The sequence below is a fragment of the Lutra lutra genome, chromosome 10 (genome assembly GCF_902655055.1).
Source record: "Lutra lutra chromosome 10, mLutLut1.2, whole genome shotgun sequence".
Classification (NCBI taxonomy): Eukaryota; Metazoa; Chordata; class Mammalia; order Carnivora; family Mustelidae; genus Lutra; species Lutra lutra.
The window spans coordinates 103,226,783-103,282,331 of NC_062287.1; the positions used below are offsets into that span (position 1 = coordinate 103,226,783).

The 55,549-nt window shown below is 45.9% G+C and overlaps 1 protein-coding gene across 1 annotated transcript; it reads right to left on the reverse strand.

Annotated features, from left to right (window-relative positions):
• Window positions 1-1,090: 1,090 nt before the first annotated feature.
• Window positions 1,091-36,208, reverse strand: OSBP (oxysterol binding protein). Its single transcript, XM_047691242.1, has 14 exons — window positions 35,702-36,208; window positions 30,490-30,698; window positions 27,947-28,197; window positions 22,933-23,131; window positions 22,597-22,699; window positions 22,216-22,270; window positions 21,903-22,034; window positions 16,641-16,886; window positions 16,245-16,365; window positions 7,033-7,136; window positions 5,459-5,554; window positions 4,516-4,697; window positions 3,546-3,766; window positions 1,091-3,449 (listed from the first exon to the last, which is right to left on the reverse strand). The coding sequence occupies exons 1-14, from the start codon at window positions 36,061-36,063 to the stop codon at window positions 3,307-3,309; spliced, it is 2,424 nt and encodes an 807-aa protein (XP_047547198.1). The 5' UTR covers window positions 36,064-36,208; the 3' UTR covers window positions 1,091-3,306.
• Window positions 36,209-55,549: the final 19,341 nt, after the last annotated feature.

Here is a 55,549-nt window from a genome sequence, read left to right on the forward strand (position 1 = left end):
ATGTGAATCAGGCAAATGACTTGAACGGATGCGTGGCCTTCCCAAGATCCAAGCTAGGAAAATCACCTCTGGCAATATAGCTAATTTTGTGGACATGATAGCCCTGAGAAATCAAGGCATCTGGAGGCTGGACTTCAAGGATGCTCCTTCCTTCAGGCGCACCTCCAAAGTGGCGCTACCCACATCACTAAGCCTCTGGAAACAGAAGTGTGCATTACTGCATGATGTGAAGAGGAAATGACTTCACTGTCAGGTGCCTTCCAACCCAGCTTCTCCTAGAACACGAGGTTGTAGGGGTCACAGACTTGGGGGTCAAACAAACCCAGCTTTGAATTCCAACACCGTGACTAAACCAATCAGCTGTGTAACCTTAGTGAATTTATTTAAATTAGGGGTTTTTTTCCCCCGTGCCTTCTCTGTACCTCACATGACGATTCTAACACTTAGCTCTTAAAATTGTTCAAGTGTAAGCTGGACAATGTTCAGAATTCCTAACAGCATGCTGGATACAGAAGCAGATGCTCAGCCACAGGGCAGGACCTGTGTGCAGCCTCTCTGGGCCCCTTTGATTCCTTTGCCCACCCTGACCCTCTCCCTGAACTTTATAGAGAAAAACTGACCAACCATCTTCCCAGTCCTTAATTCTCTCCCAAGGCCTTCAAATCAGTACTCAATTGCTTATGTTTCAAAGTACAGAATTTGAATCCCTACATGGAACAGCTAAGAATCTGAAAATCTAAATGGGCAAGAAAAATGAAATTCAAGAAAACTTTTGTTTTTTGAAGTGAAATAGGTCCAACATCAAAAACACTAGAAACCATTCCCCTATACCAAGGGTGGGGGGCACTGATGGTTACATCCCATTAAAGCGGAAAGGGCTGTTAAAACTACTCTTCTGTCCACAGGCCCTTGAGAATGTTGTCGAACAGTTGAGACATCTGGAAACCCGCGCCCCATTTTTCTTTCAACTGCTCACAAAGATCCGCTGCCTGATTCCCAAGAACAAACCGGCACTTGGCCGGTTCTCCAGCCGCCGCCCCCCCCACCAACTTGTTATCTAGTAGGAGTCAAGTGAATCAGACAAACGATATGACTTTTTAAAAATTATTTAATTTAGTAGTTTTCTTGGAAAAAAAACAATAAGGCAAAAAAAATGAAAATATATATAGTTTTGTCTTGATGTGACTTCATTTCACCTGAAGGACTCAGAGCTTCTCTATTAGCAGGAATCGGACTGTGGATCAGGCTGGGAAATGTAGTGCAGATGGTGGAAGAAGAAAGGTGGGGGATAATGCAGAGACGTTCAGTTTGGTTGAGGAATTCCTGCTCTGGCTAAAACCCCCCAAAAGGTCATGGCCTTAGCGGGCCTCCTTGAAAGCAGCCCCAGCACAATCCCGAGCTTAGCTTGGGAGTCGGGGTCTTAGGAGGAAACTCCGCAGTGGTTGCCCGTCTCTCAAGTGCCTCACAGCTAGGAAGGGAGGAATGGCGAGGAAGGAATAGAAGTACTAATTTACCCAGTATAAATCCAATTTCCATGTAGGGATGGCTTCCTCTGGAATGGTATTTCCCCCAGGACCCACACTGGCTGAGGCTCAGCAGTTAAGGAACAGAAACGAAAAACACGAACAGAAAGCATACAAGGAAGGCACCTCAATTTGTGATCCTCAACCAAGGGTGGGCTGCACAGGGGTGGATTCCTGAACAAGACAACTGAAACAAATACAGAACACAAAATGAAGGAAGCCAGGGCCCGACAGGAGTAGTTCTCTTACCCACCCCACATGACAGCACTTTCAGCCCCACGTCCTAGGAAGAAGTGTCTTTTGGGAATCAGCTGTGTGTGGTGGGATTTGGGCAGAGGCAGAATTAAACTGTCCTGACTCTCTACCCATGCTCTTCCTAACAAAAGAAGGGAAAAAGGCAGGAAAGAGTTGGGATTTCATTTTCAAGACTCAGGTCATTAGGAGAGCAGAACTTAGACAGCAGTGGGCACTCCGTGATACAGACCCAGGATCGAGTCCCTTGTTCAGTAACTGCCGGAGGTGATCCTGCTCAGGGTCTGAGTCTGTCTGCCCCTAAAAGAGGGAAAACAGAGGAGGCTCCATTTCACATCAGTGTGTCCAAGAGAGAGTCCCAGGGAGATAAAGGATATCAAAAAACAAGATTCTTAATGGGAAGAAGGAAAATCAAACAAAAAAATTAGATTTTTCTCTACATATATATAATATACAGATATTTAACACATTATTCAAGAGGTGGCTCCAGTCCATGGGGCTTGAGAGATGGTGAAAACTTTTGTTTCAAATTAACTCCTTCTCTCAAATTCTGAAACATACCAGAGTGGGACAGGTAATGCTCTGCTCCACACTGGGGCACAGACCCAAACTGGTATTGCGCTGAGAGAGAGAGAGAGAGGAGGGAAGAGAGAGGGAGGGAGGGTGGGAGGGAGGGATGAGCAAAAAAGGCAATGAAGAATGGGGGTGAGGAGGAACTGGGAAAGCAAAGTGGCTAGCAGTCTTTTCCACCCTGCGTTGTGTTCTCACAAGTTCCCCGTGTGAAGAAGTCCATAAACTCCCTTGTGAGGATAACACAACCCTCCTACCAACCCCCAAAGTGGCCTCCGGTTGCTGTCAAAGATAGAGGACAGCAGAAGGGTAGGTTACACAAATGAAGATAGAAACTTCCAAGAAATGTCAGTCTGAGTGTTCCAATCTTACAGGACAAGTCCCCCTGCAATTGTTCTGATACTGTAGTTATCTCAGGGTGGACGCCCCATGAGACTGACCCCGTGAGGGACCCCATCTCGTGACGCCATGCCTAAGCTCCACCGCGGTCATTCACGATGCCTCCATTGGTTAAATCTTACGTGCTCCTTTCAAGGAGCTTCTAAATTCAGCTCTCGCTCTGAACAGCACCAAAATGCCCCCGAATCATCACCTCACGCAGACCTTGGCTGAGCAGGATGCTACAGGGGAGGGTGAACGACGTCATCCTAAAGTGGGGGCAGAGGGAGGAGGACGAGCCAGAACACCTGACTGCAGAAGTGGAGCAGCGCCCCACTCCGGCCACTAAGCCTCCCCCTCACACACACAGGTACCTAGTAAGTCGATTTCAGTTTCAATCAGCTAAGGCAACCAGCCAATCACCACCACTGGTGTCTGCTTCTGGTGATTGATTTGGACAAAATGATTGGTTAAGACAGACAAACTGGAGGAAGGCGATCGGTCAGAGTCCCAAACGCCAGCTTTCCCGCACATCCTCTGTCCTCTTCTCCTTTGGATCCTCCTCCTTCTCGTTGCTGCCACTTCAGAATATGTCCGGGCATGAGGTCCAGTCCTGTTTTTCTTTACACTCCCAGTATCCTCCCCTATAAATATGGGTTAGCTCCTTGGTAACAGGGTCCTTCTTCCGCTCAAACCACAGCGCCTTATAGGGATCATAGGGTGTGCCTAAAAGAGACAGCAGGTAAAGAAAAACAGATTGAGAGCCAGAAACACACCAAATGATTCTCCACCCATCGAGAGAGTGGAAGACGGGTTCGTTACCATCCTCTGTGGCTTTCATAGCTTCTGCTTCTCTCTTCTTTCTGGAAAGTCTTTGCTTTTCCTCCAGGCGCTGCTTCTCAGCATTGGCTTCATCCCAGCGCCCGTTTTCCATCAGTCTCTGGTCAGGCCGCAATCGGCTGTCTGTGGGGGCGGTGCCACTTTCCCAGGCGTTGAGCGTCAGAGCAAGCTCTGAGAAGTAGTACATGTTTTCCGCATTCTTCCTACAAATCAAGAATGAGAGATGAAGGGTGACGCCAGAGCCCAGGCCCTTGTTAAGGAGCAACGACCGAGCACCCTGCCAAAAGACGGCCTCCTCAAAGCTGTTCTACAGATGGACAGACTTTAGGACGGTGGCAGGTTCCCCTCGTGCAGCAGAGAACCAGACTGGACCATCCCCATCCCCTGCCTGGGCATCACTCGCTACAGGAGTTTGCTGGGCTAGTGCTGTGCTCAGCAGAGATTAGGAAGAAATGCCTTAGGAAAAATTAAACCTTCTACTGAATGAAAATGCCTTATTCTTATTTCCTTTGCTTTCTTTGTAACCTCCTTCTGGGATAATCTTGGCACTTACGATAGACTGAACATAGGAGATGACAGGAGACAAATGGCCTCCATCTTCTTTCCGAATTCCAGTGTATGAGCTCAGGAACCTTTATATTGCCACTGGGGCTCGGGCTAAGTTGCTAACAGGTGGTAGGCATCTTTCTCCTCTAGCTGCTTCTGAGTCATTTTGCTCTAAATTATGAATATTTTTTGGCAGATGTGACTTGGTTAGTTTCAATTTTCTTGACAAGGCCCATTACAACCCAAATCATATGGTGACGGCCTTCTGGTAATCTCTCCAAAGGTTCTTATTTCCCTGGCTTGATCCCTCACATAATTAAGTGGGAAGGCAGGCAGAAATGCCATCAGTACTGCTCCAAGCTGGAGGTCGAAGTATTACCTGGACAGCATGCATACTGATACTCACGGTAAAGGGTTCCTTTTCCATAGCATAACCCTGCTTTCTTCTGCCTCATGGCCTCTCTGCCGAGCATCACCCCCATTTTCCCCAACGACTGGTTGCACTTTGAAACAATCCATTTTCTCGTCCCATGTCCCCAGAAGGGCAAAGTGAACTTTTCCTGATGGATCTGTCACTTCCCCTGTTACCTACAATGATGGAGAGTAGGGCTTTGGAGTACAGCATTCACTGTGGGTTAGCTTACCTGACTATTCTGGAAACAAAGGTCCTATGGTCAATACTGGTTAAATTCTGCTACGACAAACACCATGGAACACCAAAATTGTTTTGGTAAACTTTTTTGAGCTGCTTAAAATAAATGAGCCATGAGTTGGGGTTTCATCATTTTGTTGTATAGGGATTTTCGTTGCAATGATATATGCAGGAAAAGGATCTGAATGGTACTCAGAATTATGGTATTTTCTTCTTTCTATGGTTTTCTCTTCTCTCTGGTATTTTCTTCTTTCTTCAGAGACAGCCACAAAGAGATTTAACTCCCCAGCTCTTCTTTACTCTCCATCAAACTCATGGTGCAATTCCACTATGGTGTTGACACAGGACTCACGCTTAGACCACACAGCGGTCAAACTGCCCATCCTTCTTCCTGAAATCCTTCTATTGGTCCTTCCTCTGTGTTTCCCATTTTCAATCTCTCCTCGCTTTTGACTTTTACTTTCTTATTTAATGTCTTTACCAGAAAAGACAATTTGGTTTCGTAATGCAATCTAGTCCCCCTTCCTGCTGACTTTCTCCTTTACGTCGCCTTTTTTTTTTAAATCACCACATACATATTTAGGAGATACATATGTTTAGACTATCTCCTGATCCATCATCTATACCAGCCCCCAAAGAGTAGGCTTTCTAAGAGACACACACTAAAGAAAAACATTTAAACTCCAACTTCTCTTACCTTTCTTGCTACATCACGAGAGAAGTAGCTATAAGGAACAAATTTAAGATTGCACTTGTCTCCCGTCTTGTGATTCACAATATCAATTTCACCAGACTATAAAATAAAAAGCATCATGGATTGATTTTATTAAGACCGGAGGACTTGAATATCTGCCAGACCCCACGCCTCATAATTCTTCACTTTTCCATCGTATACTTTCAGACTCCCTTGCTTAAGGATTCCAGTCTCAGCCGACCCCAACAAGCTGTGAAATCCCTTCAGAACCTTGGTATTCCAGATTGGGATCAAGATCAAATGGCCTTCTGGTTTTCTGTCAATCATGTGTCCCATGTTAGGTGGCAAGATTTGACTTTCAGCACATATACTGATATTCACATAATAATTTACCTTTCCCAACCAAGCCCCCACTCATACCCTTCATGAACTCTGTGGTTAAGTCAAAGTACTCTACTCACAATTACAAGGTTACACATAACAGGCCTTTCTACACTTTATTTTCTCCTCTATCTTCTAAATCCCAAACCACTTTAAGACTCAGCTTGGGGCGCCTGGGTGGCTCAGTCAGTTAACTAACTCTTGGTTTCAGCTTAGGTCATGATCTCAGGGCCGTGAGATCAAAGCCCTGCATTGGGCTCTGTGTGCTTAGTGTGGAATCTGCTTGAGATTCTCTCTACCCACCTTCTCTCTCTCTGCCCCTCCCCCTTGCTTGCCCCCACCTCTCTAAAATAAATAAAATCTAAAACGAAACAAAACAACAGCAACAACAAAACCTCAGCTTAATTCCCACATCTACCGTGTAGGCTTTCCTGACTGCTAGAGAGTATTCCCTTTCTTTTCTGAATTTATTGCAACCATCATCTTAAGAGCAGATTGACAATTATTTAGATGTTATCTTAGTACAGCTCTTTTTTTTTTTAAAGATTTTATTTATTTATTTGACAGAGAAAGAGAGATCACAAGTAGGCAGAGAGGCAGGCAGAGAGAGAGAAGGAAGCAGCTCCCCGCGGAGCAGAGAGCCCGATGCGGGGCTCAATCCCAGGACCCTGGGATCACGACCCAAGCCTAAGGCAAAGGCTTTAATCCACTGAGCCACCCAGGTGACCCCTTAGTACAGCTCTTAGCGCTAGCATATTTTGTTAACACTTTTCAATTTATACCTATTTATCATGTTGTCGCCAATGATACAATAACTCTTTGAAGGACAATGTCTTATCTGGCTTTGTATCCCTAAGACCTAGCCCTCTGCCTAGCAGTCATGTCTGATAAATAATGAAAGGATGAAGAGTAAGAGTTGTGTTTATTATTTTGTTGTACTTTCATAGTAGCTAACACAGTCCTGGTAGAGTAGTTACAGAATGAATGTTATAAATTCGTCATTCATAAGAAATAATCTGGGGTATAGAAACTTGGGAGGTCGGGGTGGGGGCTTCTGGCTGAGAGCAATTCCTTAGGAGAAACGGATAAATCAGTAACAACAGTGTGGGGTCAGTTCATATGTCCTTGATACTGCACAGATGTACCTATGAAGGTATTCTCCTGAACTTCAGAACACTTTGGGCACCTCTGCTTACCTGATCTATCCACAACTTGCCCACAATAATGTTGTGCACCGTTGTGGTAACCTTCTTCCAAGTGTAGTGGTGCCCAGTTGCATGGAAAATACAGTGGATGCTACCTGGAAACAGAGAGAGGTACACAAATTAAGACAAGTATCAGAATAATACCACCATGTTAGCTACAAGTAACAATGGATTGATTTTCTTCTATTAACATTTCTTACTTTTTTTTTTTTAAGATTTTTATTTATTTATTTGACAGACAGAGATCACAAGTAGGCAGAGAGGCAGGCAGAGAGAGAGGAAGGGAAGCAGGCTCCCTGCTGAGCAGAGAGCCCGATGCGGGACTCGATTCCAGGACCTTGAGATCATGACCTGAGCCGAAGGCAGCGGCTTAACCCACTGAGCCACCCAGGTGCCCAACATTTCTTACTTTTAAAAGGAAAACAATAAACCAAAAGGGCTTTATAATCTTCTTAAATGTTGGAAGCACTGATTGAATTTTTTCACTTCATTTTTAAATTTATGAATGAACTATAACTAAATGATGACCAACACTGACAACTGATAGCGTGTAGCTAGGAAGCAATATTCTGCAATTGTAGAAATAGAAATGAAAGCAAAAGCTCCAATCTTTTCACCAACTGTGCCTGCTACACAAGTCGCAAGATGTACAAGAACAGGTCAAATCTGCCCCAACATGAAAAAATAAAAGTGAATTGCGGAAAGGAGCACACATGGGTAGTCAGGCCTGGGGGCCAGGCCCTCTTGTCAGTAACTAGCTGGGTGACCTGAAGTAAACCACTTTTCTAAGGGCCTTAACAGTAATGGAGTAGTGGATAGAGCAGGGGCTTTGGAATCAGGCAGAAATGGACTGAATCCCAGATCCAGCACTCATTAGAGATGTGACCCCAGGGTGTATAATAAAGAATTTGCCTGACTTTGAAAATGGTTCCTGGAAGGGAACCTCTAAACCCCTGGACCTTCCCAAGTGATAGTAGTATCCTTGTTATTCATGGCACTGTAAGAGTTATGTCAGTGAAGTAACATGGTGGGCCTCTGGATAGCTTATGCTCAGGATGAGCCAGGCCAGAAAAATCAACTATGTGTTAGAGACTTGTGGCCTTGAATCACTTGCTATCAGATGGACTTCCTGACCTCTTGGGAATGGTATTCCCTTCCCTCCAGGAAGGGAAGGAGGCCTGGGTATTGAGTGTAGTCATGGGGCCAATAGTTCAATCGTGCCCACCTAATGAAACCCTAGTAAAATCTCTGGACAGTGGAGCTTGCTGTGGCTTCCTGGTTTGTGAACATATCAATGTGCCAGGAGGATTATGGGCCCTAATTCCATGGGTGAAGGCACGAAAGCTCTAAGCTCAGGATACTTGCAGACCTTGCCCTATGTGTCTCTCCATTTGGCCAGTCCTGATTTGTACCCTTTATAATGAAACTATGATAGTGAGGATAGTTCTCTCCTGGATTCTATGAGTCATCCTAGCAAACTGCCAAAAGGAAAGCCAGTTGGTCAGAAGTACAGAGGGCCTGGGGACCCCCGAACTTGTGGCTGGCCCCTGCGGTGAGGACAGTCTTGCTGGAGCCTGTGCCCTTGACTTATGGGGTCTGCATGAATCTGAGTGGTTAGCAAAGAACTGCATTAGAGTAATATATCCTGCATTATTTGTAATTTTCCTTGGCCTCAGCTTTGTCATCCGTAGACTTGGAATAAGCACAACTTGTTGTACAGTAAATACTGTTTATTTGCCCAGTAAAATGCTGGAAACGTAACGGGCACTCAGGAGATACAATCTTCTCTTGTCCCTCTGAGTTCATTTCGCATACCAAACCAAAAAATGAGGTGAACAGAAGTGACTAGAGATCCAAAATAATTAAGAACTTATACGTATATACAAGAACTATACATATATGTATACCTTTTTAAAAAGATTTTATTTCTTTATTTGAGAGAGAGAGAGAGAGAGCAAGAGTGTGTGCATGCATGTGTACAAGTGGAGGTGTGGGGACAGAGGGAGAGTTAATCTCAAGCAGACTCCTCACTGAGCGTGGAGCCCAACACGGGGCTCGATCTCAGGACCATGAGATCATGACCTGAGTCAAAATCAAGAGTCAGATGCGTAACCAAGAGAGCCACCCGGGTGCCCCTATGTGTATATCTTTATATACATATTGACTAATACAGTTACAGGACCAGTGTAAGTCTAAGCTCCCTCTGTAACCACTGATGCACAGAAGACTAATTATGTGTCTTTCTGTCTTTCTCGTATAAGAGATTAAAAGAGCCCTGATGTAACAAGATGGGATTGGGAGGGAGACAAACCATAAGTGACTCTTAATCTCACAAAACAAACTGAGGGTTGATGGGGGGAGGGGGGTTGAGAGGTGGGGGTGGGGTTATGGACATTGGGGAGGGTATGTGCTATGGTGAGTGCTGTGAAGTGTGTAAACCTGGCGATTCACAGACCTATACCCCTGGGGATAAAAATATATGTTTATAAAAAACAAACAAACAAACAAAAAAAACCAAAAAAACCCAGCTCTGATGGCTGCAGCAGCAGTGATGACAATGACACCATGGGCAACGGCAGCTGCCCTGCTGCCAGCATCTCCTGTGTCCCAGGCACTGGGCTATGCTCTCCTCAAATATTAGCTTATTTAATCTTCACAACCACCTTTCAAATATCTGTGCCACCTAAACATATGCTCAGTTTCCTGCTCAGTACCTCTTCCGCCACCACTCCTGTCTAAAACCACCATCAGGGACCCTGGCTGGCTCAGTTGTTAAGCGTTTGCCTTCGGCTCAGGTCAAGATCCCAGAGTCCTGGGATCTAGTCCCTGCTCGGTGGGGAGCCTGCTTCTCTCTCTGCCTGCTGCTCCCCCGCTTGTGCTTGCTCACTCGCTCTCTCTCTCTCTCTGACAAATAGATAAATTTAAAAAACTTAAAATAATAAAGCCACCATCATCTCTTGCCTGAAGCTAACAACTCTGTTTTGGTCCCAGCTTCTACCATAGTCACCTTTGAGTCTCTGGTCAAAGCGATCCATTTAAAACATGTCAAGTCAACGTACCACACTGTATAAAATCTCTCCATTTCTTACCACTGCAATGAAAACAAAACTCAACTCCTTTCCCTGGTGTACAAAATCCCTACAAGATCTGGCCCCTGCCAACTGCTTGGATTGCTCTGGGAAGCTGCTGTGGTCTTTGTGCTTCTTGGGTGTGCTGTGCTTGCCCCCCTCTCAAGGGCCTTTATCTTAAAGGGGTTCTCTCTGCTGGGACACTCTTCTCCAGATCTTCTTCTGGTTGGCTTCTTTTTATTAGATAGGTCTCTGCTCAAATGTAACCTCTTCAGAGAGAACTTCCTTGGTGATCTTGGCCAAGGAACCACAAACACAGTCCAATCCCTTCTCTTGCCACTCACCCCCATCTCTCCTTGCTCTATTTTGTCATAGAATCACTACCATATAAAATTTAATAATTACTGACAATAATTATAATTTCGGTGTTTGTTTACTTTTTTGTCTGCTTAAGAAAAGAATGCAAGCTGGGGTATCTAGGTGGCTCAGTTGGTTAAGCAACAGGCTCTTGATTTTGGCTCAGGTCTTGGGATTGAGCCCCACGTCAGGCTCTGTGCTAGGTATGGAGTCTGCTTGAAATTCTCTCTCCCCTGCTTCTGTCCTTCCCCACCTCCCACTCACCACACTCTCTTTCTCTCTTAAGAAAAAAAAAAAAAAACAGAGAAAAGAAAAGGAAAGAAAAGAATGAAAGCTAAGTGAGGGCAAAATGGCTTTTGCCCACCATTACATACCCACAGCACCGAGAACAGTTTCCAGCATACAGTGGCCATGCAAATACCTGCTGACACCTCAGTTATGGGCATTGTTATCCCCTATATTTGTTTCTATTGCTGCTGGGACCAACTGCCACAAACGTTACGGCTTATAACAACACGGTTGTTAAGACTGTTACATGGCTGGAAGTCAGAAATCTAAAATCAAGGCATCAGAAGGCTGTGTTCCCTCCAAAGGCCCTACAGGAGATCCATTCCTTGCCTTTTCCAGCTACCAGAGGCCACCTGCATTCTCTGGCCTGTGGTCTCTTCCCAACGTCAGTCTTGCCTCTGTCATCACTGCCTCTGATTCTCCAGCCTCCCTCTCAAAAAAAACCTTTGTGACTGTACTAAGCCTATAGAAATACTCCAGAATTACCTCCCCATCTCAAGATCTTTAATTTAACCACACCTACAAAGTTCCTTTCACGATGAGAAGTGAGATATTCACAAGTTCCAGGGATTATGATGTGGACATTATTTTTTGGGGGGGGGGGCATTATTTAGCCTACCACATCCCCCTTTTATCAACAAAGGCTCTGAGCTCAGAGAGGTAATTTTCCTCAAGGTCACACAGCTAGTAAGGGCCAGAGCTGAAGTTCAAAATAAGTTCAGAATATATCTGTACTCCCCAATACCGTAACCTTATGTCCCATCCTGCTGATGCACCTGTTTTTCTGTAAAGTGTCCTTTCCAGCTCCCAGGGATAGTGGAAAAACAAAGAAAGCCCTATGACTGCCTTCCTTTATATAACATTTGTGTCTCGGAGACTTGACAGTGAGATAAAGATCTAAAAATTGAAGTGCTTAAAATATATGAAAAGGAAGATAGGCACTTCAGAATGCTCACATAAGGACTTTATATATCTGTTCCTCCATAAAATGAGTTAAGAACACTAGGCAAAAACTAACCAAATCAACTTTTTCAGAATTCTAGTAAGAAAAATGAGCTTTGTGGCATTTTAACTTGCACTACTTCCATCCTCCTCTCCCCAGCTTGGCAGTAGCCTTGAAAAACAGCAGCCTCACAGTCACGGTAGAGATGAAAACCCGCAAGCAGCCTAGCAACCACTGGAGGAAGCAGACTGTTTGAAGCGCCCCAGAAGTTCAATCTCCAAGGAACGGTCACTACCTGACCTGTCTGGTGGTTCCTGCATGAGGGCTTCTCCTTATCTCACCTGACTCAGCACCAGCTCACCTCACGCAGCCTTTTCCCAGGCGTGACAAAACAGCCAGTAAGAATTATTTAACACAGTAGCCGCCTGCGGTGGTGTTCACAATTGGAGCAGTTAAGGGGGCCCCAGGGTGGTTCAGTTGGTTGAGCATCTGACTTATGGTTTTGGCTCAGGTCATGATCTCTGGTCGTGAGATCGAGCCCTGCACTGGGCTCCGCACTGAGCATGGAGCCTACTCAGGATCCTCTCTGCCCCTTTCCCTCTGTCCCTTCCCTGGTCACTTTCTCTAAAACAAAACAAAACAAACATACAACAAACAAAAAATACCCCACAATTGGAGCAGTTAATAAATAAATAATGGCCCCAAATTCCAAATTGATGAAAAACATCAATCTACATAATCACTGAACTCCAACAGGATAAACTCAAAGAGCGCCACGCCAGAACCCATCATAATCAAACTACTGAAAGACAAAGCAAGAATCTGGAAAACACTAAGACAGAAGTGATGCATCACATTTACACGATCCCCAATAAGATTATTAGAAACTTCAGAGGCCAGAAGGCAGCAGGATGACATATCCAATAATGCTGAAAGAAAAAAATTTATCAAACCAAGAATTCTACAGCCAGCAAAACTATCCTTCATAAACAAAGAATTTAAGACATTCAGACAAACAAAAACTTAAAGAATTCATAGCTAGCAGATCTTCCCTTCAAGACATATACTAAAGGAAGTCTTTCAGGCTGAATTGAAAAGATACTGGACAGCAACTTAAATCTCCATTAAGAAGAGACCGGTAAGGGGCACCTGAGTGGCTTAGTTAAGTATCTGCCTTCAGCTTAGGTCATGATCCACAGGTCCTAGGATTGAGCCCTGCATTGGGCTCCCTACTCAGCATGGAGTCTGCTTCTCCCTCTGCCCCTCCCCCTCCCCATGCCCACTCTCTCTTTCTCGCTCTCTCAAATAAATAAATAAAATCTTTAAAAAAATGAAGAAGAGACCAAGAAAGGTAACGATAATTACAGTATTAAAAAAAAAAAATAACAGTATAGGGGCGCCTGGGTGGCTCAGTGGGTTAAAGCCTCTGCCTTCGGCTTGGGTCATGATCCCAGGTCCTGGAATCAAGCCCTGCATCTGGCTCTCTGCTCAGCAGGGAGCCCGCTTCCTCCTCTCTCTCTGCCTGCTTCTCTGCCTACCTGTGATCTCTGTCTGTCAAATAAATAAATAAAATCTTAAAAAAAAAATAACAGTATAAATGTATTTTTTGCTTGCAACTTTTTTTCTGCTGTATGATTTAAAAGACACACCTATAAATCCAGTCATAAAACTATGCTGATGGGATTATAATGTATAAAACATAATTTACATAAAAATAAAAACACAAAGGAGGGAAAAAGTACTGGATCTATATAGTTGCAAAGTTTTTGTGTCTATTGAAATTAAATTAGTATTAATCTGAAAAGATACTTAGATGTTAACTATACTATCCAGGATAACCACTACAAAAACACCTTTAAAAATATAGTAAAAGACATAACAGGATTAAAATGGTAAATTAGAAAAATATCTAATTTAACACAAAAGGAACTAGTAGAGGAAGACAGGAACAAAAAAAGAAGATATAAAAAAAAAAAACCCAAAAACTCAAAAAAAAAATGGCAGATATAAGTCCTACCTAATCAGTAATTGATTATAAGTAATCACTCTAGTCAAAAAGTAGAAACTGCAAGAATGAATAAAATATATAAGGAGACATTTTTTTTACTAAAATGCCACTTGGGAGCAAAATTCAAGATTCACAGAGCCCCGTAGTGTCAATGACACAGAGATCAACAGGATGACTGGTTGTTTCATTCATATTCCCTAATCGTGATTCTCCTTGGGTTAGAGAGCGCCAACGCTATAAAATAACACCCATTTAAATGTGTCTTTTTAGGGCCCCAGCTGGCTCAGTTGGTGGAGCATGTAGCTCTTGATCTCCGGGTGTGAGGTTGATCCCCACACTGGGTGTAGAGAAAATTATTTATTAAATTATTACTTAAAAATAAAAATCTTAGGGGCACCTGGGTGGCTCAGTGGATTGGGCCGCTGCCTTCGGCTCGGGTCATGATCTCGGGGTTCTGGGATCGAGTCCCGCATCGGGCTCTCTGCTCAGCGGGGTGCCTGCTTCCCTCTCTCTCTCTCTCTGCCTGCCTCGGTCTACTTGTGATCTCTCTCTGTCAAATAAATAAATAAAATATTTAAAAAAATAAAAAAAAATAAAAATCTTAAAACAAGTAAAAAAATACTATGTACATAAATTTGACTTTTTTCTTTTTAAAGATTTTTAAAGATTTACTTATTTGTCAGAGAGAGAACAAGCAGGGGGAGCTACAGAGGGAGAGAGAAAAGGAGGCTCCCCACTGAGCAGGGAGCTCTACACGGGCTTGAACCCAGGACCTGAGTGAAGGCAGATGCTTAACGACTGAGCTACCCAGGCACCCCTATTGCTACTTTTAAAATGTATACAACCCTCCTTAGAGTTAAAAATAACCCATCCCTTTGGAGATCCTCAGGCGGCCTCCAACTTCTCCATGGGTAAAAGTCATATTGCAATATGACCACTGACATCCTAGTTCTGCACATCAGGTTAGAACACCCCCAGCTTAACTACTCTTAACCAGATACTTCTGAAATTGTTAGCATCAAAGACAGTTAGCAATCTGAACCTTTTCTAAGGTCCTCAGTAAACATCAAGACCAAAACCACTCACTGACCTTTTCATCTAAGAGTCTTTTGCCTATCAGCCATGAGGCGGTAGAGCTAACACTCCCATTTCTTTTCTCCTTTTAATATATTACAAACATTCCTGCACTTGTTTTCTGGCTAATTTTTTTTTCTAGACACTTTCTCATTTCTATACCTACTACATTTTGTATTTCTTTTCTTTTTTTTTGAAGATTTTAATTATTCATTTGACAGACAGAACACAAGTAGGCAGAGAGGCAGGCAGAGAGAGAGAGGAGGAAGCAGGCTCCCCGCTGAGCAGAGAGCCCGATGTGGGGCTGGATCCCAGGACTCTGGGATCATGACCTGAGCTGAAGGCAGAGACTTTAACCCACTGAGCCACCCAGGCGCCCCTACATTTTGTATTTCTGAGAGGAAAGGGGAATTTACTAAAGAAGATGACTCTAGCCCAGCGCTAAGGCCACACCTCAGGAAAGACTAGAACCAGGAAATGGAAGGCCACCAGGAGCTCAGGCAGTTACTGACCACTCTGTCTCTAAGCAGCTACTTGGCTTTCTCTCTGTCTGCTCTGTATCTTTTTCAGCATCCACTCTTCTGGACACGCACAACCAAATGTGGCTGCTCTGGTTCAAGAGAACCTGGAGAATCACTATGACACTTTGTAACCTCATTTCCCCTCAAGTACAGACTTGCTAATACTGCATATTCGGATTCCTATTCCCAGGCCTGATCTTCTTGATGTTGGTACACAATTAACTTGTAATCCAGTAAGATCTTTTAAATGAAGTTTCCTCTTACCTGGAGTTTAGCCATTACCTAAATGATACCTCACCTTTCCAGTGGTGGAAGAGAGAGGGGAGAAAGGAGACAAAAAGGGAAGGGACCGCCCAAGAAACCTAACCTTGCAGTCACAGGAGTTGTGATTTATGGAGTGAAGCTGATTGCTAGAGTAGTGGGGGCAACAACACTGGTTAAGAGAAAGAGTTTTAAGCATGCCAGATTTTATATTCTAAAATGATACTTAAAGGGGTGCCTGGGTGGCTCAGTGGGTTAAAGCCTCTGCCTTCAGCTCAGGTCATGATCTCAGGGTCCTGGGATTGAGCCCCGCATTGGGCTCTCTGCTCGGTGGAGAGCCTGCTTCCCCCTCTCTCTCTGTCTGCCTCTCTGCCTACTTGTGATCTCTGTCTGTCAAATAAATAAATAAAATCTTTAAAAATAAATAAATAAATAAATAAATAAATAAATAAAATGATACTTAAAGATTAGATATAACTAAGAAGCATTGATGACTGGACGGACCCTTAAAGAATCTCATGCCTCCTCACTCATTTGACAGCTGAAAAGTGAAATGACCTGCCCAGAGCTGGCGAATTAAGGTTCACTACCCAAATCAGACTTCCAGTCTCCTGACTGTCAAAGCAGTGACCACTTCTTTACAGCCAGAAAATCTATCCTTCTTACAAAGATGGCAGCCTTACCGAGGGGCATGATGGAGAGGTATTTGCCTCGGAACTTGCTGGTGATTTTGATTTCCTGACGCAGCGTCCAGCCATTTTTGGACTCGGCATGGTGTGCAGCAGCAGGGGGATGATGACTCACCTTGGAGAAATCAGTGGTTCAAATTAAGACAGGGGAGAGGAGAAGGAAAAGATTCTGCCTGTGAATTGGTGATAAACACTCAAAATGCACACTTGAAATTTGTATACCCACAACAGTAGGTGAATACCAGGGCCTCCGGTGTTGAAGCCCTAAAGAAAAAGAAGGCAGTCTGGGATGACAGGGACTGAATTTCTGCAAAAGTAGCACCTAGAGGTATCAACCAAAACAATCCCTTTCTTCAAAGCAAATGTGTCCCAGTCCTGAGGCCCCTTTACCTGCTCACAGAGGGATCGGTACCCATTCTCCTCTAATCGGTCCAGCTCGAAAGTCTCCCCAAGGAGCGGGTTGAATGGCTTGCTGGTACGGAAGACAGTAGTGGAGTAGGAGGACACGGTGAAAGCTGCAACATAACAGAGCTGTTCTAGAGAGTTCTCACATTTTGCAGCTCTGTCTAACAGCTCATGGTATTCCAGATCTTCAGTAAGGCGCTGAAGCATGGATAAGGGCTCATTAAAGTTCACCTGTCAGGAAAAGAACAGATTTAAAAACTTTGCCCACACATCTATAAGAGACAGTTGAATGTTTTTGCAGGTAGAGAGACATATCAGGTTGTTAAGATGATAAAGCAAATCACTGGGAAGAAAAGAGGCCTTTGCTCAGGAGACCAGCTCTAAGATCTAACCTACAAGCGATGCACCCTCCCTGGTCAACTGTCCATGTCAATGAGCGGTATAAACCAATGTTTTCATTTACTTCACTGACTGTAAGCTCTTTGAGATGGGAACCGTGCCTCTTTGTTCATCCCTGCATATCCGAGAGCCATTGATGCCTCACCCACAGGAAACCATCATCAAATAGGTATAGAAAGAACGAATAAAAGAAGAAATGTATTTAAGCACAAGTATACCCAGAGATGAAGTGAGGTATTTAAAATTCTTGAGGAAGAAAAGAAAGGGTAGTGAATTTTAAGTACAGGCTTGTCCTGACTGGTGAAAAGAAAACATTACGAAAGTTAGCTTCTTACTCCTGGATGAGACAATTGCTAATTTTTTTTTTAAGATTTTTTTTGGGGGGGTGAGACAGAGTGAGCAGGAGCAGGGGGAGGGGCAGAGGAAGAGGGAGAAGCCCACTACCACTGAGCAAGGAGCCCAATGCAGGTCTTGATCCCAGGACCCTGGGATCATGACCTGAGCTAAATGCAGACACTTAACTAAGCCACCCAAGTACCCCTTAATTGCTAATTACAGACTCAGTTCTACATTAGGCCAGGATCTGCTTTCTTCTCTGAGGCTGGGCAGTTGTGTTCTGGACAGGAGTGCTCATGATCGGGGCTGACTGGGGGCTTCAAGTGTTTCTGCCTTTCAAGTTTCAGAGCCAACTTAGGGCTCTCAACCACAGGATGAAGCAAGTTTATGTGTGCTTCTGTAGGGGAGATGTTCATTTGTTCGTTTGTTCCCTTATGCAGCCCACAAATATTTATTGAGCCCTCATGTGTGCCAGATCCTATACTACCCACTGGGTAGAGAGAGAAGTGAACAAGAGACGTTATCTCTCCATCTCCCGAAAAAGAGTTAGCTTCTAAGTTGACAGTTTGGGATTTAAGATGACTTTACTATTCAAAAAATTACTATAAAAACAGGTTAGCTTTCCAGACTAGCCCACAAAGCTTACTTTAGCTTTACAATACAGCAATCTCACTGAACAAGCCTGCATATCATTAGCCTGAGTTCTGAATCCAAAGAACAGAGGGAGGAGGAAAACAATTCCCTTTCAATTGATTGAGCTGGCCTAGAGCAATATTTCAGTTAAAACAAACAAAAACACTTCTCTTTCCTGTGGTCCCACCTCTTTTTCTGCATTTTTGTCCAACCTCCTACCCACCAACCTCTGAGCCACATAGTACCCCAATATTTACTGCCCTCCCAATTGGGAAGTGTCTTGTAATTTTTTACTACAACAAACTTTAAAAAGGAAAAAATTTACCTGAGATGCCATTACCCAAAGATACCCATTATATTGCCATGTTTATGTCTATGCATGTATACATTTAAAAAATGAAATACAGGCTACAGCCTGCTTTTTCTCTGAGAAATATACCCAGCATCTCTGTGAAAATTTCCCAGTGAACAAAGAGTCACTGGACCAACAACAGAACACTTCCCTTTTGGGGGTGGCTGGGTGCCTCAGTCGGTTAAATGTCTGCCTTTGGCTCCAGTCATAATCTCAGGGTCCTGGGATCGAGCCCCGCATTGGGCTCTCCACCCAGTGGGGCGTCTGTTTCTCCCTCTTCTTCTCCCTCTCTCTCAAATAAATAATAAAAATCTTAAAAAAAAAACAAAACAAAAAAAACCACTCCTCTTTTGGGCAGTAGGATCTAACCTGCCTCAACTAAAATAGGGCGCCACACTCCAAAACCATCTTCTTGATGCTGAGAGACACTTAGAGAAAACAGCAAAAGAAAAAATGCACACTGAGGGGTAATGGAGTAACACAGCTCTAATCCTTGGAGTCTTTTTTACAGAAGGTACTTAGAAACTATGCTGACAAAATCTCTCATGGGCAGAATTTCAGGCAACACAAAGTAACGCTTCCATGTGTGTTGAGGAACATGGGACGAAGAGTGCGCTCCACTGATAGCTACAAGACATATGGGCACATCCTGGGCCTGGAATCAGTGCATCCTTAAGCCCTCGCTGTTCTCTACACACATGCAGCCCTGGCCCCCAATCACTGTTCCAGGAACCACAGTTTCTCTAAAGGTGCCCAGCTTTTCGTATTGGTCATTTTATCAGCCAGAGGCCCAACAGGAAAACAAATGAACCTGCAAATTTAAAGCAGAAGAAAGGAGGGAATTCATTACACAGCTGATAGACACTTAGACAACTTGGAGATCACAACAGCAGGAGGCCGTGGGCACGGGGCTGGAGGAACAAAGAGAAGCAAGTGGTAGAATCATGGCCCAGAGGCCAGAGGCACCCAGCAGCAGCTGAAGTCTCAGGGGGCCCGTCCAGTGGAAACCAGAGCCACACAGCCACTGTCAAAGCGCTGCCCAGGAGAATGCATGGCCAGGGTCCCTCCCTTCCTCTCCCCCACAAACCCCTCCCCCCCAACTCCTACTGGTGCCTTGCACTGGTGGAGCGCAGCCAGCTGCCAAGGCATAGAACCTGAGAAATAGCCTGGAGGAACCAGCTCTCCTGTGACACCCCACAGGGCAGGCAAAGGGCGAGGACTCGAGCTTTGGCAAACAGGTACAGGACTGCACACCCCTAGTGGCAATGTCAACAAGGAAGTAATGGTAAAGGACAGAGAGGTCACCTAGACGCAGAAGTTATTTCTAAGCAAGAACTGCACTTCTGAGGCTGCGGTCACCCGCCTTTCCGGCCCACCTCCCACTACTTTCTGCGAGGCACCAGAGAAGTGAGGCTTCTTTTCAGGCCCCCAGTAAACCAGTAATTGTGTGTGTCTCCAGGGTGCTAACCCATGGCCTTTTCTTGTCCGGAAGTCAACGCTTTCCTAACAGAAATCCTACACACTTAACCTATGAATCCATTTGTTTTCTAAGACCCAGTTAATTAATGACTTCGACATTTGCTAACTGGTATACCTGTGCCAGGCGCTGGCTAAGCAACAAAGATATGAAGGGCAATAAGACACAGTCTCTGCCCATGAGGAACACAGTCTGTGGAGAAGCAGAAGCCACACACTGGTCCCTAAGACCCAAGAGGGGAGGAGAATACTTTCCGTATTTCTGTATGCTACCCCCACTCTCCACTCTTCCCTTCTGCTGCAAAAATAGAAACCCCCCCACCCCGTGTTTAAGTAAGCCACGCCACTGAAGGTAGAAGTCCTCCCTGCCACCTGTGGCCATCTAAGTTCTGGACAAAGAGACCAAAGTGAAAGTAGTTCATGCAATTTTCAGGAAGTACTCTTCGCAGGCAGGGCACACCCTTCTCTTCCCTTCTTCCTGCTAACTGGGATGAGACGCTGATGGGCCCCACTAGAGCAGCCACTTCAGACCCAAGAACTGAGGCCAGAGATAGTAGAGCAACAGGATAGAAAGAAGCCTGGTCCCAACGGTGTGGAGTATGGTACCAGCCCGGGATCCCCTACTTCTGGACTTTAACAGGAGGATGACTTAGGCTAGTATTTGCTTAAGGTAGGGGTTGGCCAGCTTTTTCTATAAAAGGTTAAATAGTAAATATTTATATGGCCCTCAAAGCCGAAATATTTACTATCCCATATGACACTACCATATGGCCCCATCACAGCTGCTCAACACTGCTGCTGTAGGATGAAGGCAGCCACGGACAATACATGCATGAACGAGCATCACTGTGTTCCAGTAAAACTTACGGGACACTAACATCTACATTTATATAAATTTCACATCAGGAAATATTATCCTCTTTTTTATTCTTTTGAGATATTTAAAAACATAAAAACTATTCTTAGCTTGCAGGCTACATAGATGGCCACCAGATGTGGCCTTGAGGCTCACAGTTTGCTGACCCTGGGTTTAGACAAACAGATTTTAGATTTGTTTCTTTAAATTGATCCTAAATCAAACATAACTGATACACGGGTATAACACCAGGCAGACAGGAGGCAGCTCAGTAAATGCTTGTGTAATGACTGAGCAATGGAACCTGTTGGAACACAAGGGAGAGCCTTCTCACCCTGTCCAGATACATGGGTGAAAGCTTGCTAACAGACATAATGTTGTAGCTGAATCCTCAAGGCGATTAGCCACAGCACGCCTGCACGGGGAGCTGATGAAAGTTTGGGCAGAGAGAGCAGTCTGCGCAAATTTCCTGAGGGGAGGAAACCAAGATGCCTCTAGCACACCTAAACGTAACTCTGAAAGACTAATCAGCAGTGTGGGTGGAGCCTGGTCGGAGGGAGAAGTGTCAGGCCCACTAAGGAATCTGGACCACCCTCAAAGCAAAGAAGGAATTCAGTTAAGGATTTTAGGCTAAGGAGTGACATGACTACATTTGTGATTTTAAAAAGGTCATTTTGGCAATAGTGTGGACAGACTGGAGGGCGGGAAGGGAGGCAGGGAGGTCAGCCCAAACACTGACGTCACCATGGAGATGGTCGTCATCTTCCCAGACAGAACGGACTGTCTTTGTTCTGTGCTCCCCAAGCCTGTGTATGGCTAGTACTTCCCATAACACTACTGTAGAGATTAAAATTTTCTACCTGTTTTCATGTCTGCCTCCTTTAAACTACATGCTTTTTGAACACAGAAACTATGTCGCATTTATCTGTACATGCCCCCAGCATGTCGAGCTTAGGAATCTGCTCATAAACGTCATTAAACAAATGCATCTGCTTCGACGTGATCTGGAAACACACCAGATCCATAGACTACATTAAAGCAGCTAATTTTAAGGGACACTTTATGACGATAAGGGTAACAAAGACCACGCCACACACGAACTGCCTCTCAAGTGTGTGGAGCTGTCACAGGAGCACTCTTCCCACTGTGGCCGGAGAGGCCCTCCTGGCAGAGCGCAGGTGTGCAAGAGCCTCACCGGCATGGGGATCTTCGAGAGTTCTTTTCCAATGCAGTTCTTCATGATGCTCCATAAATTGAGGCTGTAGTTTGGCTTGTATGGTATTCTAGTTCTCTTCTCCTTCTTGGTCTCTTCCAGCTGATGCTTGTACTAAGGGCAAAACAAAGCCATTCAATCACCCACAAAGAACAGAAAACCCGGTATTTATATGCTTCCCTTCCCCCATCTTAAAAAAGAATGAGCATTTTCTCTTTCTCACAAGGGCTTTACAAGCAAATCCCGGAGAATCACGCCCAGGTCTCCCATCCGATGGCTCCCAACTGAATGTTACCTGTTCATCCAGGCTGATGTCACTGCTGGCTCCACTGATGTTGCTGCCAGTACGTCTACACAGGTGGGAAACATATGGGAATCAGAACAAGGATCAACAGCTAGAGTTTGGTCCTCGCCAGGTCTCTCCAAAGTGGAGTGCAAACCACACTGCACAAAGTTAGTAACAGGTAACTGAACGACAACACTTAGATTAGAATATGCATGAATTCAAATATCTCTGGAGAACTCACTCATGGAAAAAAGGTGAGAGTTTTCCACTCATTTAAGGAAAAGAGTCCAGATCTTAGTTAACACCGACAAGTACGAGAGTCCCACTGAAACATTTCTCAACTCTAATGGCCGGATGTGTTCTTTTTGGCAGGAGTCAAGGACAACTTACTTGTGGCCCAAATTTTCGGGCATGGTGATGATCTCAGGAGCATCAAAAAACTCATTCTCATCATCCTCATCACTCATGTCTCCTTTGCCAGAGCAGCACTGATCTGCAAGGAGAAGGAAGGCCATTCGTTTACTTTGGCTCAATTTACCAAAACCCAGCCCAGCAGGATCTTGACCACTGCGACTACCGCACAGGAACACACAGCAAGAGAAGTAAACAGCTCCGATTCCCCGGCACAGAAGCCCCTGATCCTGGAGAGTCTGCAGGTCTGCTATCAGTGGCAGAAAACCACCTGGCTCCTATATGAACGGGCCACCCCAGAGCCAGGCGACTTACCTTTTCCAGAACCAGCGCTGCCAGGGGTGTTCGCCGGCAGCACCGTGGCCCCCCGGAAGGCCCTCTCCAGGTGATTGTGTTGCTTCGCCAGCTGTTCCAGGGTCTCTTCCAGCCGGATACGCTGGTCTCTTTCATACTGAAGGGACTTCTGCCACTTTTTACTATGGGTCTGGGCTAACATGAGGAAATCTCTGCAGGCCTGTATGGAGAAAGAGTTATGCTCAACCCAACTAGTCAGAGAGTTCCCTCAGGCCTCTGTGAGCCCGTTAAGTAACCATATTCTAGGAACTTTCGCAAATTACGGTGGAAGACTCATTTTTATTCCACAGTATCAGGGACAGCCAGCTCCGTGATGCAATCAAGGTCAGTCCCAGGGAAAAAAACTGGACATGGCTGTCACGGTTCCTTTACATATTACTGGTCATAAGGATGAAACAAATGCCGAGTGAGCAGTAAACCCAAAGGTATTTGTGGCAACGTCACAAAGGCCAACTGTGTGAACTGAACCAAAAGCCGCAATCTACTGACTGAAAGAAAGATGAGGACAAGCAGAGGATAACTGCTTTCAATACATTCCTGACCACACTCAGGTCACCTAGAGTTGAGGAATTCAGACGCTGAGAAAAGGGAATCTGCCCTGAATTAGATCAAAATGGGGGAAAGCAGCTGGTTTTTATTTTGGTCACAAAGAGAAACAACTGACCTTAAAAACCAGAAGCCTACATGAGGCATCAAAGAAGGGATCTACAGTCAAAACACAGACCTGCTCAAATTACCCCCTTCACGGGCTCCCCACTGGGAACCTAACTATTGGGTTGAATGTCAAGGGCCCTTCAGATATGGCCACCACCTGCTTTGTATCCTCCTCCCCAGGCAGCTGGACTTGCTCCTGCGCCCGACAGTGGGGCCACACTGACCTGCTCTCCCAGGCATGCCTGCCACAAGCATATGCTAGTTGCTTTGCCAGGAATGCCTTTTCCTACCTACTTCCTCGACTTGGCCAAGTCCTCTTTCTTCTTTAAGATCTATGGCAAATGTTCCTTCTTATGTGATGATTTCATAAGCAGCCAATCTCTCCTCTGCATTTCCATAGCACTTTGCACACACTTCTGTTTTATACCATCCACAGTGGCATTGTAACTGATTTCCTGTCTCTCCAGGTGGGTTCCAAGCAACTTGAACACACCATTTATATCTTATTTATATACAGCTCCTAACTTAGTTGCTTTGTACATTGTAGGAGCCTGATAAAGTCTGCTTAATAAATAATGAAGGAAGGAAGCAATGCAAGCTTAAAAGTCTATGCCCTGTTACGGCGAAACTAAAAAGTAAACAGAAAACATCTACTCCCATGGTTTCAACCTTTGCTTATAGGCTAATGTCTACAAAATCAGTAATTCCAGCTCTGCATTCATGGAGACAGGGTATCCAATTGTCTATCCAACAGTTCAAAGTAATCTCAAAATCCTAGGGTCCCAGAGTGAACACACCGTGTTCCCTTTCTGACTCTACCTCGCCCTTTGGTGTTTGTTCTCCACACCAAGAAGAGCACCAGGGCCCTCCCCCCTGCCCAAGCCAGGAAACAAGGAGGCACCCTTGATTCTTACATTTTTCTTCTCTCTCCACTTCCAATTATCAAGTCCTACTGATTCTTCTTTAATATTTCTGGGATCTGTGTACACATACATCTTTCCATCCTCCAGACTCAGAGGAGTTCCATCATTGGGGCTCTACTCACAGCTCCATCCCACGATCTAGCTATGCAATTTGGGGCAAGTTATTTATTTAATCTATCTGTGCCTCATATGTAAACAAAGAACCACCACAGCAACTGTCTCAAAGAGTTGTCGTTTTACCTGTAAAGCACTTAGAAATCTGAGGCTCACAGTAAGCGTTCAATAAGGCGTTAGCTATTATAGTTAAGCCTGCATCAAAATCGGTCTTATCCCCTTCTAATCCACTCTACCAAGCCCATTTAGTAGGATCTGTACCCCACCCCCTCCCCCACACTTAATCCCTGGCCAGCCTTATCTCTAGCTATTTCCTTATTCTAACAGTCAATTAGTTTTCAGACTGGGAGGGAGGGAAGGGATCTGCGTAAGCCACATCCATACCCAGATCAGTTCTTCTCCCACACTTCTTTTAAGAATACTGATCATAACTCAAGTTTAAGGAAAGGCAATTATGTCAGGCACTTTGCTGAACCCTTTACATTAATTATCTATAGAAGCCTTTCAACAATTCTTTGAGCAGCTACTGGTATCATCACCATTTACCAAAAAGGAATTGCGTTCACAGAGGAAGCAGGTTATGTAGATAGACAAAGCAGTTGGACTTCAGGCCTCCAAGCTCTTTATTGCCTTCTTTCATAGGAAGAGTCTCTCTGGTCTTTCAGAAGTTAGTTGAGGAGTTACCTTCTCTATCTTGTAATCTTCCTGGTCTGAGCTGAACACCTCCAATATCCTATATACACCACAGCAGCCTGTGCTCCTTTCTATCATGACACCTATAGCACACTATAATGATCCGTCACTTCTCTGTCCTTTCACTAAAGAATAATCTCCCTGAGGGCAGGGACCGTATCCACATTTGTTTTATATCCCATAGCACAGTGCCTAGAAAACAGATGGTGTTCCACGGATGTTTCCTGGATAAGCAAATGGATACACTAATAGTATCAAATGTATTTCTCAGGTTAGATTCACTTTGGTGGTTAGAATAGCTATGCCCTAAGCAATCAAGAAATTGAGCGAAACGTACTCTTCCTCTGAGAAAACTTTGCCTGTTTGGGGATGTGACGTTAGCAGGTTAATTTTAAGGCCTTGCCATTATCACCAAAAAGATACAAAGGAAAAAACACAAGGATAAAAAACCCATTTCAAGCAACACACAGCTATGAAGGAGGCATAGGCAATACACTGGGGAGAACAGAATGAAAACACACAACTTACCTCTGATTGCCAAAGGATCATTCCCTTTGACACAAACTCTGAAAATTTACAACTTGGGGAGGAAGAACTGCCCCAAGGAACAAAGATGAGCATTTTTTTCAAAAGAAAAATCCAAACTGAGTTTCAGTTTTATGAGAATATTTTTTATCAAGAGGTTTTTTGTTTGGTTTTTTTTAAGATTTACTTAATTGACAGAGATCACAAGTAGGCAGAAAGGCAGGCAGAGAAGGTGGGGGTGGGGGGAGCAGGCTCCCTGCTGAGCAGAGAGCCCGATGCAGGGCTCGATCCCAGGACCCTGAGATCATGACCTGAGCCAAAGGCAGAAGCTTTAACCCACTGAGCCACCCAGACGCCCCAAGAGGTGTTTGATTTAGCTAATTTTTCACATCAGAAGGGAAGAAAACCTGCCATGGAACAGGGATAAGAGGCAACACGCACTGTCAGGGGACTACTGTAGCCTGAGTTGTTCCATTTAAAAAGTGTATTTATTGGGCGCCTGGGTGGCTCAGTGGGTTAAGCCGCTGCCTTCGGCTTGGGTCATGATCTCGGGGTCCTGGGATCGAGTCCCGCATCGGGCTCTCTGCTCGGCGGGGAGCCTGCTTCCCTCTCTCTCTTTCTACCTGCCTCTCTGTCTACTTGGGATCTCTCTCTGTCAAATCAATAAATAAAATCTTAAAAAAAAAAAAAAGTGTATTTATTTACTATTGGTGAATTGACCTGTATGATTTATGAGATTTTCCTGATCATAAGAGGACCTGATAAACAGGCATGCTGTCACTAAGAAGTGGACAGTTTGGAACAAGAGCACACGATTAGCCATTAGAAACAAACACAAGCACTCGTGCTGATGGGCAGGATGGTCCTGGGAGACAGCTGATCTTCCTGCAGTCCTGAAGTGGACAAAAATAATTAGCCTGTTCTACCTGGTATGTGAATCAGAGCACTGAAGAAAATGTTCAACATTTCAGAAAATGATATGAAAATCAAGGTTATCACAACTTCCTATTGAGTAACAAAGGGGTTTTAAGTGAAAAAAACAAAATGTTCCCCTGGTCACGAGAAAAGACCTTTGATCTCTAAAAGCCATGTGAACTAAACTAGTTCGAAGAAGATATCTTACTATCGCTCCCTGAACAAGGGAAAATCTGGCCCTCGTAGGATAATTTCATGCCATTTAGTTGGACAGGGGCAAAACCAGCGTAACCCCTTTCTCAGAATACCCATTCCACTTGCCTTACGACATAACCCCTGGTGTTCCTCTGGGTAAGTTAACTGAAACAACCCGCCAGGTGAGAATCAGTCACCAGGAGAGGAGAAACCTCGCTATTTAAACCATGTATTAATTTCACACCTATCACCCAGTTTCTGAAATACATCCCAACGCCCGCCATGCTCTGAGTTTACCTGGAGCCCTGTACCCAGGCAGCTGACGTAGTCCACACAGCCACCCGAGGCTAGAGTCACAATAAAATAGAAGCACTGGTCCCTTCTTTTTGAAAGCAAAGTACCCAAATTTGAATATTCTGTCTTGTCACCCAGAATTAACCCTGGGATCAAGGACTACAGATGGGACTAACTAGTATTATCAAGTTCTCACTAGTACCTGGCCGGCCCCCACTTACCACACTGTAGGCCAGAACGCACTAGCAAAGGACGGTAAGACTCCCAACTTGAAGTTCACACACGACAGCAGAAGGGACCCACGGAGACCTCTCAGATCCAGCGGATCAGGTTAGATAAAAACAAATGAAAACCGCGGCCCAGAGAGATTAAGGGACTCAACTAACATCACCATCAGATGTCCTGCTGGCTGCAGAAGGAAGACTGGGCCCCTGGCCTCCTAACGAATTCCCAGGTTGGCATGGACTATGTGAACAGAGCAGGAAAGTCATTCCAACTGTGCGGCCTGGTCTCGTTCATGGAACAAACAATGTAATTTAAGTCCCCTGAGCAGTTTCCTGCTTCTCATTTCCAATGTTCCCCAGCACAGCACATGGGGAGAACTACACTCTGGCGAAAAGAATGAAAAGGTGACCCAGGCGCCAGCCGCACTCAGCACTCACATTGATCATGGCATTGGATGTTATCCTAAAGAGCGTGGCCCGCTCATTGACCTGCTTGATCTTCTCGTTGCTCTCGGCGGGCAGCCGCAGGGACTCGAGCTCGCTGAGGGAGCGCTGCAGCGCTGTGCCATGCTTGGCTATGAGGTCGTTGCACGTGCTCAGGTCCTCCACTTTGCTGGACAGCGTCCGCAGGGTATTCTGCAGCTCCGTCTTGTCAGTCTGTGACACAGCCTCTTCATCTCCAGACTCATCTGTACAGCCAAAAGGGGAATCACAGGACGCCAGTTACGTGACTCCAGAGCTGTGAGTCGTAAGCCCAGCAACTCTGTCCCCAGCTAAACCAGCACGCCTCACGCTGGGCGTTGTGACCGACTGAGAGCTTGCCATTACCAGACAACTAGGCGCTGATGCAGTCCACAGCCCACCTGCACCACAAACACCCAGGCTGGTTCTTCCTTTTTTTTCCACTGGGACACACAACGAGAAACATTTATTCTGCGCGTGCTTTTCTTTTTCCTTCTAGTTTTATTGAGTCATCACTGACATACAGCTCTGTCAAAGCATAATGATTTGATTTATATATACTGACAAATGATCACCATAATAAATTTAGTTAGCCTCCATCACCTCAAAAATGTTTTTTTCCTTGTATGGGAACTTTTAGGATGTAATCTCTCAGCAATTATCAAATATACCATACAGCATTAACTATAGTCATCGTGTGGGGGCACCTGGGTGGCTCAGTCGGTTAAGCATCTGTCTTCTACTCAGGTCATGATCCCAGGGTTCTGGGTTTGAGCCCGACATCGGGCTCCCTGTTGAGCAGGGGCTTTCCTCTCTCTCCTGCCACTCCCCCTGCTTGTGCTCATGCTGTCAAATAAATAAATAAATTCTTAAAAAAAAAAACAACTATAGTCATCTGTTATATGTTACATCCTCAGTATTTATTTATCTTATAACTATAAGTCTGTACCTTTTGTCCATCTACATTCAATTTCCCCACCCTCCCAACCCTGGGCTTATTAAAGGTGCCAACATTCTGGCCCCACCCCAGAAATTGATTTGGCTGATGTGAGGCCAGGCCCAGGAACCTTCATTTTGAAAAAGCTGCCCAGGCCATTCTGATGCACACTGAAGTCTCAGAACCAATGATCCCTGGAAGACAGGACGGAGAAGCTAAATGGCTCCTGGGATTGGGAATGAATTGTAGAGTCTTGTAACTCAAGCTTGAGGGTTCCAATCCGGTCCAAGCTGATCATTACTACAAATCCACCGTCATCCTGTGGGTGACAGGTGAGCCCTGTATGCAACGGGTTGTGAATTGCAGTCTGGCTCTTTGTAAGCAATGTCCACATCACCAAAAGACTCATTAATTTACCTTTTCCAAAGGAGAGCTCAGGAACTTTGTGATGAACTCATCTGACACTAAAGCCACCCCTGGCTGAAAGCAATGTAAGGTGTTCTGTTAAGCGACCCTCCAGCAGCAGGTCAAACAGAGGGCCATGCTGCACCTCTCGCTATCAGTCCTGCAACTGTAAAATGCTTTCCTAGCAGTGTCACCTCCTTTGGAACATCAGCACTAAAATCAAAACAAAAGAAATAAGGAAAGACCTCCCCTATCTGCTGGCTCTAGAGGCAGGAGTAAACCCAAAATATAACCTGTTACCAAAAAAACTAACAATGTAGTAAATATTCCTTTCACTGTCTACCAGGTTTTAAATACAGTGTGGGAAATGACCACGGATAAGAAAAACAAGAGGTGAACAAAAGCCAGCAGGTGACCATCCCGGTCAGCTCTGAGTGGACAAGCTCAGGGTGCTTAAACTATCAACAAGTGGGGCAGGGGAAATCCCACAATTTTCCTTGAAGAAATATCAAAACATGTGTATACCACTCTTTCTGGTGAAACTAAGGCAAACTAAAGATTTTTCATGGGCAGTATCCCCTATAAGATTTCTGGCAACCTATAAAGATTGTTTCAACTCAGAAGATACTTAGGTAAGAAAATTTCAGGAGAAAAAGAAAAAAAGTAACAACAGAATCAAACTGTGAGCTGTAATGATCTTAAGATGGACCTAGCAATAAAATATTTCTTTCCCCAAATTTTAAGGTAGCCAAATGGCATTAAAAGCCAAAAGGACACCCACCCACTGCACCTCTACGACAGAGCTTCTCAGCCTCGATACTACTGACATTTGGGCCTGGTTCACTCTGGGCTGTGAGGGCTGTCCCGTGAAGCCTCCCCGGCCTCTAGTCACCGGATGCCCGCAGGAGCAGCAAACCTCAGCTACGACCACAGAAACATCTCCAGACACCATGCAGAGGAGAACTGCGGACAGGTGAAAGCCACCACTCCGGGAGAAATGCCACACGATGATGACAAGCCTGAGTCAGTCAGATGGGTCATAACTGACTGAGAGTGAGGGATAAAATAAGGTATGTGCTGTGCTCGCTTCAGCAGCACATATACTAAAAAAAATAAGGTATGTGCCGAGGAGGCGCAAACAGGAAGCTCCCCACACGTGGTGTTCTCTGCTCCCTACCTGATTCTGCCAGCATCTTCACAGCCTTCGCCTTGGCCAGTTCCAGGGCTGTCACCCAGCGCTGCCGCTCCACCTCTGAGCTCGCCTTCAGATGGTAGGTCTGAGCGCCACCGTTGGAGATGATGAAGTTGCAGGAGTCCTCCACGGTGATGTTGGCCGTGGCGAGGTTGATGGTCCCACGGCAGGTGTGTCTCATTTCAGCCTTTGACCTGCAATAATGAGACAAAGACCAGCTTAAGTAAAAATCGGATGGGTGGGGGCGCCTGGGTGGCTCAGTGGGTTAAGCCGCTGCCTTCAGCTCAGGTCGTGATCTCGGGGTCCTGGGATCGAGTCCCGCATCGGGCTCTCTGCTCAGCAGGGAGCCTGCTTCCCTCTCTCTCTCTCTCTCTCTCTCTCTCTCTCTCTCTCTCTCTGCCTGCCTCTCGGTCTACTTGTGATCTCTCTCTGTCAAACAAATAAAATCTTTAAAAAAGAAAAAAAAAATCGGATGGGTGGTTTATCCTTCACCACCTTCCTATGTCTTCTCGTAGCTCTAAGCCTTTTGAAAATGCAGCAGCCTTAGGAAACAGCAAGTTCTACTATTTCCCTCACATGGCACCCTAAAATTCCAGAAACAATCAGCAGGGATTTCCTTTCACAGCCATTAAGTGGTGTTTCAGAGTCAGATTGTATTGCTCTGCTGTTCCTCTCACCCTTGGCTTTTCAGAAAGAGCCTTCATGGAAAGCTATGTCAATTCAGCAATTTTAAGTGTATAATGCAGTGAGTTTTGACAAATGTACACAACTGTGTAACCACCTTCACAATCAAGATGTAGAACATGCCCATTACACCAAAAAAAGTTCCCTCATTACCTTTTTGTAGTCAGGAATTACTTCTTACTTAGCAAGTTCTAAGTTTAAAATAGTGATTTATGGGGCGCCTGGGGGGCTCAGATGGTTAAGCATCTGCCTTCGGCTCAGGTGATGATCTCCAGTTCCTGGGATCCAGCCCCATATCAGGCTCCCAGGTCAGCAGGGAGTCTCCTTCTGCCCCTCCCCCTGCTTGTGCTCTGTCTCTCTCTCAAATAAATAAATAAAATTAAAAAAAAAAAAAGTGATTCATAAACTCACACAACAAAATTTCTTACAACAATCTCACTCCCTCCAAGAAAGAATATAGCTCCATTTCACATATACTGAACAACCCCCCTCCCTAACCTCAACTCAGCCCAAATGAGAGTTGTCACACTACGCTTAGAATTCTACTGCATCAGTGTAAGGTACACTGAGATGCTTAAGTATCGACTACAGCTCAAATGATAGGAAAGGAATAACTAGCTCTCTGTAGGAGTAGAGAAAGAATAGTAATAATCATAAAAGAATCACCAGGTCGTATAATCCTTTGGGAATACGCTCTTTCCAAAGATCCACTGACCTCTATTGGTAGGAACTCCTAAGCCATCCTATTAATAGCTAGGAAAGATTCAGCAAATCTGTTCTCAGAGGATTGGGTGTAAAAATTTTCCCCATCTCTACTGACAGTTCTATTAATAGCCTAACTTTTGAACTTTACATCACTACTGGTGACAAGCTACTTCCCAGAAAATACCAAGCTGCTAGCACAACTGCATAGACCTCGCAGACTGAGCTAATGTCCCCGCCACCCGCTGGGTTATGCCCAGAGACCTGCATGTTGAGACCACAGTTTTCCCTGACCAACTTGGAACATACAGAGGTCAAAGTCCTTTGCCAACTGCCACAGTGCAGAGCGGAGCCATTTCCCTTTCACTGGCGCCACGCAGCCCCACACACCTGGCACATCCAGAATCCCTGCATGCCAGAAATGACACACACCCCATCTCCAGAAACTAAGACTTGCTATGTTTGAGAAAGTCTGTTTTCGGTGCTTAGGAAGACAGATTTGCTATTGTTCAGTGTGTCACATGAAACTGGTTTTTCTTCCTCAAATGCACAAATGAGCAGTATGGGATGGCCAGGGGGGTCTCAATGGACTGGGCCATTCTCCACCCCCTGCACCTGCTACACTGTAACGTGAATCCCTGTTTTTTTCTATTCTTACCTCCCCTCCCCCCGCCTCCCCCGCCCCCAAGCTTCAGTTACATTATGAATAATGCAGGCTGAATTTCAGACCACAGCTGACAGGGCAGCTCACCCTTGCTTTCTACTCCGAGGGTGCTACTTGGACTTTGTACCACTTTCCTCACTATCTGTTGGTACTTTTCACCAGACACTTATACGAATGTCTTCTGCCTGGGTCATCTTCACGAACTTAAGGAGTTTCTCAAATCCCATAAAGTCTACAGCAGTTTTAGAACTACGAAGGAACCCTAGGAGTAAGGCAGGCTTGACTCAGGAGCTCTTAGGTTCGGGCAGATACACATACGTTTACAGATGATTAGTACAGAGGCTGGAAAGATATGATTTTCGGAGTGCAAGATATGTTCTTCAGTCACTACGTATCAATTAGGTGGACTTTCTGTCTAGAAAGTTCCCTAAAAAGGCCAGCCAAAACAGTAAGTCAATCTCCGGAAGCTAGTCAGGAAAACTAATGCTATATGGCCCTGTCACCATGTGTCTGGGAAAGCTGGGATTCTACATATGGTTTTAAGTAATGGGACATCCATGTAACTGTGTATGTAAGGAAGAACAGGATGGCTAAAGCCCATTGGGATGGTTCATCACAGGATGGGTCTAAGAAATACATGACCTCAGTTAAAAAGAAAACAGCATTTTATAAAAGGCATATAGAGGAGATAACAGGTTACAGAGGCACGAAAAGTGGGAAGAATGACAATTTAGCTAAATAACTCTAAGGAGATGGGAACCCAAAGAAACCTGTTAAGAATAAACTACCAGTGTAGTTGGTAGGAAGGACTTCAGTGTGATTTTTTTTTTGTTTTAAAGATTTTATTTATTTATTTGACAGACAGATCACAAGTCGGCAGAGAGGCAGGCAGAGAGAGAGAGGAGGAAGCAGGCTCCCCGCTCAGCAGAGAGCCCGATGCGGGGCTCGATCCCAGGACCCTGGGACCATGACCCGAGCTGACAGCAGAGGCTTCAACCCACTGAGCCACCCAGGCACCCCACTTCAGTGTGATTTTGAAGGCAGTGCACAGATTTGATAACCCTGGTTCCTGTTGCTTGGTTGGTTTGTGGGTGGGACCATCTTAACTGGCAAAGACAGGCGTATGCACATTTCCCAATATGTGATTTGGTATGCTTTGGAAGGAGTTTGATCTGTAGTCAGACAGGTGCCACTAGCTCTTGAAGGAGACAAGTTAAAAGTGATTGCAAATACCCGAAGAGACTGCAACATTTAAGTTCTTAATGTCCAGCCAATATCAACATTGTTTAACACTGTAACTGATCAAAGAATCAACTGGCCTGGAAAGTGGAACTGCTAAGAACTTGGATGAGGAAAAATGGCCACACAGTAAGTAAGGCCTGCAGCTGACTGTGACACAACTTCTGAAGACAAGGAATCAATGTTAACAGTGACCTACAAGCTAAGTTGGGATACGAATCAACTGAACATCAGAGTGGCGGTCAGTGTAACAGGAAAGCAGGACTTGAGTAGGGGGAAAGTTTTGGAACACACTAAAATGTCAGACTTGTGATCTAACCCTCCACTGATCATCCTGGATGAATACTTAGAGAGGGTTAAAATTAAAATCAATTCTGAACATATAACAATGCAAATGACACACACAACTATTCACAACGTAGCTGAAGCAGTGAGGATGTGCTAAGGCATTTTCCACTGTTAGAGACTAGATAAGAATGTGTTCTTACTTCAACAACCTCCAACTCCCACCTTCAATTTCCCCTCAAAATTCTCTAAGAGCTGATGCAAGAGATTCATTCACTCTAACTCTCCTGGTGGCAGAATGACTACTTGCAGAGGAAGAGAAAAAGAGTGAGCTGTTCTTCACAGCGTTTGGGGTCTCAAACAGGATGGTCTTTATTAAAAAAATTTCAATTAGAAATTCCATTTTATTAAGCAAAGTCTCCCTTAAACAGACTAATTATATTTTGTATAAAGGACACATAGTAACGGTGATCTAGAAACGTACTTGCTATAGGCAAGCAATGATCTCTATTATCTGATTGATTCATGTAATACTAACCTGAGTTTTAGGTTATGTTGGTGTGAAGAGAACTACTTTCAAACCCTGACTCCTTAAGACCTCGGAAAAGTTGCCCAGCTAGGTCTCAGTTTCCTCATCAGTAAGATGGAAATATCTCCTAACTCCCAGAGCTACTGTCAGGAGTCAACAAAACTATCCAAACTGTCCAGCACTCGGAAAATGTCTATGTTTCTTCCCAAATCCAGTATCATATGTCTAGTAACTCAAGTAGCCAAAAGCATGCTGCAGTTTACGGCAAGACTGTGAGTCACCATAAATATATATTAAACACTCCAAAACAAACACTGTGGAACAGAAGTAATCATACCAAAGACATGGATTCTTCTTTTAATAAAACTTAAACTTAAAAAAAAAAAAAGGAAAAAAAAAAAACCCTTAAACCTAACCAACCAAAGAGACCCCGGAAATACTAGATAAACCCTTTAAACCATTCCCATGGGGGCAGGTGGATGAGTGTGAATAAAAGCAGCACTGGAGTGCACATCTCCACTCTGGGCTGTCCAGAAGGTGAAGGCATATGCCAAGTCTGGGAGAGAGAAGGAAAACAGGGGGTAGATACCAAGGCCACCCTGTGCCTCGCGTCCTTGTGCCTGAAAGTGGAGAGAACAACGTCGGGTACATCAAGGGCTGCTAATAACCTTGAATTCTGGAGACTGGGCACATACAGCTAAGACTTGGGACTTTCACAGCAAGTTCCTGGAGAGCCATGCCTAGGCTCTGCTCTCCTACATGCGTCCCTTAGCACCCACAACAGCACCTTCCTTGCAGAATTCATCACTGCACCTCTGTGCTGGTGGAAACACAATGGAAGAGTAGATGCTCTCCAAACACTTGGAAAGGCCAGGGACCGAGGGGAAGGTATTGCAACAAGGGCGGGTAACCCGGGTGGAGGGCTTAGACCCGGGGCGTTCACTTTCGTGGTGGTGGGCTCGCGTCGCGGGCTGTCAATGCGCGCAGGTGACGAAAAGGGGCCTGGGACGACCTTAGCTGCGGTGCCGGCTCGAGAGGGTGACGGCGCGGGGACTGTGGGCTGCCGTGGGGGACGGCGCCCCGGAAGCAGTTACCTGTAGTAGCTCAGGAGCCCGTTGCTCAGCACGAACCACCGCCGCTGGTAGCCTTTGATATAATTGGTCCATTTGAAGAGCCAGCCCTCTCGAGCCGAGCCCGAACCCCCGGCGCCGGAGCCGCCGGAGCCCCCCGCCGGCGGCGCAGGGGTCGGGCCCGCAGCCGCCACTCCCCCAGCGCCGGGGCCCGGGCCGCCCGCCGCCGCCGCGGCCACCGTGCCCAGCGCGGCCCCGGAGCCTGGCCCCGAGTCTCCGCGGCCGCTGCCGCCTCCCACCACGGGGGGACCGGTGCCGCCGCCGCCCGGAGCTGCGATGGCCGCCGGCCCTGGCCCCACCACCCCTCTCAGCTCCGTCGCCGCCATGAGCCGCCGCCGCCCCGAGATACAGGACCGGAACCGCCTACGAGAGCCGCCGTCGCCGCCCGGAGAGCCCCACACGGCTAGCGCATCAGCAGCGGCCGCGCAGCGTCCCCGCCCCGCCAGGCCCGCCGCGGGAGGAGGGCTCGGCCGCCGGGAAGGAGACAGTCGATTGGTGCTCCTGAGCGTCACTTGCGGAGGACCCCTAGGACATTGGCATTTCTCTCGGGCCTGTCATCCCACACCGCCCAGTGAGAGCCCGGGGTGGGACGCGTCCTGCAGGCACGCCGCTGATTGGTTCATCTGAAGGCCAATCAGACTCATGTGCAAGCCCATTGGCGCTTTCCCGGAGTCTCCGGCGCTCCGGGAGGACCCGAGAATGCAGAGTGCCCGGCCAATTCGATCACGGATTGGCCAGGGTTTCCGCCACTCATTTCAGTTTATGATGCCGTCACTGCCACGTCACCCCCTCCCATCACTCTTCTGTACGTCCCAGTTCCGCCCTTAGGATTGGTGGTTGGTGTCAGCTGCTCAGCCTTAGCTACCATTTGCTGAACGAGAGGAAGAGAAAGGGAAGGAGTCTCGTTTTCACATCCTCACTTTCCCTATCTTATTGGTTCGTCTAAAGGTCACTCACATGTTGGAGGAGAGCCAGAGTGGGGGTTAGAGATGATTGGTTCTGGATAGTGTCTGTGACAGCTGACGCTAGGCAGTGCTGACCAGTTGAGAGAGGCTGTCTGGAGACAACCAATAAGATCCGGGAAGCCAACCAATAAGATCCGGGAAGCCCGCCTGGGGGCGTGTCTGCTTGCTGCCAGCTCTTCGGGGTATGCGAGCGGAGTCCTCTTCCCAGAAGCGTTTTTTCGCATAGGCGCGGTGTTGAAGTCTCTCTTCCTGAGTCAAAAACATCCGTCGTTTCCTGTTGGGAGGAGCGACTCTCAGTAGTTTGCCATTGCTTGTGGGAAGCCCTCTTTGAGGGCGTCCTCCTCGCAGCCGGCTCTGAGCTGGAGGCCCGGACTGCTGCGGCGTCCACAAACCGCTTCCCCAGTTCCTTCGCGGGTCCAAGATCCTCCCATTTCCCTTCCCCGCTTTGCTCCTCATCGCACCATAGCCCTTAGCTCTTGATTTCGGACGGTCGTCTGCCCGTGTTGGAGTAGGCGGCTCGTTAGGCTTTAAGAGTCCAGAGCAGGGGAAATCGCGGCCAGCGCGGTTAGAAAGTCAGAGGCCCGACCTGGCGGCCCTCCCAAAACAGCCGCGGGAAACCGGACCAAACCACACTGCCCCCCCCCCCCCACCCCCGGCTGACAAAGAAGGCTGGAAACCCCGACGGAGTAAGGAAGAAAAGGCGGGAAGCCCTGCTTTCGAGAATTCCCCGCCGCAGGTAATAGATACTGCACCCCTGGTTAACACCTGACAGTAAAGGATAGAAACCCGAGCCCCCAGCGTGCGGCTCTCGAGCCGGCGCGCTCGCATCTTCGGAGCCTGCTTGCACTTCGATGACCTTTCCCGCTTGCACCGCTCATCCACTGTGTCTGGTCTGTGCTTGAATTCTTTCTTGCGATGAGACCAGCAGCGTCCGGGGACATCCTTGGAATGGGCTGGGCGGAGGCCACAGGGGCCAGGGTCTCCCCAGTTTACGGGCGGCACCGTTTTGGCGAGCCAGCCAGAAGGAAGGAACAGCTCATTGAGCGACGCTTTCCACCCTGGTGAGCCTCCAGCTCTCGCCTGTCTTTGTGCTGGAAGAGTTGCTTAGTCAACTCACCATTCCTCCTTTGCTCTCCTCTCTGTTCTACCTGGGAACCGGATGGTCCGGTGGCATTTATGAGAGATTAATTTTCAGCTCCAAAGAATCAAGGGACACTTGCTCCTTCCAGCCAAAAGTCACTCTTAGGTGACTAAAAGTTTTATGGAAGTGTCGGAGATTATTTCTCAGGATGTGCAAGAGCCCCATGGGGTTTTGCATCTCACTAGTAATTAAGACTTGGGCTCATCTGGGTATGTACACACAAGCACTGATCCTCTGGTGCTCCGAACCACTCTGGTTGTCTTAGACTTCTGGTGGGAGAAACTGAGACATGTAAGAGAGTGCTCCATGGTCACTCGTGCAGGTGACACAGCAGCACACTGAGATCCTCTTCACTGGTCCCAAGGTGACTGTCTTGAGATTCCCAGGCTGACTCTGACTATAGGACTCTGCCTCTTGGTCATAGGACACTGACCCACTTTGTCTGCCTTCAACTGTTTCCTCTCCTACCTTCTTCTGCACTCTCCTCTGTTGGTGGTGGGGCATGGAGACCTGTGAGATGTCCTTTCCTGTATCGCAGAGGTCCTGCATGACTGCCAGCTCAGACTGTGATCACCATAAAATATCTATAAACCATTTTACTCCCTGGCAAAGGACCCCCGTCCTTGAGATCTCTCCTTGTGGGTATGCTTTATCCACCACTTAATTAAATGTGACTCAACCCAGATAATTCAGGGATGCAAAGAGAACTGGAAAATAGAGGTTAGTTTCACCAGAACTGCCCACAAAGTGGGGGAAAGATCAACAGGTCAGACAAGAAATGTTTAGATCACCCAAGAGATTCCTGTTTGGTAGCTATTGTTTGCCACCAGCTGTTAAGAGGCATATCAGAGCAAGGGAGGTGGGATATTCAGAGATTTTGAAATCATGATAATGCCCGTTTTGGAAGGATCCATCCTGGGACATCAGGGTTAATTATCAGACATCATTTCTGTCGGGTCTTCAGGAAGGCCATCAATTCTGGGATAGCAGGTGCTGGAAAAAGGCGAGGCCCTGGGGTGTCAGGGCTGCTGGGTCATCACACAGCATGCTGGCCATAGCCGTGATTTCAGGGGTGGATGGACAGTAGGCTGGGATCACCCACAGTCCACTCGCCATTGGAACTTTCTAGAAGAGTAACCACAAGATCCTATCAGGTTTCAGAGAGAGAGCTAACTCTCCTCAGGTAAATAGGATTCCAGGCTTCTGGTAATGGGAACCTGGTTTAGTTGCTCCTTTTCTTGTTACACGCGTCAGCTCTCTCCCTGAAGACAATGGGAAATTCCACCTCTATCCCCAAAGACGCCCCCTAGGATGTATTTTGAGACACTGGGATCAGCTTCTATTAGAAAGCCTAAATAGGAAAATGCTCATTTCTTTTGTAACATTGCTTGGCCACCATATAAGCTAGAGGGGAGGTCTGGTCAGAAAATGATAGTCTTAACTATAAAACCATATTGCAAGTTGATGTCTTCCATACAATGCAAGAAAAGAGTAGAGATTCCCTTTCATCCAGGCCTTTATGGCCCTCAGGGATGCCCCTGACAAATATAAAACATGCACAGTGGGAGGCGGGGTCATTAGATCTTGGCCCCAAGAAAGGAATTCTTGTAGTAGCTCCCCTCGGAAATACCTCAGCACCATTGGCTCCAGCCTAAGCAACCAGTCCCTCACCCTAGCAACCAGTCTACCCTCTTTGGCCAGACTCAGACCAAAAGAAAAAGTTCCTCTGCCCCTCCAGGATGTGGTGGGTGGAACTTAGGGGACCACAAAGACTCTATGTCCCTTTTTTTTTTTTTTTTAAGATTTTATTTATTTATTTGAGAGAGAGAGAGCATGAGAGCAGAGAAGGTCAGAAGGAGAAGCAGACTCCCCATGGAGTTGGGAGCCCGATGCGGGACTCAATCCCAGGACTCTGGAACCATGATCTGAGCTGAAGGCAGTTGCTTAACCAACTGAGCCACCCAGGTGCCCTCTATGTCCCTTTTTTGATGTTAGATTTCAGGCAGTGCCATGAGTGCTAAGCTAGTTTTCTGAGGATCCTAACAAATTTACTGAGGAATTCAGGAGCCTGATTCCATTCTTTTGATCTAACCTGGAAGGACCTTCTGGTCATTCTGTTGCATCGCTACCATCCGGAGGAGCAATTCTGTACTCAGGCAGAAGAGGAAAACTTCATGCTACCCAGCCTAACAGATACCCCCGTTGGAATGACTGTCATACCTCAGATAGACCCTAATTGGAATTATCAGCCTGGGCAGCAGGGACTAGACCTCAGGGACCACATGGTACTGTGCCTCCTGGAGAGCATGAGAAGATGTATCAAGCTAGTAAACTAAGATAATCTGAGGGAGATCACCCAAGGACCCAATGACAATCCTGCTCTTTTCTGCCCCGTCCAGTAGAAGGACCACAAAAGTTCACCAGTGTCAATCCAGATACCCCAGAGGGAATGTTTGTCCTGGGAACTCATTTTTTAAGCCAGTGCAGTCCAGATATTTGTAGAAAGCTCCAAAAGATGGCTTTAAGGCCCCAAACTCCCTATACAGGCAGCTTTACTCTTTCATGGACCAATCCTCCAGCAAAGGTCCCATTATACAAAGAGGGAAGTAAACTGGACTCTGCAGAAAGACTACCAATAATATAAATAAAATAAGTAAATAAAATAAACTGGACTCAGCAGAAAGACTACCAGCTCCATCCCAAGGGACGGTGGACATCAAAAGGTGATGCTTCCCTAGGCATCCTGATGGAAAATCATCAAGGGACTACATGACTTTTCTCATTTGGGAAGAGACGTGTTAACCTCCTTAGTTAGAGTCTTCTCAGGAATTACCCTGTCATGGGTGATCAAGGAAGTCACCAGGACCTGTAGCCTATGTCACAAGAACACCTCCACTTCTCTAGCCCATCCAAAGACAAGGCACATAACCTGGAGAGGACTGGCAGATAGACTTCACTCAGACGCCCCCATCTCAGGGACGTAAATACCTCCTGGTCTTTGTGGACGCTTTCACTGGTTGGATAGAGGCTCTTCCTGCTAGAACAGAAAAAGCTCAAGAGGTAGCAGAAGCTCTACTAAAGGAAGTTATCCTGCATTTTGGGCCTCCAAAGTCTGGCAGAGTGGTAACAGCCCATCCTTTATTGTAAGAGTGATTCAGCAAGTGCCTTCTGCCCTAGGAATTCATTACCACCTTCACACTGCCTGGAGGCCCCAATCCTTGGGAAAGGTCAAGAGGGTTAATCAAATCTTAGCCAAACTTTGTCAGGAAACCTCAGAATCCTGGATGAAACTCCTACCCATAGCTCTCTTGAGAATGAGAATGGCCCCAAAAAGGAACCTCAAACTCAGCCCCTGTGAAATGCTATATGAGGCCTTAATAGCAGATCTGCTGTTTGATTCAGAAGCTCACAAATTTATAAAACATTTATTTAATCAGTCTAAGACAGGTACAGCAGGCTATCCTTGACTATGGCAATAAAAATTTACCTGTGTCCAAGAAAGAGCCTGTCTCTACCGAGATCAAGCCAGGATACATGGTTTTATTAAAGACCTGGAAGGAGGGTTTACCTTCTGATCAATTAAACCCCAAATGGTAGAGACCCTACCAGGTTTTTCTTAGCACCCAACAGCAGCTAAGCTCTAAGGTGTAATGAGCTGGGTTCATTTGTCTAGAAGTAAACTTGTGGGTCCAGGCTGCCCACAGTCGAAAACTGTGACATTCCATCCCTTTCCCGTGAGCCAGTGGAAAATCTACGCTACTTCTTAAAAAAAAAAAAAAAGTGATTGACATCCTACTATGAATATTTGCTTCATATGTTTAGCTATTGCCTGGGTTTTTTTTTTAAATGTTGTAAATTTGAATTTATTGGTTTTGTAGTTTTTTCCCCTTGTATTTAATATATACATTTGTTTCAGCTTTATGGTTGTGTAAAAGCTATAACGTTAGGAGTTCTGGATTTTCTTATGCTTTGTCTACTTGGGCCTCTGAGTTGTTTTTCTTGTTATCCCTAAGCCACCCCCCCTCCTTCAAACAAAACAAAACAAAAAACATCTTTCCTATTGGGTCTAACCTTCAGACATGGCTCTAAAAGTCTTATTTTTTCTCATTCTCATTACTGCTCTAACCTAGGCAGATCCATGAAGGATTTCCAACATAATCTCCAAGGGAAATAACTTTTCCAACTGCTGGATTTGTCACTTACGTCCCCAGAAAGATCTTTCTTACCCCCTCTTTCATCCTGCTCATTCTCCTAAAATAACTCTCCATCAAAAATACTACCAGGCCGAGTCCCCCTTCCCTAGAAGGGATTCTCATCAGCCCTAATTGGGTCTGTGTTGACCTATCCCTTCCTACCACCCCGATACTTCAGGTAGTGGACCGTGCTTATTTCCTAAGCTCCACTTGCAGATAACTCCAATAATTCAACCCATAAGAACAGACCTGAAAGATCAGTCAGCCGTCAAACAGCATCACCTCCAGGGGCAGTCTCTGGACTTCACTTTGCCAGTGACCCTTGGACCATCAGATGATTTTCCGATGTCTCAATTCAGTATTCCAGGCATGGAATGTGGCATGCCTGCTTAGAAAATATAACTGACACAGGTTATAATGCCACCCACTGGGTATGTGCCAATTCCATCCTTTCAAGTAAAACCTCAATACATCCATGTTTTGGATCATGGCCTCACTGGACACCATTCAGCATTACTGTTTAATTTCTCCCTTCACAACCACTTTCCAATTCCCTAGGATACGGGGGCGGGGCAGGCCCTGATTCCCCAAAGGCACACACAGTAACTCTTCCCTGCAGGCCCAATAGCTCCAGGAGCTAGGAACAGCAAGTTATCCCATGACCTTATGTACCTCTGCCAACTGTCTCCTTATCCGTGTACATCCTTCTCACAATCCACAGGGACCCATCTTTACTCAGCCCGTATTGGCCCTAGGATTTCAGTGCACTGATAACCTCGAGCGTTGGGGCAGTTGCACCCTGGAATCCCTATATATAATTCTGCCCACCCCATGCCAGAACCAGAAGGGCTGTAGGCCTTCCGTTGGCTGGCAGTGCATTAGCTCCTTGGGGATTTGCATATCGTGGCACCTCCCTGAAAAATCTGACAGCAGCTTTGGATGAACCAGCATTCCCCATTGTATCGCATTTCTCAGATCTCTCCCAAGTCATACCTGTCTTTGGCCAATGTAATTACAGACAACAGGCTGACCTTACATTTAATTTTTGGCTGAACAAGGTGGAGTATGTGCTCATTAATAGAACGTGTTGCACCTACATCAACACCACTGGCCAGGTGGAAGAAAACATCCCAGAATTAGAAGCCACAGTCTAATGGCTACATCCAATGGCCAAAGAGGCTGATCCTGCTATTAATATTTGGAATGCTGGACGTAAGAGCTTGCCACCTGTAACCCCATCCTTGACCTTTTCAGGACCACTGGTGGCTATATTGTTACTTTTGCCTTCTGGACCTTGTTTGTTTAATTTTCTTATCAAATTGTCTCTTCCAGAGTCCCCACCATTTCATTAACAAATGATGGCGCACCAGGGATTCCAACCCATCCCCCATGAAGATGAAACCTATTAACACCCTCTGCCCCAAGCCCGTGACTTCCTTCTGCTCCCCAAGTCCATCCAGGTTTCCTGAAATTTAGAGAGCAAGGACTTCTGGAACCCTCAGGCGGGGTGAACGTCCCAGACCAGCATGAATGGAATTTTCCCTTCAGAGATTCTAAGGGCCCAGAGTCCTTGAAGGGAGAAATGTTAGAGGAAGCAGCTAGTCAGTTTCTAACAGAATACCCAGAAACCAGAAAAGGGGAATTTGTGGGCAGTTCTGTCATCAGAAGGTCAGAGGCCTGTCCTGGCCACTGTCCCAAACCCATAAGAAACCAGATGAAACCAAGCTGGCTAACAAAGAAGGCCGGAAACCCCTGACCAAATAAGGAAGAAAAAGTATGAAATCCTGCTTCCAGGAAACCTCTGCCTCCAGTAACATTCCTCCCCGTACAGCTGTTAGGGAGAGGTCGAAATGCAACTGCCAGTGTGCTTGGGCTCTCATGTCTGCAGAGCGTACTCGCACTCTGATAAACTTTCCTGGCTCGCACGGCTCACCCGGGGTGTCTGGTCTCTCCTTGAATTCTTTCTTGTGAGGAGAACAAGAGCCTCCAGGGACAGACATCCTTGGGGTGGGCTGGGGCGGAGGCCTCAGGGTCCGAGTCTCCCCAGTCCACCTGGCAGCACTCCTCATTCTGTCCCACAGACTGCTGACCCCCCTGTGAGGAGAAAATCAACTTGAGAGGCCCTGCCTTTCTGTGTGCTTCTCCAGGTGGGTGTCTCTTCCAGACCTCAGGGCCCTGGTTGGCTTTAGCATCATTGCCCTGGTTCACAGGTTTGTGAGTCTCAGAGTCAGTAGGTCATTGAACGTGGGGATGTTGTGAACTCTTGTTACAAACTGAGCTCTGGGGAATCCGGCACCTGTTACATTTTGCTAGTTTAAATCCGCAACAGAAATAGTCGTTCTGACCTTTTAAAACAAACTGCATTTCCGTGGCATTGTGCTCTCTGGTATCAAGAAAATGAAGAATACTCTTTTTCAGAAAATGTTGATATAAAAGAAATAGTTATTGAATTCTGGAGAGAGGATACACTTTGAAAAATCTGCAGTTAGATGTAGATTATTTGTGATTTTTAATTTTTTAAAGATTTCATTTATTTATTTGACAGAGAAAGAGATACAACCAGGGAGAGAGGGTGAGGGAGAAGCGGGCTCCCCACTGAGCAGGGACCCTGAAGTGGGGCCTCAATGCCAGGACCCAGGTATCATGACCTGAGCCGAAGGCAGACGCTTAACCAACTGAGACACTCAGGCACCCTAATTGTGATATTTTAAAAAAGAAAAATAAAACTGAATTAAAGTGAATCCCTTTATGTTTGTGTCCTGCCTTTGCTCGTTATTGGTTTTGCGACTTTGGGAAAGTCATGCAGGACCCCTGAGCCTCAGTTTTCACTTCTGTTAAATGGGGATAAAACCTTACTGGGATGCTGTTGTGATTAAATGCACTTGGAAATGTTTGCTAAAACTAAACAGCTACAAAAATATGACTTGGGCTGCCAGGCACATCCCTCAGATTACTTGTGAGTCACAAAGGATAATGAGCTACTTTTACAGTAGGGAAACCTGGCTGTTCCCACCTTAAGTCAGCTATCCAACTTAGCATCATTCACCCTGGGACAATCAATATTTTTATGGTGTGCTGCAGCATGAAGTATACAGCACTGCTAATGAAGATTTCTTGCCCTAAATGCTGAATTCTGAATGCAATTAAGCCTTCAAATCTAATCTTTGGTTTATAGGAGCTAGAGCAACCAGTTAAACAACACCCCTAAGGAAGACCATCAGATAAATCAAGAATGTGAGGCATTCTATAAAGACAAATGGTTTTCTAGAAGACAAGACCTAAAGATTAAGGGAAATTGATGTCATAAAAAAGGGCCAGGGGGTGATGGTCTTAAATTAAAAAACAAACAAACAAACAAACAAACAAAAAAACAAACTTGAAAGACACAACCTCATACCTAATTAGATTCTGGTTCTGAAAAACAAAATAAAACAGCTTTTTATACATTTGGGGGATAACTGGGGAAATTTGAAAAAGGATTGGTATTAGAAGATGTTAGGCAGTTACTACATTTGTTCAATGTGATATTGGTATGATGGCTATGAAGGAAAAGCACCTTTAATATTTGGAGAAATAATTGGGAATGAAGAGTCATAATGTCTGTAATTTCCTTGGAAATGGTTCAGAAAAGGAAAGAAAGATTAAAAGAATAAGAAAGAATGAGCCAAGAAAAAGTAATACATACTCTGGAATGCGCGCACACACACACACACACACGCACACACACATTTATATCTGTGTATCTATTCTATGCATCTGGATATCTCTATAAAGCAATAGAGCTCCATGTTTTTTTTTAATTGATTTTATTTATCTATTTGACAGAGATCACAAGTAGGCAGAGAGGCAGGCAGAGAGAGAGAGAGGAGGAAGCAGGCTCCCCGCTGAGCAGAGAGCCCGATGTGGGGCTTGATCCCAGGACCCTGGGATCATGACCTGAGCCGAAGGCAGAGGCTTTAATCCACTGAGCCACCCAGGTACCCCAAACCTAATAGAGCCCCATGTTAACTGTTGGATGTTGGTGAGAAGCATATGGGTGTCTACTATAATTTCTACTTGTATATCTGAAAAGAGCATTTTTCTTAATGTTTTTAAAGGCTGAGTTGAGTCATCGTCAGTCACCGCTGCCTCCGGAATACAGCCCAGATCTCTTAGCTTGGCAAATCAGGACAATCTGTAGTGACTTCTTTTTAGGCAGTCTCTTGCTCTAATGTCTTGATGTATTCCGTGCTCCAATTAAATTGGTCCCCCCGTCTGTTTCCACATTTGCCCTGTGCTTTCCCACGTGGGTGCCTCTGCGAATGCTTCCCCTTCTTTCTTTTTTTTTTTTTTTTAAAGATTTTATTTATTTATTTGAGAGAGAGACAGTGAGAGAGAGCATGAGCTAGGAGAAGGTCAGAGAGAGAAGCAGACTCCCCGTGGAGCTGGGAGCCCGATGCGGGACTCGATCCCGGGACTCCAGGATCATGACCTGAGCCGAAGGCAGTCGTCCAACCAACTGAGCCACCCAGGCATCCCGCTTCCCCTTCTTTCAACACCCGGCACAATATTCCCCCTACACAGTGTCTCCTTTGATTCCTTGCCTTGAAGTAATGCTCCCTCCACAGGACTCATAGGATTTGCAGTGATATTTGTTGTCTCGCCTTAAGTCATTTGTGTTCTCCACATATGATAGCTGCTACAGGGCGAGTTCCTCCAGCATGTAACCTGTAGATCTGTGCCCGTCATCTTCAGTTCCCACATGCCGGGTAGCACACAGCCTGGTCTATTCACCATGTAACAAATGTTTATTGAGCATCTGCTAGAACATCTCCAGGCCTGGAGCCAGGTGTTAGGGACAGGATAGTGAATGTACAAATAGGTTCTCGTTCCTCATGGAATATAGAGGATCTTGGGAACACACAGGTATTAAGCAGGAAACACAGAAATGAATATATATAGTATTTTCCTAGAGAAAAGATGTAATCCTATACATACATACAGTAATGTGGAGGGCAAGTGAGGTGTGATCAAAGAATTAACAGGTGTTACCCGTTTCAAATAGGGATGAACTTTCTCTAAGATCTGGGGACTGGGGAGGAGTTAGAGAAGGAAAGAATGAATAGAGATAGTAATTAAAAAAAAAAAAGATTATTTATTTGAGACAGAGAACACGAGACAGGCATGGTCAGAGGGAGAAGCAGACTCCCTGCTGAGCAGGGAGCCTGCTGCAGAACTTGATCCCAGGACTTCAGGGTCATGACCTGAGCCGAAAGCAGTTAATTAACCAAATGTGCCACCCAGGCACACAGGATAGTCATTTTTTAAAAAAGACTTTTCTGTTTAAGTAATCTCTACATTCAGTGTAGGTCTCGAACTCAGAACCCCGAGATCAAGAGTCTCACACCCCTCCCCTGAGCCACTGACTGGCCCCAAAGATGGTAACTCTTGTGTGAAGGCCCGAGGAGGAGAGGAGAGGCGGTAACTGAGGTGGAGGGATGAAGGGCGGGGGGCACAGGCCTCCAGAGTGGTTTGAGTTCTATTCCAAGTGTAATGGGAGTGATTAGGGGTTAAAGTGACCCCAATTTTTGTTAAAAATTGTCACTGGAGTCACAAGAGGGGAAAAGAACCAGCACTTGGGGACCACTTGCAGCTTTCTACAAGAGATGCTGAGTCGGGATTGAATGTGGCGGTAGGTGCACACGTTCCAGAGGCTCACTGTGAGCAGGCAGAGGAAACCGGATCAGAGGGAGAAGCGGACCTGAGAGGCACTCGGCTGTGACGAGCCCATCCCAGGCTTCCGCCCTTGACACAATGGCTGGGGCATTTGAAGCACCGCACAGTCCGTTGTTGCTTCCAAGCTGCATCCTAGAAGGCGGCCAAGCCCGAGGCATTTCCTTGGGGTGAGGGCGATTCCCAGAGGGAGACAGGCTCAGCGGAGAGCCCAGAGCCACTGATGTTGTCAGCAGCTGGGTTGAGTACCTGCTCCTAAAGAGGGCGTTTCCAGGGCACCCACAACAGGAAACCATTTCCCCCATAGGTCAGGCTTACATTATGTGGTTCCCTCAACCCACAGGAAAGGCAAGGCAGGCTGGAGCCCTGACAGATACTGCCCTTGGTGGTAAGCCTGGACTGGGACTGCCATAGAGTCACGGGGGTCAGAGCCACTCATGCACGCTTTGTCCAAACAATGCTTAAAGCCTTCTAGTTTCAGGGCTACACTGAGCGTGGAAAAGAGGAATGAATCGTTCTCTCTGTGGTTACCAAGGAATGGTCTGCCTGGCTGTCTCACTTTCCCCGGAGCAAGTACTTCATCTGAGCCCATTGTTCTTCCACTTTAGGTCCAGTTCGAGCAGCAGGCTGATGAAATTCACCAAAAGCAGAAAGACACAAAGTGAGGCGGGAACTGCCAGGATATCAGAACAGGTCTTCAACAGAACTTCCCGGGAGGTCATTCAGCCCTCTGCTCTGGGGTGACCAAGGGGAACGGTCGGTCCTAGAAAGGAAGACCACATTGTGTATCTATTTGGTAGACAGTCCCACAGGGAATAATTGTATACTTTAAAAAATGGGACCTGCCTACTATCTGGGAAAATCTCTAACCCCCCAGCAGGAGGCGGCATTGGCTCACTGAGGCTTTGTAAGAGTGATGCGTTACTCTGCCTCGGGACCCTATCACTGGGTCCCTTTTCTGCTTGTGCAAAGGGAATGCGAGCGATCTTGGGCGGATTTACTTAAACCTCTCAACAGTTTCCTAATGACCATGTGAACAGCGTTTATTTCTCAAGGTTTTGAGGGAAGGATTAAATGAAAATGCATGAATGAAATCTGTCATATAGTAAATGATCAGTACATGCTAACTGTAATTATTAATTATTCAAGACTATCTTTGAAGCACAGCAGAGCTAACCCAAGTGGGGCCCAAGACTTCCTTGGGAATATTAGACATGCCATAGAGAAGCCTAGAAATACTGGGACTTCATATGATACAGGAGTGTGTTAATACAGTGAAGCTTTATTAAAGTTTTCTTTAAAGCTTTTACATGATTTTTTTAAAAATTTATTTATTCGGGGCGCCTGGGTGGCGCAGTGGGTTGGGCCACTGCCTTCGGCTCAGGTCATGATCTCAGGGTCCTGGGATCGAGCCCCGCATCGGGCTCTCTGCTTGGCAGGGGGCCTGCTTCCTCCTCTCTCTCTGCCTGCCTCTCTGCCTGCTTGTGATCTCTCTCTATCAAATAAATAAATAAAATCTTTAAAATAAAAAAAATTTATTCATTTATTTGAGAGAGAGAGAGAGCACAAGCAGGGGTGGAGAGGGGCAGAGGGAGAAGAAATAGATTCCCTGCTGAGCAGGGAACCCGACGTGGGACTGGATCCCAAGACCCCAAGATTGTGACCTGAGTCACAGGCAGATGCTTAACCGACTGAGCCACCCAGGTGCCCCACAGCTTTTACTGATTGTTAATCACACTCACAAATATAATTGCATTTATTCTTTGTCACAACCCCAGCTGCTTTATGCCCCCTTTTACAGATGGAGAAACAGACTTGAACAAGTAGGTAATTTGTAAGGGCAAAGCCCTGAACAGGCCCACAGCTAAGGCAGGCTGTCCTTTGTACCATAGTGCCATAAAAACTCTTCTCTTCTTAATAACCTAAACAACTTAAACAGTTACAGCTGGTGTCATCAACAAAACAACATGGCATTTGTTTTCATTTTGGTAACAGAAAATAAACATATTTTCTTCTATTTTTAAAATGTATCATCAGCCTGGTCCTGCCTGTTACTCCCAGGAAAGATACCATTTTGCCATCCCTCCAATTTATAATAAATTATTAAAAGATTATTCAATACTGCTTTTCCCCCTCAGTAACTTAACTCTAATATGAAACGACTGAAGAAACTGTGTAATAATTAGGATTTGGTTTATTTGCAAGTGAAAGACTTCATTTATGTTGGCTTAAACACATTAGAGTTTATTCTCACATATAAAAGAGATCCAGAAGTAGGCAAGCAGCTCAGAATTGGTAGAGTAGCTCATTGAAGTCTTCAGAGACTCACTCTGACTGACTCTTTCTCCTCTGCTGTTGATACTACCTTTTGCCTCAAGGTGGCAGCCAAAGCTCCAGCCATCACAACTGCATTCTGGGCAGCAAGAAGAGGGAAGGAGGGAAAAAAGGGTTCCCTTCCAAGGAGCAATTTATGTATGTCCCACACAATATGTCTGCTTATTTGTCTGTTAATGAAGAAGCAATGGGAAATGATTGTACACGTGATTCAAGTTTTCTTTCTCGGCCACTCAACTCACTGCAATCTTGGACAAGTCATGTCCATGCTCTGTTTTCTTTAAAATATAAACCCCTATTATATTCATTATGAAAGATATAAAAGGTTCAGAAATGGGGGGCGCCTGGGTGGCTCAGTGGGTTAAAGCCTCTGCCTTTGGCTCAGGTCATGATCCCAGGGTCCTGGGATGGAGCCCCGCATCCGGCTCTCTGCTCAGCAGGGAGCCTGCTTCCCTTCCTCTCTCTCTGCCTGCCTCTCTGCCTACTTGTGATCTCTCTGTCAAATTAATTAATTAAAAAAAATAATTTAAAAAAAGGTTCAGAAATGTAAATACAGAAAATGAAAACTCCCCATAATCACATCTTTCAGAGATGACCGTTCTTAACATTTTGATATATATTCTTCTTCTACTACCCCACGGGATTTTTAAAAATAATTAAAACTTTTTACTTTATTTTTTACATTTTTTTAAAAAGATTTTGTTTATTTAATTGACACACAGAGACATGGCGAGAGAGGGAACACAAGCAGGGGGAGTAGGAGAGGGAGAAGCAGTCTTCCGCTGAGCAGGGAGCCCGATGCAGGGCTTGATCCCAGGACCCCGGGATCATGACCTGAGCCAAAGGCAGACGCTTAATGACTGAACCACCCAGGTGCCCCGATAATTAAAACTTTTTAAAGATGAAATATTTGACACCTCTACTTACTAGTTTTCCAGGGCTACTGTAACAAAGGACCACAGACTTGGGGGCTTAAACAATGAAAATTTATTTTCTTACAATTCCAGAGGCTAGAAGTTTGAGATCAAGTTGCAGATATGGAAATAACTGGCTTCTTCTGAAATCTCCCTTTCACTTTTAGATGGTCCTTTTCTCTGTGCCCATGTCCCAATGTCCTCTTAAAAGGACAGCCATACTGGGTTCGAGCCCACCCTAATAACCTCATTTTTCACTTAACCTCTTCACTTTGAAGACACCATCTCCAAATACAGCCACATTCTGAGGCCCTGGAGGTCAGGACTCCAACGTGAGTTTCGAGGGACACATTTTGGTCCCTAACAGACATTGAATGCTGATACACAAAACGATACACAAAAGCCGTGAAGCACATTAGTAAAGCGAACACCCACCAATCTACCACCCAACAGCCGGTTTCCTACAACTTTATCTGAATCCCATTCCCCTAAACGCTCCCAAAGGTAAGCGCTGTCCTAGACCTAATTTTAAAAAAATGACTCTCTCGCTCACCTTGCCTGCTAAAGGCTTCGTCTTCTGCAGACCAGGAGTAGTGCTGTGAGGCTCTCTCTCAAGTGGCCCCTTCTCTTGCCTGTTTCCATCTCCACGCTGCAGTGACTTTCACAAGCACAAATCGGATCATGCCTTGTTGTTTTTTTTTTTTTTTAAGATTTTATTTATTTATTTGACAGACAGAAATCACAAGTAGGCAGAGAGGCAGGCAGAGAGAGAGGAGGAAGCAGTCTCCCCGCTGAGCAGAGAGTCCGATGCGGGGCTCGATCCCAGGACCCTGGGATCATGACCCGAGCCGAAGGCAGAGGCTTTAACCCACTGAGCCACCCAGGTGCCCCGATCATGTCTTGTTTTGTGCTTTTTCCTCACTCTGCAGATGAGAGCAAATCCCTTCAAGGCCCTGTGTGGTCCCTCTATCCCTGCTCCATTCCAGCAACATCAGCCGCCTGTGGTCCTTGAGCTCCTCATTCTCCTCTCAGGGTCTTGGCCGTCTTCTTCCTTTTGCCTCAGCCCATCGCACCGCTGTCCTCTTGTCACATTCGTGCACCTACGCGTCAAAGCCTTTCCTGACCACTGTCTCGAGTACCCGTCTTCCCACCACTCGACTCCCTCGCCCTTTGTTCTCGGAGCGCCCGTCACTACCTATGAGTGTCCTCCCGAGACCTCAGGCTGCAGTGGCGGGGGCCTCCGTTTGTCTTTGTCACCACTGGGCCTGGCGTAGGTTACTAGCTTGTTCCTGACCTCGGGGTTGTCATGATAGAGTGTGGGAAAATGCAGTTTGATAGGCATCGCACAGGCAGACCAAGTTATTACAGTAAAGGACCATACAGATGCTGGACAGCCGTAACTCTGATCTTCACAATATTGCAGTTGGCCCTAGTAATGACCCCCTCAACCACTCCTTCTTTGATGTTCCTGAGAGGCATCTGCTTGATTTGCCTACTGAGAATGAAGGCGTTAAAGTCCCATCAGAAGGCTTTGCAGATGTGTCCTTAAATGCCTGGAGCTTTCCCGCTGCTCTTGGATAAAGCGGGGACCAGGCATAGGGGCCTTCTAGTGGCCGGGTCACTAGACATGCAGCCTAAAACATCCCAGTGTCAGCCCTCACCAGCTGGACGGTCTTTTGAGCCACACACAGCTGTGGCAGTGTACCTGCAGAACGGCCCATCCCACTCCAAAAGGTTATAGAGAGGACTGGCAAGATGATGAGTGTGAGTGTTCTTTGTACACCATGAAAGAGCTATAAGGTGATCCCCTTTGTGCACTGTTGGATGAACAATAACGAGAAGTATCTGAAGATCGAATCCTATTAATAGGGGAGCAGTTAAATAAGTCACGGTGCAACGGCACACAGTGGAACACCACACGACTTGTTAAAAAGGGTGGCTCGGAGCGCCTGGCTGGCTCAGTCAGTGAGCATGGGACTCTCAATCTTGGGGTTGAGTTAGAGCCCCATGTTGGGTATACAGGTAACTTAAAAAAGTAAAAAACAAAACGGGGGGCTCTTATATAGTGACGTAGAAAGATGTCCATGATGTACCATGGGAAAAAATGGTAAGAATATCTATAGTTCTAATTACGTATGTATATGCATAAAAAAATCACTTGGAGGACAATATACTGAACTGTTAGCAGTGTTTTTGTTCATTTATTAGTCAGAGAGAGAGAGAGAGCACAAGCAGGGGGAGCAGCAGGCAGAGGAAGTGGGCTCCCCGCTGAGCAGGGAGCCCAATGTGGGGCTCCATCCCAGGACCATGGTATCATGACCTGAGCCGAAGGCAGATGCTTAACGGACTGAGCCACCCAGGCGTCCCTATCAATATGTTTTTGGGGCCAAGGGTGTGAAATCTTGACACTTTCCCTGTGTCATATGCGGATTTCTCTCCACTTCTTTAGATTGACTTAACATCTAAGTACAGTGTATTCATAACTGGCCAAGCACACACACCACTGATTCCCTAGGTCACTTCTAGAAGTTTCCCAACCCTCAGGTCTGAGTGAGGGTAATACTGCCTTGGAGAATGAACTTGGCTAAGGTGGGAGCTGGTGGAGTCACAGAACAGCCTTATGCGCAAGTCACCAAGCAAAAGGAAAGCAGAGGCTGTTAGGAGACCTGCGAACGCTTCACAGCTGCGCTTCTGCAGGAAGAAGGAAAAAGGTCAAAACAATGCTATTAGCTGATTTTAAGATGCTGATTCCTCAGATTAAAGACTTGCTTCCTTAACACCCTCACGGTAGTTTCTCAAAGGTCACAACATTAATATACTTAAAATGTGGCCAGGCAGAGGAAAAGCAGAAGTTGCCTTCAACTCCCTACTTTCACTTCTCACACAGTGGACTTCCCTGCCCTTCAAAAGCAGATGGTAGATGGCATCCAGTTCTCTGTATCAAATTCAGAAAGTCGTGTCTTGGCCTTCCTAATGACGGACAGGACAACTTCAGTGCAAGCCAGCTGGCTGACACTTGATCTTCCTGGAGATGGAGCTGGGATCCTTCCTGATTCAAGTCAGTTTGGAAGAAATGCAGCTTAGAGGAAATGGGAAGCTTGCTGGGAGCTACGGCCTGGGCTTACTGAAGTGGTTCTCCGAACCCCCAGTTGTAGGCCATCTCAATTACGGAGTACGGAACACCGGGCCACAGTTCTCAGGTAACTGCCTTGCTCTCGTGCAGCATGTTCGTGGGCTGCAAAGTCAAACGCTTTGGCTCTGAAGTCAAGCACAACTAGATCAGCTGCTTCTGCCCTGCTGTGACTTATTTTCTCACTAGAAACAGAAGGCTACTCCTATTTTTAGTTCTTACAGAGGAATCACCCTTTTGGTCATAGTAGCAATACATGGTCACTGAAGACACTGGAAAATACGGAGAAAGGAACAACCACCCCCAGACACAATCCCCTGCCACCTTTCCCTTAAAGGTCACCACTGCTACTTTGTCACCTTTTCCGCTAAGACTAAGTCATATACATACGTATACAGAACCTACCCTACACTTAACATTGTATTTTAGCATCCCATGTTAACTGAGCTCTTTAAATGCAATTTTTCCTAAAAATATTTCTCCCAAAAATATAAGCAATGCGTTTTCTCTATGGAAAACTTGGAAAACACTGAAAAGCAAAAATTAGCTTCCCGTATTCCCATCACCTGGAGACATACATACATCAGTAACCAACAGGAACATAACCTCCCCTCACCAAGTAGTTTTCTCATTATATATATATATATCATTCCTTTGGAATCTTTCTAAAACCCAATTAATTAGAGGCTGTGAATACTTCTGAAGGTCTTCACATCACCAAAGCACTTCCAGAAATGTAATTTCTCCTACCAGTATAAGTGGCAGTCTCAAACTCTCACTAGCATTATTTTTAAAGATTTTGTTGATTTGATAGGTTGAAAAGGTATCTTATTTGTTATTTCTCTGTTATGGGTGAGGGTGAAGTTCTCAATGTTACTCACTTGCATCTTCCTTTATAAAAATTATTAATCACAGCTCTGTTACCTACTACTTAATACGGTCTCCTTTTTCTTAGAGGATTATATTCACTGATTTTTTTTTTTTTTTTTAAGATTTATAAGAGCAAAGAGTGAGACAGAGTGTGAACGGGGGTGGGGAGGGAGGGGCAGCAGGAGAGGGAGACAGAGACTCTGAAGCAGGCTCCCTGCTGAGCACAGAGGCTGCCCTGGGGCTCTATCTCACAACCAGGAGATCACAACTGGAGTGGAAACCAAAAGTGCCCCCTCCACCAACAGTGCCACCCAGGTGCCCTTGGGAAGGAGCTTTTAGTACTAGCTTCCATTTGAACCCACTGAGGCATGGGATGACTCTGTTTCTGTTTTCTGGCCAGAAATCGCTTGATCCTGAAAGTCTCACGAGAAGACCCAGCGAGGAAGAGTTAAGTGCACACGCCATGATGGCGGTGTGAGGGGAGAGCGCGTGGTCTCTTATCTGGAGCATGTTAGAGTAAAAACCACACCCCCGTCTGAAATAACACAAATTT

Bases quoted from the DNA above. Each gene is read 5' to 3' on its own strand.
- OSBP (XM_047691242.1), bottom strand. From the start codon at position 36,063: ATGGCGGCGACGGAGCTGAGAGGGGTGGTGGGGCCAGGGCCGGCGGCC. The intron at 22,700-22,932 runs GTAAGTCGCCTG...TTCTCCTTGCAG, and splicing joins CAGCGCTGGTTCTGGAAAAG to ATCAGTGCTGCTCTGGCAAA. The intron at 3,767-4,515 runs GTGAGTATCAGT...CTTGATTTGTAG, and splicing joins TGGAAAAGGAACCCTTTACC to GAAGAATGCGGAAAACATGT.